General features: G+C 40.5%; 1 protein-coding gene and 1 pseudogene across 1 annotated transcript; one reads left to right on the top strand and one right to left on the bottom strand.

The window, feature by feature from the left end:
* The first annotated feature begins 30,030 nt into the window (after nucleotides 1–30,030).
* SLC5A7 (solute carrier family 5 member 7) lies at nucleotides 30,031–51,466 on the top strand. The gene is made up of 8 exons (XM_055539096.1): nucleotides 30,031–30,282; nucleotides 34,511–34,624; nucleotides 35,366–35,521; nucleotides 40,552–40,700; nucleotides 41,524–41,667; nucleotides 44,395–44,548; nucleotides 46,413–46,630; nucleotides 49,426–51,466. The coding sequence occupies exons 1-8, from the start codon at nucleotides 30,105–30,107 to the stop codon at nucleotides 50,053–50,055; spliced, it is 1,743 nt and encodes a 580-aa protein (XP_055395071.1). The 5' UTR covers nucleotides 30,031–30,104; the 3' UTR covers nucleotides 50,056–51,466.
* LOC129622680 (60S ribosomal protein L39-like) lies at nucleotides 47,713–48,721 on the bottom strand (annotated as a pseudogene).
* Nucleotides 51,467–72,089: the final 20,623 nt, after the last annotated feature.

The following is a 72,089-nucleotide window of genomic DNA, read 5'->3' as shown; positions in this document are numbered from 1 at the left end:
ACAAAGAAAACACGTGTTTCAAGGACCTGGATGGATGTGTCAGAAGGGAGACAGGCTGTGGTCTAAATGATCTAAATGACAGCTACATAATCACGTCCCCTACTTTTTACCAAGCTCCTCAGAACCTAAGGGAACCTCTGAAAAAAAATCCACAGGAGGAGAGGAAGATGAATTTTGTGTCAATTAAGTTCAAGGAGCTCTTAGGAAGTGTCTGTGCTTCCAGTTGAAAGAAAGGAAAAACAGAAGGAAAAAGCACTCGTGTTATGCACTTGTATCATACCTGTTGTTACTGAGATGTGTGAGTTGGGGAGGGGGTGAAAACTTACCTCCACTTTACCAAGTTTTTGAGGGCTTTACTAAATAATTTAACACACACTCAATAATAAGCACCTTAAGAGAGTGAATTTTTAAACACAGAATCATAGGGTACCAGAGTGACCTCTCAGAGATGAAGTTAGAAATTCACAGCAAAGTAAGATGCAAAGTCTAGCTCCAGAAAGAGCTGGTGGTGGCAGCGACTGCTAGTTCAGTATTAACTGTCAACTATCATATTGGGTTATTTTACACATTAGCTTTGTATATGAGTTTTAATGGCCCTTGAATTAAGGGGAAAACCCATGTTACATGTCTTGTCATACTATCATTGATAAAAACCATGGTTATGATTTGCAGTGAACTCTCACTTCTACTTATACACCATTTATCTATCATACATATCATACTAGACACTTTTCTAAGCTTTCAAAAACAAATAAGAAGTGACCTTTACTCTCAAGAAATTCAGTATCGTACAGAAACCACAAATACAAGTCAACAGTAGCAATGCCCTATAATGAGAGCAATATTAAGAAGTAAACAGTGGTTTTGACAAAACACAAACAGGACAGTGGAATTCATCCAATGCGAGGCACAGAAAGAAAGAATGAATTTTTTAAAAGGGCAGATAGCTTAAGGGACTTATGGGACAACATTAAGAATACCAAAATTCATGTTACAGGGATCCAGAGGGAGAAGAGAGAGAGCAAGGAACAATAAGCTTATTCAAAAAAATAATGGCTAAAAACATCCTTAATCTGGAGAAATAAACAGACATCCACATCCAGGAAGCTCAAAAAGTACCAGGAAAGATGAATCCAAAAAGACTTGTACCTCACACAGTATAGCTAAAGTATCAAAAGTTAAAGACAAAGAAAGAATCTTAAAAGTAGCAAGAGAAATTCACCTTGTTACATACAAGGGAACCCCAGTGAGACGGTGAGAGAACATTTCAGCATAAGCCTTGTGAGCAGAAGCAGAATGACAGGTTCAAAATGTTAAAAGGAGAAAACTGCCAACTGAGAATGCCCGATGCAGCAGAGCCGTCATTTAAAATTGAAGGAGAGAGAGTTTCCCAAAGAGAAACTGAAGGAGTTCACCACTATCCCAGCCTAAACGTTAGAGAGAGTTCTTCAAGCTGAAACAAAAGGATACTTATTAGTAACCAGAAAGCATATAACATATAAAACTCATTACTAATGGTAAATATATAGCTAAATTCAAAATACTCTAATACTGTAATGATGGGTAAATCACTTGTAAAGCTAGTATAAAATTTTAAAATACAAAAATATTAAAAATAGAATAATTTTTAATGGATACATAATATAAAAAGATGTAAATTGTCACATAAAAAACATAAAATGGAGGGAAGGATTAAAATGTAGAGCTTTTGTGTGCCTTTGAAATTAAGACAAGCTTAAAACAGACTATTATAAATATAAATTATTTTATGTAAGCTTCCTAATAACTACAAAGCAAAAACTTACAGTAGATAAACAAAGAGAAAGAGATCAAAGAGTACCACTGTAAGGCTTTCCAATCACAAATCATCAAATCACAAATTATAAAACAGTCAGAAAACAATTAACAAAATGGCAACAGTAAGTTCATATCCATCAATAATTACTTTAAATATAAATAAATTCTTCAAACAAAAGACATAAAATGGTTGAAGGGATAAAAAACAGGATTCAACTCTTTGCTGCCACAGGAGACTCACTTAAACTTTAAGGACACAAGTAGATTGAAAGGGAAGAAATGGAAAAAAAATTCCACACAAAGAGAAAACAAAACAAAGCAGTAGTAGCTGTACTTATACCATATAAAATATAAATTTAACGTAAGACCTGTAACAAGAGACAAAAAAGGTCATTATATAAGTATAAAGGGCTCAGTTCACCAAGAGGATATAATAATTACAAATATTCACACATCCAACAGTGGAGCACCTATATATATACAGTACATATAAACAGAACTGATTGATTAAGAAGCAATCCCATTTATAGTAGCATCTAAAATAATAAATTACTTAGAAATAAATTTAACTAAAGAGATGAAATATCTGTACACTGTAAACTATGATACATTGATGAAAGAAATTGAAGAAGAAACCAAAAAATGGATTTTGTTCATACATTTGAAGAGCTAACATTGTTAAAATGCCCACACTACCACTGGTGATCTACAAGTTCAATGCATTCTCTATCACAATTCCAATGGTATTTTTCACAGAAATAAAAGTAATAAGCCTAAAAATCATATGGAACCACAAAAGACCCCAAATAGCTAAAGCAACCTTGAGGAAGAAGAGCAAAGATGGAATCATCACATGTCTTGATATAAAGCTATATTACAAAGTTATACAAAGTTACAGCTATCAAAACAATACCATACTCACATAAAAACAGGCACAAAGATTAATGAGACAGAACAGAGAGCCCTGAAATTATCTCATGCTTATATGATCAATTATTTTTTCAAGCAAAGAGCCAAGATATACAATATGGAAAGGATAATTTCTTTAATAAATGGTGTTGAGAAAACTGGATGCTGGGAAAGATTGAGGGCAGGAGGAGAATGGGACGACAGAGGATGAGATGGTTGGATGGCATCACTGACTCAGTGGACATGGGTTTGGGTGGATCCTGGGAATTGGTGATGGACAGGGAGGCCTGGCGTGCTGCGATTCATGGGGTCGCAAAGAGTCAGACACAACTGAGCAACTGAACTGAACTGAACTGAAACAGAATGGGCTTCCTTGGTGGCTCAGACAGTAAAGAATCTGCCTGCAATGCGAGAGACCCACGTTCAACCCCTGGGTTGGGAAGATTCCTTGGAGAAGGAAATGGCAACCCACTCCAGTATTCGCTTGGAGAATTTCATGGACAGAGGAGCCTGGTGGGATATAGTCCCTGGGATCGCAAAGAGGTCAGACATGACTGAGCAACTAACACACACACACACACAAACTGGATAGACATGCAAAAGAATGAAACTGGATCACAGTACTATATTGTACCATACACAAAAATTAACTCAAAAGGATTAACAATTTGATAGTAATCCCTGAAATCATAAAACTCCTAGAAGAAAACATAGGGGCTCACCTCCCTGACATTGGTTGAAATTTAGGAGAGAAAAAGAAAACTCATGGAAACAGAAAGTTAAATGGTGCTTGCAGGGGGCTTGGGGTAGGGAAATAGAAGGAGACTAGTGAAAGCACAGAGGCTTTCAGTTATAAGATGAAAAAGGTGTGAGAATCTGATGTAAAACATGGTTAATATAGCTGATAACACTGTTGTGTAATTGAAATTTGCCAAGAGAACAAAACTCGTGTTCTCACAAATGAAAAAAAAAAAGGTAAGTATATGAGGTGATAGATGTGTTAACAACTCTCTGGTAGAAATCATTCCACAATGTATAACTATATTAAATAATCATGTTGTGCCTTGGACAGCAAGGAGATCAAACCAGTCAGTCCTAAAGAAAATCAGTCCTGAATATTCATTGGAAGGACTGATGCTGAGGCTGAAGCTCCAGCACTTTGGCCAACTGATGTGAAGAGCCGACTCACTGGAAAAGACCTTGATGCTGGGAAAGATTGAGGGCAGGAGGAGAAGGGGACGACAGAGGATGAGACGGTTGGATGGCATCACCGATTCAATGGACATGAACTTGGTCAAACTCCAGGAGATGGTGAAGGACAGGGAGGCCTGGCGTGCTGCAGTCCATGTGGTCACAAAGAGTCGGACATGACTTGGTGACTGAACAACAACCATAAACACATTATAATTTTCTCTTATACCTCAATAAAGCTGAAAAAAGTCCCAGCTGTCAACCTCACTGTTTTAACAGCTGTGCCCTCCCACCCGAGTCTGTGTTCTACCTTTCAGACCCAAAGGACAATCCCTCGTGCCTCTGAGTTCCCCTCCTGTAACTCGTTAAAAGCACTGAGTGTGGAGAGCCCCAGACCTGCCATTATATGGGCTCACCAGCAGAGGGCCTCCAATACCTTTTCTCTTCTCCCCCAACAAACAACCGTTTGAACAGTGGCCAGAAAGATCGGAATCCACTTGATTACATCATATTGATCATTTATCATCCTTAAAAGCAGTCAGAGGTGCTCTTAAGGTCACAGAGTACAGGTGTGTATCCTTCTGGGTAAAGGAGACAGGCTGTGTGTTGTGTGGGACACAGAGGTGAAACGTATTAATACTTTGTAGGTGTTCCAAGGAATGCCAAAGTCTGACTTGAACAGGTATGTTAAAGTCATATTATTTATTATGAAAATTCTTGCAGAAGATGTTTCAGAATTAACATCAAAATGCTTTTTTTTCTCTTTTCTATTTTTTAAATTATGAAAGTATGATGACACATTTACAGGAGACTTGGAAAAACAGAACCAAGTTCCATATAGTTCCACTGCATATCACAATTATTTTTTAAGTAGATAAATTAATGGAGTTTCAATATCAAACTGACAAAAACTAATACAATGAATATACAGAAAAGTAGAAGGATAGAATACACCTTGAAAGCAGTATGAACCAATTCAATATAATTAAGAAAATACTTGTTTTTTTACAAAGGATCTGATTTCTTTGCAGGCCAAGTTAGCTGAGAATTTAGTTTTCGATCAAGTTGGAGAACCCAAGACCATTACTTTGTTTGACTTGTAGTCGAAGTTAATCAGTTAAATCATGTTATTTGCTTCCAGCCTACTTTTAATTAGTCAATTTGAACTTTATTAATGCAGAGTGTTTTCGTAGTGTCTCTTTTGGTAGTAAACTGTTTTAAATGGTTTTTGTTTCTCAAAGCATTTAATGGTGATTAAGGACTTTACTTGCCCAACTCTTTTTCTCTCGAAACCCTTGTGATCTGTAAATATTTATTTACTTAAAATGAAGTTTTATGCTCTGTTTGATACGTGACAGTGAATCAAAGGGTTCACTGTCCTGTAGGACACTGGATTTGCCAAAACCCATGGAATAGTGCAACAAGTGGAGTGAGCCTTAGTGTGAATCATGAAACTCAGTTAACGTAGGTTTATTAGTTCTAATAAATATACTAAAATAAGGGAAGTGACAGTCACTCCATGGTGTTCAACTCTGTAGCCCCATGGACTGTAGCTCACCAGGACCCTCTGTCCATGGGATTTCCCAGGAAAGAATACTGAAGTGGGTTGCCATTTCCTTCTCCAGGGGATCTTCCCCACCCAGGGATCGAAGCCAGGTCTCCTGCATTGCAGGCAGATTCTTTACCATTTGAGCCACCAGGGAAGCCCAAAGTAAGGGAAGATAATAGGAAACTGAGTGATGGGAAGAGGCTATGTGGGAACTCTGTTGTCTCTGTTCATTTTTTCTATAAATCTACTCTGCTCTAAAAAAACAGAGTCTACTGATGGTGTGAGAGAGGAGGAAGCATTGGTAGAATAAGATTCTAGCACCCTGCCCTGCTCCAGGGGAAGGAAAGAGGATGCTTTGTTAATGCCTGCCCTTGTTCCATCCTGGGCAGAGCCTTGGAGAGAGGTGCCTCTGAGAATACGTGGTCTGCTGCTGCTGCTAAGTCACTTCAGTCGTGTCTGACTCTGTGAGACCCCATGGACTGCACCCTACCAGGCTTCTCCGTCCATGGGATTCTCCAGGCAAGAACACTGGAGTGGGTTGCCATTTCCTTCTCCAATGCATGAAAGTGGGAAGTGAAAATGAAGTCGCTCAGTCATGTCTGACTCTTAGCGACCCCATGGACTGCAGCCTACCATGCTCCCCCATCCATGGGATTTTCCGGGCAACAGTACTGGAGTGGGGTGCCATTGCCTTCAGAGTTTCTGATGCAGAAATTAGGGCAGGGGAGAATTTGCATTTCTGAAGTGCTTTCTTGAGTTGATCATTAACTTCCAGGGGTTTCCCATCCTTTTATCTTTATATGCCTAGTGGGATTAACTAATCACCTGCTTTGTCCCTTTACTCTATCACAAACACCTAGGTCAGGACCTGTGGGTATCAGGAGCCCATGAGTGTGTGCCCATCTTTGTCTCACTCTCCTTCTTTTCCTCTCTGCTGAATATCCTAGATAGTTCATCATCAAGGGTGTTAACTCTAGCATACCTTCCTCTGGTTCTGACTCTGTGGTCTCCAGGGCTGATCCCTGTTGTTCTGACAACACTTGACTGCTGGGCAGGAGCAGAGAAGGTCAGGGACCTGGAGGCTGAGCTGCTTTCTGGGCATTTCCCAAACTCAGATTATGAATGAGTTTAATTTCCCAGTGAGTGTTAGGGGAAGTACACTGATTGAAACCGCCCACCCTGGCCAGGCACCATAGTAACCATTTGCATGAGTTGTTTTATGACAGGAGATTCTGATAAGGAATACGGAACTAATAAGCCACCACAAACCAGAAGAGATCGGGAAAGGTCGGAAGGAGACACCGCGTGTCCGTCCACTTCCAGAATCCCTCTCGCTAGCATCCATCTTGGCTGAGCGATGCGTAGGCCACCAGGAAAGACTCTGAATTAGAATGATTGGCCAAAGACTGCCTGAAAAATAATCCCATCCCCATAAAACCTGAGACTGCGAGCTACGCAGCAGAGCAGTTCTCCTGGGTTCCCTTACCCTACTGCTCTCCACCCGGATGCCCTTTCCCAATAAAGTATCTTGCTTTGTCAGCATATGTGTCTCCTCGGACAATTCATTTCCGATTGTTAGACAAGAGCCCAGTTTCGGGCCCTGGAAGGGGTCCGCCTTCCTGCAACATGAGGACATGAGAGGAAACAGTTGAGGGTTAGGAGTAGCATTTCATGGTATCCCAATTCTATTATTTCTTATCCTTCTCTGCATCTCAATTATCACATACATTCTATTCTCCCCCATTTTTATTGAGCCTGGAAAATTGAAAACAAAAGCACTATATCAATTTCCTCTGATAATATTTCCATACTTCATTGAAATCAGATCTCTTCTCAAAAAAGATGATTTCTGACTTGTGCTCAGGTTAATTTTGGAAAAAAAGAAAAATCCAATAATCATTATCTGTTTTCTCTTTTACTGTGTTTTCAACCTTCCAGCCATTCACTCAGTTGAGATTTTAGATGATATAAATTCCGTTGGCTTCCAACTGTAAGCTTTTTTTCTCAAAAAAATGAGTTGTAAGAAAACAGCTTTAAATAGATATTTGGTTTCTATAACAATAAACATTATTTCCCATTATGTACAAAACTCTATACTAAGAGCAATGCATTTAGCATTTCACTGAATCCTTAAAACATTATTTTGATGCAAGATGAAGAAAACGGGGCTCAAAGCAGTCACATAATTTATCCTAAGTCAAGGGATTAGTATGAAACTGTGAATGAGTTCTTATGTATATCAGAACCTACGTATGAAGTCCTGTGAAAGAATAGGATCTTTGCATTACATGTTAAATATCATTGATGCTGAAAAAATAATTAAGACCTGTCTTTTTTTTTTTTTTTTTTTTTTTTACTAAAAACAAGCTCACTTTCAGTCCAAGAGTTATTTTGTCTATTATACAATTAAACGTGAATATGGAAATGTTTAGCTGCAGCTTGGAAATCAATCAAAAAACCTCAGCTGCAGGTGCAGGCACAAAGCTCTTGTGATATTTCCCACTTAATGTAGAACCGGGGAGACCACAGACGAGGAGATATTGGTATAGTCTGACAGGTCTCTTAGTGGTTCTGCCCAAGCAGGCTTTCAGGGCCACTGCTAATTCTGCCTGTTTGAGTGCAGTCATTCCTCCTACCTTGCAAATGAACCTCCTTCATAAGCTAATGATTTTTAACAGGAGAGGCTTGCAAAATCTTTAATCACCAAACAATGAAAACCTTCAAATGAATAAGCTAAAAGTTTTCCATGAGGCCCTAAAAACCAAAATTCACAATCTAAACACAAAATTATAAATCTCTTCTCCCCATTTTTTTCATTCACCACAGACATTGGGAGGAGAAGGAGATATGAGTTCTTCACTCTCTGCTCCTCTTTTAACCTCAATAAATTCTACAGAATGAAATGTTCTAAGAACAGAAAGCAAAGTACCCAGGAACTAAAACATTGTAAATATAATACAAGTGAAGACTTTAAAAAGAAACAGGAAATACCCTAGAAGTGAGTGATATTAATGTACGTGGAGGTGGGGAACTCATCTGACATGTACTGTGTATGTTGTTTAAGACTTTAAGACATTCTGTCTCTTGGCTTTTCTATCTTAAAATAAGAAGCCATATCTACATATGTTTGTATTTATTGAACAAATGTATGTGTGTGTGAAAGAGATGTGCTTGGTGTGGTGAAGACCCAAAACTTAATAAATGCATGAGGTAAGACTTACCTATATATCTATAATATATCTATAATAAGAGGTCTAAGGTAATTGAGTAGAAAAGTTCAGTGACTGTCTTATGTTTTCTACAATCCAGTATTCCTTCTCTTTTATTTTGTTAACTGAACACCCCATTTTCCACAGGAGAACTATGGGACTCCTTGTTATGCAGGCCACCCATTCTCAACACCCAAGGTGAGGGGCTTGACTTCAGCCAGTTCAATCACACACTGTCTCCAGAGGTTTTAAATTTTAATGGACTGACACAAATTTGGGAAACGATCAGCCTTGAGTATTTCCAAGGAGGAACAACCCTGCAGATGCTCCCAATATATCCTTACTCCCTGGGTATCCAGTCCACCTCTTCCTCTCTACTGACTATCAGTTCAGTTCAGTCACTCAGTCATACCTGACTCTTTGCAACCCTGAGGACTGCAGCATACCAGGCTTCCCTGTCCAACACCAACTCCTTGAGATGGCCCAAACTCATGTCTATCAAGTTGGTGATGCCATCCAACCACCTCATCCTCTAGCATCCCCTTTACCCCCTGTCTTCAATCTTTCCCAGCATCAGAGCTTTTGCCAATTAGTCAGTTCTTTGCATCAGGTGGCCAGAGTATTGGAGTTTTAGCTTCAACATCAGTCCTTCCAGTGAATATTCAGGATTGATTTCCTTTAGGATTGACTGATTTGATTTCCTTGCTATCCAAGGGACTCTCAAGAGTCTTTTCCAACACCACAGTTCAAAAGCATCAATTCTTCAGCACCCAGCTTTCTTTATGGTCCAACTCTCGCATCCATACACGATTACTGGGAAAACCATAGCTTTGACTATATGGACTTTTGTAGGCAAAGTAATGTCTCTGCTTTTCAATATGCTTATCTATGTTGGTCATAGTTTTTCTTCCAAGGAGTAAGCATCTTTTAATTTCATGACTTCAGTCACCATCTGCAGTGATTTTAGAACCCAAGAAAATAAAGTCTGTCAGTTTTTCCACTGTTTCCCCACCTATTTGCCATGAAGTGATGGGACGGGATGCCAGTTTTTTGAATGTTGAGTTTTAAGCCAGCTTTTTCACTCTCCTCTTTCACTTTCATTAAGAGGCTCTTTTGTTCCTCTTCACTTTCTGCCATAAGGGTGCTGTCATCTGCATTTCTGAGGTTATTGATATTTCTCTCTGCAATCTTGATTCCAGCTTGTGCTTCATCCAGCCCAGTACTTTGCATGATATACTCTGCATATAAGTTAAATAAACAGGGTGACAATACACAGCCTTGACATATTCCTTTCCCAATTTGGAACCAGTCCATTGTCTTGTTCTAACTGTTGCTTCTTGATCTAAGAAATACAGATTTCTCAAGAAGCAGGTAAGGTGGTCTGGTATTCCCATCTCTTTAAGAGTTTTCCACAGTTTGTTGTGATCCACACAGTCAAAGGCTTTAGTGTGGTTAATGAAACAAAAGTAGATGTTTGTCTGGACCTCTCTTGCTTTTTCTATGATCCAACAGTTGTTGGCAATTTGATCTCTGATTCCTCTACCTAAATCTAGCTTGAACATCTGGAAGTTCTCGGTTCACATACTATTGAAGACTAGCTTGGAGAATTTTGAGCATTGCTTCACTAGTGTGTGAGATGAGTGCAATTAATCTTTCCTTTTTGGCCTAATTGAGAAGCAGAGTCTGTTGCCCATGACCAAAACATCCTAAATGACATGATAAAAGAAGTGAGATTAAATGGTCTAAGAACACTGAAGAGAGTTATTTGTGGTTAAAAGGATTAGAAAAGACTCCATGGATAAGTTGGCATTTTAGTTAATCCCTGAAAAATAGCTAGGATTTAGATATGAAAAAAATAGAAGGAAAATGGTGTCTTAAGTAGAATAATCGTGTGACCAAAGATATGGAGGCAGGAAATTTTAGAGGATGGTAAAGGATATTTCAAAGAGTTTCTATGACAGATACAGAAACTATGTTAGAGGCATAAATAATAAGACTGAGAGACAGAAAACCACATTGGGAAATGCCAGATTCTTAAAATATTCTAAAAAAAAAAGTAAAACCTAACATTACATTACAAGTTTAGAAGGTGACTTTTCACCATCGTATTAGCATATCAAGAGCTCTCAGATGTCCTTCCTTAAAGAAACCCCTTCAGATGTCTTGGACAAGCAATTCCCAAATTTACATGGTCACGGGACTATTTTTTCTCAGGGTGGTGGCACTCAGTCACTAAGTCATGTCCAGCTCTTTGCAACCCCATGGACTGTAGCCCACAAGGCTACTCTGTCCATGTTATTTCCCAGGCAAGGATACTGGAGTGGGTTGCCATTCCCTTCTCCAGGGCATCTTCTTGACCCAGGGATCAAACAGCCATCTACTGCATTGGCAGGTGAGTTGTTTACCACTGAGCCACCTAGGAAACCTGTTTTTTCTCATAATACATAGCAATTTGAGGAAAACTGGCATAAGGTTTCACTTTCCTTCTCATTCTTAAGTTTCATCAAATGGGCATCCACTGAACTCTATTTTTACTGTACGTATATTTACTATTATTACTAATGAAATATTGGTCTGTCTGAGTCCTTGATGTAATTACATTCTACATTGTGTGCTTACCCTAAGTGACCTTGCGTTCCCCTGTGAGGCTGTCTGGAAAGTTCCATCTCTGTGGTGTGACAATGGGATGAATGTGATGTCCACCAGGTGGTCAGTCAGCTAGAGAAGAAGCTGCTTGGGTGTCAGGCACCTTGCTGTTGGCGCAGAGAGAGAAGAAAGGATCCATCCTGGGTATTCAGAGACTCTTCAGGGACAGAGAGAGTGTGGACTCTCCACAGAGTTGTGGAGGATCTGGTTCCACCAGTCACTTTACCAGCTCTGTGATCTCAGGCAAATTACCCTGCGGAGGCCTTCTCCTCTACAGAATGGGAGCAATGTTGTGCCCCTATGGTGCTTTGCTGTTGTTGTTCAGTCACTAACTTGTGTCCAACTCTGTGACCCCATGCATTTCTGCACACCAGGCTCTCCTGTCCTTCACTATCTCCCAGAGCTTGTTCAAACTCATGTCCATTGAGTCAGTGATGCCATCCAACCATTTCATCCTCTGCCCCTCCCTTCTCCTCCTTCCCTCAATCTTTCCCAGCTTTAGGATCTTTTCCAGTGAATTGGCTTTGCATCCAGTGGCCAAAGTGCTTTGGAAAGGTTAAAAGAATTCATGAACATAAAGCTACTGATACATACTAAGTTCTCATTTCTTTTGTCCTAGGGATGTGGAACATTGAGCAAGGATCAGAAAGTTCAATACATGGGCTAGTTTCTATCATTCGGGAGTCAGGCCACCACCCAATTCAGTATCAGTGATTACAGAATGATATACTTGGTTATTCAAGAAGATTCTGAGCCTTTAATAGGTTTTGTAATGTTACTCAGGGAGGAAAGAATGAATTTATTAAGGAATATTATCTTTGAGCACTGGTTAAGCACTCAGCCTTTTCCATAATATTTTACTCAGGTGGGACTTTTAGCTCATTGCCCAGACATCTAATAATAACTTAATTAATGCTACTATGAAATGAAAATAATTTATAGATGAAACTGAGTATAAAAGAAAATTACTTGCAAAGATCATTTTCTTGAAGAATAGAATCAAGAAACCAGTTCCCAGTGTGGTTAGAGGCAGTTCGGGCAAAAGATTTTATACAATAAATTAAGAAATCTCTTCAAGATTTTTAATATTTGCCAATTTCAGACATGAGAAATGATATTTCAGTCATATTACTTTAGGAATTATTGGCGTGATCTGCATTCTAAGAAGGAAAAGGCTGTCGGTGGTAAAAACCAATCAAATTACAGTTCCTTCCGGAGGCACAAAGGACATCAGATTAAATGTTTGCTTTTCTCACATGGTCCTAAATTATTACAACCATTTTGCTTTAGTCATTTTCCAACAGGAATGGGTTTTTTGTTTTTTACTTTTTTGTTGAAGTATAATTGATTTACAATGTTGTTTTAGTTTAAAGCGTACAGCACAAGTGATTTGGTTATACATACATATGCATCTTTTCTTTTTCAGATTCTTTTCCCTTTTAGATTATTATGAAATATCTAGCTCCCTGTGCTATACAGTATGTCCTTATTGATTATCTGTTTTATATATAGTAGGTGCATATGTTTATCACAGCATCCTAATCACTTATGAACTTATGTACAAAGCAGAAACAGAGCCATAGACATAGGAAACAAATATATGATCACCAAAGGAGAAGGCTGTGCTGTTCTGTGCTGCACTTAGTTGTTCAGTCATGTCTAACTCTTTCTGACGCCATGGACTGCAGCCCACCAGGTTCCTCTCTCCATGGGGATTCTCCAGGCAAGATAACTGGAGTGGGTTGCCATGCTCTCCTCCAGGGGATCTTCCCAGGATCAAACCCAGGTCTTCCACATTGCAGGCAGATTCTTTACCATCTAAGCCACCAGGGAAGTGGGGAGAGATAAATTACAAGCAGGAATGGTGTGGTTTTTTTTAAATATTTATTTATTTGGCTGTGCCGGGTTTTAGTTGCAGCATATAGGGTCTAGTTCCCTGATCAGAGATGGAACTCGTAGCCCCCTACATTCCGAACACAGATTTTTAACCACTAGACCACCAGGAAGTCCTAAATAGGACTAGTTTTAAAGAAAAAAAAACAAGGCCACAGTTGTGTTGTAGGGAAGGTACATTTCTGAGAAATCCCTTGACGATTTATTTGTCTAACTTCCCCCATTGTTACCTAACAGCAAGTCTCAGAGCCAAGCTGTGGGATTTCTCTTGAGCCCCACTCTGTCTCTTGATCCCAGAGCACTTCTAGCCTCATCCTCAGTCCCCTCAACCTCAGTCTTGAGGATGCCCAAGCTCCCAATGGAGCAATTGCTGTTTTAGGATTTGAATTGTAAGAGCACCAGCCGAAGCTCCTGCCACTGTGACTTATGAACTGACTTCTCTCCTGTGAGATCTTCCAGGTAGAGAGATTAAGAAAGAGAAACCATCTTTCTGTGAATCCCCAGGGTGGATAATGAAACTGTTGAAAGTTGGTGACGGTAACGCCTGCCTGGAATTATAGGTGTTTAACATTTTTCACTTTCTTTCCCAAACAACGTTATAAATTCATTCATGGATTTGACTGATGTTCAAGTAATGACAGATGAATTGATCATTTTTTCCTCTGATGAAATTTTTCCTTTTCTCTCGGTATTATCTTATAATTCTTGCCAGGGATTATGTTTTTCTCAGTCAAAATAATCTTCTCCTCCTCAATAAAACAGTTTTCAAGTTTTTTTCACAGATACTATCAGTAAGTTCCGGAAAATTTGTTTGCCAACTTAAATGAAGAATATCTTTGAATGAGTTTAGATTTTTCCATCATCTAAAAATTAGTACATATTTGTGCTAACTGTTAATGACATTAATAACATTTAAAGAAGAACTCAGCTCCAGTTCAGGGGGTTCTCATACAACCAGAATAAAAAGAGGTACAAAATTAAAAAGAGGATGAAAAATGAATGAGGCAATAATTATGAAGGATTTCCAGTAGAGTTGCCTGGACCACAAACTCATTTATAATAATACCTATCATGTCTCATTCATTTCTGGGTCCTTAGTTCCTAAGAATGGGTAAACTCTAATTAATTCAAAGCCCCTTGCACTGAATTTAGCTAATAGAACCCACAGCACACATATGCAAGGGCATATTTATTCAAAATAATGTTTGGATACACTGGAAGTCACCAGTGAAATATGCAGAAAGTAGAATGAGTGAACAGGAAATAGTGAAACAATTGAGGTCTGTGTATCTTCTGTTTTCCCACTTTTGATAGAGATTTTTTCAATACATAGAGCATTTTTCTCTTAACCATTACTCTAAAATGCAAAGTAAAGATGCAGAATTCAATGCAAAGTGACCCTTGCCCTCGGTCTCAGGAAAGCAAGAGCTGTCAGTGAGCCCTAAAAGCCAGCAGAGACCATTTCACCTGGCCCGTCATTTCCTGTGGAAAACTTACAACAGCCAGGCGAGCCTGTCAGCTCTCGGAGAAGGCTGAATGTTTTGCAGAATCTGATTTTAAGGTGTTTAGAGATGCCAAAATTCTGTGACTCAAACACAAGTGACCTGCAGGCTGACCCAGCTTATGAATCATCTCTCTGCTCCTGGGAGGGCTGTATCTAACTGGATGATGCTGGAGAGCTGAGTAAGGAGGGGCTGAAGGCTCACTGAAGATACATCACCAAACCCAGTAATGATCGTAACCACCAACCACTGTGTCTCTATTAGTGATGCAGACTTAGATGCACATGACTAGTATAAATTATTGCCTGGAAAGCATAAAAAAAAAAAAAAAACCCACATCCATCTGACCAGGATTTTATTCCCCAGGTAGAACAACCTACCTTGGTGAGATAGAGAAAAGAAAAGGCAAATGAGTAAAATGTCAGGACTGCCTCAGCCACAGCCCAATAGCCTCTAATAAGCATAAGTATCAAGTTATTGAAATGTTTAGTCTTTTAAATAAAACACCATTCTTTCTATAATAATGCTACATTTATTTTTATTTGAAATACCTATGAAGAAAAATCGTTTGCATTTTACCTTATTTATTGTATTGCATATAGCTCCAATGCAATGTATTGCATATAGCTCTGGCCACCTGATGCAAAGAGCCAACACATTGGAAAAGACCCTGATGCTGGGAAAGATTGAGAGCAGGAGGAGAAGGCGGCAACAGAGAATGAGACGGTTGGATGGCATCACGGACTCAATGGACATGGGAGATAGAGGAGAACAGGGATGCCTGGTGTGCTGCAGTTCATGGAGTCACAGAGAGTGAGACACAACTTAGTAACTGAACAACAACAAATGTAGAGAAACAAGAAGAAGAGTGCATTGCAAGTATTAGGCCAGGAATTAGGAATGCATGGCTACATATTACTTTCTGTAATCTATATGTTACAATACCTAAAAGAGTAAGAAAATAGAAGACTTCTCCAATGGTCCAGTGGTTAAGACCTTACCTTCCAAAGCAGGATGTATGGGTTTTATCCCCAGTTGGAGCTAAGATCCCACATGTTTCATGGCCAGAAAACCAAAACATAGAAACAGTATTGCAACAAATTCATTAAAGACTTTAAAAATGGTTCACATCAAAAACAATCTTAAAAAAAAATAAATATAATAAAAAGAGTAAGGAGCTCTGGATCTGCAAGGAAAGAGAGAGATGAACAATAACACACATCTTGTTTTGCTCACAAACCAGCATAGTGTGAAAAAGTGCTTATTTCCAGAGGATCACAATTGTGTAATTACATGTATCTTTAAATAAAATTTGACTTTTCTTACTCAACTTTTATAACATGCACAATAAAAATTGAAAAGCTATTACACACATAGGCCTGGCATATGGTGGGTAATCAATAATCATTGTTGAAAGAATGGATTATTTTCTTACCATGTTCAGCAAGAGAGCATATATGAGCCTTAGACATTTATAACTGAAATGAACAGAAACATATCATTGAGTCGTCTAATGTGTGTGGCTGGGTGTTTGTGTGTGTGTGCATGTTTAGTCATGTCTGACTCTTTGTAACTCCGTGGGCTCTAGCCCACCAGGCTCCTCTCTTCATGGAATTTTCCAGACAAGAATGCTAGAATGGGTTACCATTCCCTTCTCCAGGATATCTTCCTGACCCAGGGATTGAAACTGCATCTCTTGTGTCTTCTACAAGGGCAGGCAAATTCTTTACCACTGGACCACCTGGGAAGTCATTCATAAGGATCTTCTTATGTAGCAATCTAAAAGCCAGAAAAGAACTGACTCATTGGAAAAGGCCCTGATGCTGGGAAAGATTGAAGGCAGGAGAAAAAGGGCACAACAGAGGATAAGATAGTTGAATGACATCACCAACTCGATGGACATGAGCTTGTGCAAGTTCCAGGAGTTGGTGATGGACAGGGAAGCCTAGCATGCTGCAGTCCATGGGGTCGCAAAGAGTCAGACCTGACTGAGCAACTGAACTGATATTGAAATCCATTAATTCTAGACCATTGCAGTTAATAAAACTTAATCTGAATAAAAACGTAAAAATATCTACAATAAAGAAATGTATAGAAACTATGGGTTAGATTGCTTTACCATTATTTGGACCAAAGGTGAAATCTTTGCATATAGATTTCGTACAAAAATCTCCTTTTAATAATACAGGATGTCTCTAAAACTATTCTGCATTAAGAGTATAGGTAGAATCTTTATCCTTAATAAAATTTGGAAATCTATTTGCTTATTTAAGAAGTTAATTGTAACATAAATAATTTCAGCATTAATTTCTGTTAACTTTTACGTGAGCTATCTTCTGAACATCCACATCTATTAAGTTGTTGAGTCATGGGTTGAATAGTGGTAAATAGTGTTCATTTTTATTTTCTTCCAGTCAAGTCAGAAACAATACAACAGAATGTGTTTATATTCAGTCAAGTCAGAAACAACACAACAGAATGTGTTTATATCCAACAGGAATCGAATAAATAAATCACAACCATCAGGTACAATATACCAATCCAGAGGATGCTCCCTGTGACTAAGGGATGATTAACGTCTCATGTCTGTGAATTAGAACAGACCCACCAAATGGCCCATTACACAGGCTTACTGCAAAATCAAATTCAGTGCTTACAGAGTTACTCATCTTTAAAATAGCAAGATAATTATCAGAGAAAATTAGCAAGGAGACCTACCTATAGTTTCCAGTTTTTATGATATTTATACCCTAAAAACCTAGGATTCCACAATTTTAAGCATGTGTGCATGCATGCTAAGTCACTTTAGTTGTGTCAGACTCTTTGCGAACCTAAGAACTATAGCTCTCCAGGTTCCTTTCTCCATGGAATTCTCTAGGCAAGAATACTGGAATGGGTTGACATTTCTTCCTCCAGGGGATCTTCCTGACCCAGGGATTGAACCCACTCCTGTGTCTCCTGAATTGGCAGGCAGATTCTTCACCACTGCTCTAACTGAGAAGCCTTGTATGAATGCTAATCAGTTTTATGAACATATCTATAAATAGTCTACATATGTCCCTCTGTTTTGATCCATGCATCTGCACCTGAACTGAAACACAAGTCCACACGGATGCCCCCATTCTAGTCCAGTTCCCAGGGATCATCCAAGCCTCCTCCCCTGCTTCTCTGCAACCTCCCCCTCCGACAGTGAGATGCCTGGTCTCCATCATTTCCCATCACTTGCTTAATTGTTATATTCCAGTGCATTTGTGTAGTGGTTTCAGATTTTAACATTATATTTTATGACAAAACAAAACTGCGATAGCCAAGGCCATTCTTGAAGTCTGTTTATCTTTCCTTCTTAGGATAAAGGATTCTGTCCTAACTACTTATAAGAAATATTTTATGCACTTAAGGAAATTAAAATCCTGTTAAGAGGAGTAACTGGGAATGGACTTTAGTTTCCCCTTCTGTTCACATGAATTATTATTAATATTGCTACACAGAAGTGAAGAGGAAAATAGATAAGCCAACTTCTCATCCATGATTTTTGTGCCCAGAGAGAAATTATGCTCCCAGTTTACCTTAAGAGAAATTTAATATTGAATGAAGAGTCCAGCCTTAATCCAGCAGACATGAAGACTCCTTAACTGTAGAAGACAGTTTATTTTTTTATAATTTATTAAAATATAATTGATTTATAATATTTTGTAAGGCAGTTTCTTTTATTCCCAGCATCACTGAGCAGTCCTGATGTCATTTAATATACGTATGCTCTCTTCTGGAGACTGTTATGCATAAAATTGGCCTTTTGGCATTTAGGCCTTTAATCCATTTTTAATTCATCTTTGTGTATGGTGTTAAAAGTGTTCTAATTTCAATTTGTTACATGTAGCTGTCTAGCTTTTCCAGCACCATTTATTGAAGAGACTCTCTTTCTTCCATTGTGTAGTCTTAACTCCTTTGTTGCAGATTAATTGACCACAGGTGTGTGGGTTTATTTCTGGGCTTTCTATCCTGCTCCATTGAGCTACATTTCTGTTTTTGTGCCTGTACCATACTGTGGTACATATATACAATGGAATACTACTCAACCATTAAAAAGAATTAAGTATGCCATTTGCAGCAATGCGGTTGGACATGGAGATTATCATATTGAGTGAAGTAAGACAAAGATAAACATTATATGACATCACTTATATGTGAACTCCGGGAGTTGGTGATGGACAGGGAGGCCTGGGGTGCTGCAATTCATGGGATCGCAAAGAGTCGGACATGATTGAGCGACTGAACTGAACTGATATGTGGAATCTGAAAAAAAATGATACAAATGAACTTATTAAGAAACAGAAATAGACTCATAAACTTAGAGAATAAACTTATGGTTACCAGAGGGGAACAGTGGGGGGATGGATACATTGGGAATTTGGGATGGATATGTACACACTGCTATATTTTAAATAAATAACCAACAAGGACCTACTATATAGCACAGGGATCTCTACTCATTATTCTGTGGTGACCTAAATGGGGAGGAAATCCATAAAGGGAGAATATATGTACACATATAGCTGATTCACCTTTCTGTACAGCAAAAACTAACACAACATTGTAAAGCGACCATACTCCAATAAAATTAATTTAAAAATAAATAAAAAGCAAAAACTGGCTTGTGCTTCCAACCATTTCCCAGATCCTTACTGACAATACTTGAGATAAAATGAATCTCTATTCGGTTGTAAATGATACTTACAATGATAAGAAATGTGTTGGTTATCAATGTCAGCATCCAGTACAGACACATCTCAGAGTCCAGACCACTGTGATAAAGCAATATTGCAGTGAAACCAGTCACACACAATTTTGGTTTCCCAGTACATACAAAAGTTATATTTACACTATACAGTAACCTACCAGGTGTTCAAAAAGTCAGCTAAGCATCTAAAAAACAATGTAGATATCTTTTTTTTTTTTGGAGATATCTTTATTAAAAACATTTTATTGCTGAAACATGCTAACCATCATCTGAGCCTTCAGTGAGTGAAGATAGTAACATCAAAGATCACCGATTACAGGCCTCCACAGAGGTCTGTAACAATATGTAAAATTATGTATAACAATAATTTTAAAATTTGAGATACTGTAAGAATTACCAAAATGTGACTCAAAGACATGAAATGAGCAAATGCCGTTGGAAAAATTGACTCAGTAGACTTATTTGATACAGGGTTGTCAGAAACCTTTAATTTGTTAAAAAAAAAAAAAAAAAAAAAGGAATATCTCCAAAGCCCAGTAAAATGAAGTGTATCTGTGTTCCTAATGCCATCACAAACTGGTCAAGCCCAGATGTTCCCAAGCAGTCCATCCATTACATATCATATCCCTGTGTTCTCTGCAAATGGAAGCTTTTGCAATAAATAGAAATGCACATGTCAAACTATTCTCTCCAAAGAGTATAATTTAAATTTCATGAAGAAAGTTCTCAAAATTAGTTTTGAAAAATAAAGCCTTTCCACCTTTAAACATATGGTACAATCATAGAGCTTCACTTTTACACAGAGGACAAAAAAATCAATATTATTATTAAGTATAACAGAAGTGCTTATTTTCTGTTTGATAGTTTAACTGAAAAAGAAAAAAAGCATACCCTTTCATATCAAAGAACCAAGCAACTATAAAGTGAAGAAATGAAATGTAATTATAATTAGCTAACAGTGAGTAGCATTGAAACTCATTAAAATTACCTTTCTGGAAGACTAGAAAAGGTCAATGAAAGAAAAGTCAGGTATTTAGCTAAGCATTATGAAATGCAAGCATACAATTTTGGCTAACTCTCATGTTTTTCTCTATATTACAACCAATTACCTTAATAGATCTTTTTGTACTGGGCTATGATTTTTAAAGAAAATTAAAGCATTAAACAATTGTCCCCAAAACTGTTTATTCCAGATATCACACTTGTCTTCAATTCAATTCTATAAACCAGGGTCCCTGATGCAGAAAACTAGGATCAATGAGAAGACTTTGAAATTTTATCTGCAAACCTCTTGGCCACTTGCTGATACCACAGCCGTCTTTGCTTCCATGGTTTATTTGGAATCCCAACTGGAAATATCAATAAAGACGGGAAGAAACAATGTTGATCCTCCTTACAGACTGAAGCACTAGCATTGCACAGGCCTCTGAGTGTTGACAAGGATTCTGCAGATACACAAAGTGGTTATTTCTCAATAAAAATGGAAGGATTTCTACACTGGCCGAATACGACATGGAATGAGTTGGTCTTATAGACAACTGGCTTTAAAACTTTACCAAATAAGTACTATTGGAAGCAATACCTGTTGAGCAATTTTCCCCAGCATTTTATTATAAGAGTGTTCAAATTTACTGATAAATTTAAAAAATACCATAGAGCTTTTTGTCTGTTTCTGTGGCTTGTGGCTGGCCAGTTGTTTCAGAAATCCATTGAAAAGGCTATTCTTCCTCCTTTGAACTGCTTCTACAACTTTATCAAAGAATCAGTTGGACAAATTTGTGTGGATCTGTTTCTGGGTTCTGTGTTCTGAGCCACTGATCTGTGTCTGTCCTTCCACAATCCCACATGTTCTTAACTACAGTAGCTCTACAGTTAAGTCTTAATATCAAGTAAAGTGATTTAACCCGCCTTATTTTTATAAAGGTTGCTTTAAATATTCTAAGGCTTGTGTTTTTTGTATAAATTTAAGAATAAGCTTGTATAAGTTTCAAAAAAGAACTTTTCTGTGATTTTTTAAAAGAATTGTTCTATAACTTTGTGGAGAGTGTACATATTTATTCTGTTGAGTCTTCCAGTCTATAAATATGACATGTCTCTCCATCAGGTCTTTGATTCTTTTCATTAGTATTTTGCAATTTATCTTATATCCTGTTACCTTGCTGAATTCACTTATTTGTTCTTATAGTGTTTTGATAAAATCCTTGCAATTATCATTTCTATTAAATTTTATTGATGAATAGTTGCTTTACAATGTTGTATTAGTTTCTGCTGTACAGCAAAGTGAATCCTTATTTTTGGATTTCTTTCCCATTTTGGTCACTATAGAACATTGACTCAAGCTTACTGTGTTGTACAGTAGGTTCTCATTAGTTATCTATTTTATACACAGTATCAATAGTGCATATGTGTCAACCCCAATCTCCCCCTTCATCCCACCCCACTCCCATCCCCCTTGACACCTTTGTTCTCTACATTTATGCTCTATTTCTACTTTGCAAATAAGATCATCTATATACACAGAAAAACTGTACAAAAAAGATCTTCACGACCCAGATAATCATGATGGTGTGATCACTCACCTAGAGCCAGACATCCTGGAATGTGAAGTCAAGTGGGCCTTAGAAAGCATCACTACGAACAAAGCTAGTGGAGGTGATGGAATTCCAGTTGAGCTATTTCAAATCCTGAAAGATGATGCTGTGAAAGTGCTGCACTCAATATGCCAGCAAATTTGGACAACTCAGCAGTGGCCACAGGACTGGAAAAGGTCAATTTTCATTCCAATCACAAAGAAAGCCAATGCCAAAGAATGCTCAAACTACCGCACAATTGCACTCATCTCACATGCTAGTAAAGTAATGCTCAAAATTCTCCAAGCCAGGCTTCAGCAGTACATGAACCGTGAATTCCAGATGTTCAAGCTGGTTTTAGAAAAGGCAGAGGAACCAGAGATCAAATTGCCAACATGCGCTGGATTATGCAAAAAGCAAGAGAGTTCCAGAAAAGCATCTATTTCTTCTTTATTGACTATGCCAAAGCCTTTGACTGTGTGCATCACAATAAACTGTGGAAAATTCTGAAAGAGATGGGAATACCAGACCACCTGACCTGCCTCTTGAGAAATCTGTATGCAGGTCAGGAAGCAACAGTTAGAACTGGACATGGAACAACAGACTGGTTCCAAATAGGAAAAAGAATACGTCAAGGCTGTATATTGTCACCCTGCTTATTTAACTTCTCTGCAGAGTGCATCATGAGAAACGCTGGACTGAAAGAAACACAAGCTAGAATCAAGATTGCCGGGAGAAATATCAATAACCTCAGATATGCAGATGACACCACCCTTATGGCAGAAAGTGAAGAGGAACTAAAAAGCCTCTTGATGAAAGTGAAAGTGGAGAGTGAAAAAGCTGGCTTAAAGCTCAACATTCAGAAAACGAAGATCATGGCATCTGGTCCCACCACTTCATGGGAAATAGATGGGGAAACAGTGGAATCAGTTTCGGACTTGATGTTTTGGGGCTCCAAAATCACTGCAGATGGTGACTCCAGCCATGAAATTAAAAGACGCTTACTCCTTGGAAGGAAAGTTATGACCAACCTAGATAGCATACTCAAAAGCAGAGACATTACTTTGCCAACAAAGGTTTGTCTAGTCAAGGCTATGGTTTTTCCTGTGGTCATGTATGGATGTGAGAGTTGGGCTGTGAAGAAGGCTGAGCACCAAAGAATTGATGCTTTTGAACTGTGGTGTTGGAGAAGACTCTTGAGAGTCCCTTGGACTGCAAGGAGATCCAAGCAGTGCATTCTGAAGGAGATCAGCCCTGGGATTTCTTTGGAAGGAATGATGCTAAAGCTGAAACTCCAGTACTTTGGCCACCTCATGCGAAGAGTTGACTCATTGGAAAAGACTCTGATGCTGGGAGGGATTGGGGGCAGGAGGAGAAGGGGACTACAGAGGATGAGATGGCTGGATGGCATCACTGACTTGATGGACGTGAGTCTGAGTGAACTCCAGGAGTTGGTGATGGACAGGGAGGCCTGGAGTGCTGCGATTCATGGGGTGGCAACGAGTTGGACACGACTGAGCGACAGAACTGAACTGATGCCACTTTTCTAGATTCCACATATAGGCATTAATATACGATATTTGTTTTCCTCTTTCTGACTTACTTCACTCTGTACAACAGGCTATAGGTCCACCCACATCTTTGCAAATGATCTGATCTCAAACCATGAAAAGTCATGGAGAAACCTTAAATTCACATGACTGAAAGGATAAAGTCCTTCTGAAAAGTTTGCACACATTTTGATTCCAACAACTGTGTGTCTCCCCTCATCTGGGATGGGGCCAGGAGGTAAAGTCAAGACCCCCAGTGGATGCCTGCAACCATGGCAAGTACAGAAGCTTAAGTGCACTATGTTCTATCCTATAAATACATGCATATGATAAAGTTTAATTTATAAATTAGGCACTATAGGAGCTTAACAATAAAATAATAAAATAGAATAATAAAATTATGTGAGTGTAGTTTCTCTCTTCCTCTTAATACCTTATTGTGCAAATTTACTGCCTTTTCCATCTTAACCAAGCATTTATCATACACTGTGGGCTTCCCTTGTAGCTCAGTCAGTAAAGAATCTGCCTGCAGTGCAGGAGACCAGGGTTCAATCCCTGGGTTGGGAAGATCCCCTGGAGAAGGAAATGGCAACCCACTCCAGTATCATTGCCTGGAAAATCTCATGGACAGAGAAGCCTGGTGGCCTGCAGTCCATGGGGTCTCAAAGAATCGAGCATGACTGAGTGACTTACACTTACTTATCATACACTGTGACAGTAACTTTTGCAGTTCAAGATGCAACTGTAAAACCAGCACAAATTTCTTTTTCTTTCTTTATAATCACATAGATAGAAAATTAATTCTTACCATAGTTCTTAGTAACCCCAGCATATAATTTTTTTTCTTTCCCCATGAAGTCAAGAACTTTCACCTTCTCATTAAAGGAAGTACTTTATGTCTTCCCTCTGGGATATTCAAATTATCAGCATCACTACTTTTATGCTTTGGGGCTGTTATTAAGTAAAATAAGGGTGACTTGAAGACAAGTCCTGCGATACCTTGACAGAGGATCTAAGAATCCAGATGCCTACTAAGTGGCTAATGTGCAGATCTGCTGGACAAAGGGGTGATTCATGTCCAGAGTGGAATGGAGCAAGAATTCATCACACTGATCAGAACAGCACCCAATTTGAAACTTATAAAGTATTTCTGGTGTTTTTCCTTTTAATATTTTCAGATGAGGGTTACCATAGGAAATGAAACTGTTGATAAGGGAAGTTCTGGAAAAGGTGAAAGTATGGAGACAGTAAAAAGATCGGTATTGCCACAGCTTAGTAGAGAAGAAGAGATGAATCAGTGGGATACAGAGGAGTTTTCGGGCAGTGAAACACAATAATAGTGGACACATGTCTTCATATATGGGATCAAACCCACAGCCTGTACAACAAGAGTGAGCCCTAAGGTAAACTATAGGCTCTGGATTATGATGACATGTCAGGGTAGAGTCATCCTTTGTAACAAACCTACCCTTTGGTGGGAATGTTGATGATGGTGGAGATTATGCATGTGTGGCCTTCATAGAAATGGCAAGGATATCAAAGCAGTCAATCCTAAAGGAAATCAACCCTGAATATTCATTGGAAGGACTGATGCTGAAGCTCCCAGACTTTGGCCACCTGATGCAAAGAGTTGACCCATTGGAAAAGACTCTAATGCTGGGAAAGATTGAAGGTAGGAGGAAAAGGGGATGACAGAGGATGAGACGGTTAGGTGGCATCATTGATGCAGTGGACATGAGTTTGAGCAAGCTCCGGGAGACAGTGAAGGACAGGGAAGCCTGGTGTGCTACAGTCCACGGGATCACAAAAGTCGGACACGACTGAGCAACTAAACAACAACAATGTATATGGAGGGGCAGGGAGGATTTCAGATACTCTCTTTTCCTTTGCTTTGAAACTAAAACTACTTTAAAGAAAAAGGTTAAAAAAAAAAAAAGGAAAGTCTATTTAAAAAAGATTTCAACTCTTACCCAAGATTTCTCAAACCAGAATTCTTATTGTGGAGCCCTAAGGCCTGAAATTCTTAAAGCACTGTGATTCTGATCATCATCCTGGTTTGGAAATGACAGGACAATGATGCCATTGAAGATGAAAGTAATCAACTAAAAATTGTGAAAGGTTCAAGCAGAAATTGTAATGAGGAAACTAGGGCAAGATAAAGGGCAATGATTTAAGGAAAATGGATCCCCAAAAATCTCACTGTGCATTTTCATCCATATATGAGTCATGTTCAGAATGTGTATGCCAAGTGACCTTTCTCAAAGTTATTAAGAGAAAAGATGGTACCAGTGCTATTGCTCCAAGGACCACACTTGAAGTAGCAAGGCTGCAGACTGTAAGCCTGTTGTTGTTGTTGTTGTTCAGTCGCTCAGTCATGTCCAACGCTTTGCAGCCCCATGGACTGTAGCCCTCCAGGCTCCTCTGTCCATAGGATTTTCCGGGCAAGAATACTGGAGTGGGTTGCCATTTCCTTATCCAGGGGATCTTCCAACCCAGAAGTCTAACCACGTCTCCTGCACTGCAGACAGGTTCTCTACCACTGAGCCACCTGGAAAGCTCAAGCTCATTGAGTACAGGTCTTCTCTCGCAAATCACTTGACTATATACCTACCACGGATCACAATTCTTGGTGCACAGTGGGTGTTCACATAGTGAGTTTGTTGAATGATTGCTCTCCCTTCTCCAGGAAGAAAACCCTCTTCTGTTTAAGGCCTTTTGTTTCTGTTTTCCCTAAAATCCATGTGCACAGATATGATACATTCTTCCCAGCATTTGTAAGAACGTACAGGAGGACAGCTTTTGCTAGTTTTTTTGCTTTCCTTTCACTAATGATAAACTGCACAAGAGCAGGAGCTATATCATCATCTGCACATTTCTCTGTACTCAGGACCATGTTCCGAACATAGAAGACACTCTGGAAAAGTCTGTTAAATGAATGATTTGGTAAGGCAATCACTGCTTTTTTAACCAACAAAGCTATAATCAATCCTCCCCTGACACGAATTTCTCTAACCGTGTGCGTGATCATGCATTCCCAGGTGGGCGGAGAGCGAGAGGCACGTTGATGACAACAGAGGAGTGAGTGTCAGAGGGAACACATCCTGGAGCAGAAATTTGCAGCAGCGTCATCCTGGGATCAGACACTGGAGCTCCAAGGACCCGGCAGATGAGCAAATGTCTCCCCAGAAGTGGACCCAACACGTCAGCGGTTGTTATTTTCAGCTGGCATTCTTCGTCATGAAGGACAGACAGCTCCTCTGCCAGGCCAGAATCTGTCTGGCCATCTTCAAGGTCGTTGTACCTCCCAGATCTGGCTCCAAGTCTGGAGTCTGGCAAGTCCCGCATCTTAAAGTGGATTAGGTGGGCCCCAAGGAGAGCTCTCGCCCTGGCTGCATTCCGACGCTTGTCCCTTAAGCCCTGGTGATGCTTCTTTGAGGACAGCCTCTTTATCATCCCTCCTTGGATCTGAGACTGACCACAGCCGTGGACACTAATTCACACACAGCCACTATCCATACCTGTCCTGCTATACTGCTACAGTCACGTGCTTTCCGCCATCGTCACCTGAAGTACATTCTGCTATGGAAGACGTTAACCTGTGGCCAAAGCCCAGAAGCAGAAATTCAGTTATAACTGTCAAAAACAAAATGAATGAATGAATGAATCTCCACTAACAGCATTTCAGTAATTATATGAAATCCTCATCTCTGTCTTCCCTCCATGAGTTTCTTAAAATTGCTTAAATTTATAACCCTTACCTGTTTAAAAATGGAGTCATATTGACAGGCTATGCAATCATTTTCCAGGAAAGCTCTGAGTTAATCATACAAATCAGACAAGATAACTACTCACAGGTCCTTCTCTATCTGAAGAGTTTGACCTCCCCAGGCTTTATCTCAAACAAGGTGGTTGGATGCTATCATTGTTTATAGAGAACAAAGAAAAGCAGTAGTGATGGAAATGTGCAAGTTCATTTCCAAATCCAGTGTACAAAAACGGGATCTGCGCTGAAATTTTGCATCAAGAGAGGTGGACAGTCGTTAACAAACATGATTACTTATTCCATTAATTATTAGATTTTCATATTTCACTGCTTAATTCAGTGGCATGGATGGTGGAATACGGAGCTGAGTGAGAGAGTAGCCAGAGAGGCTGTCTTTCTCTCTGTGTGTCTCCCCTCTCCCTCCTCTCTCCCCTACACTCACACACTTACAGAAATACACACAGTTATCTATCTCTATCTCCATAGATAGAGATCTATCGAGAGATAGATCTATCTAGAGATCTATCTCCATAGATGCAGAAATATAGCTAGATGTAAATACAGCTATAGACATGCAACTATACCCATGGATATATAATCTAGGTATCAGATATAGATGTCTAGGTGTAGATAGATATTTAAAACTTTATAGCAGCAGCAGCAGCAAAATTGTACAGCACTGGAAAATGTACATTGGTGGGCAAGCAATCTGTTCAGCTCAACCTTGGCTGGCTGACATGACACCCCCATTGCTTCAGACCACTCCAAAGTGTAGAAAGGGTATGGATTTAAAATTGATTCTCGAAACCTTTGTGAGATGTCTTCTTCAAAGAACCCATCCCAGAGAAGCAAGGATCAGCCTCCACCGGGGCCCGGGGAGGGGTCCTCACGCACCAGCGAGTGGCGCCTCAAGAAACCAAAATCTGGGGGAGGCGAGACTCCCTAGACCCCTCCCCTCTGCCGGACCTCCAGAGACTCCACCTGAAAACAATTTCTTGAGACCCTCCCCATCTCCCCATTCCCAGCTTCCAACCAGAGTCGTGGAAAGTAGGAATTGGCAATGACTCCGGGGAATCGAGCCCCGCTTCCTGGAGGAGGGAGCGGGAGTGGCCGCGCCTCGCCCGCGTCGTCAGGCCGGGACCCCGCGGCGGCGCTGGCCTCGCGCCCAGAGCGCAGCCCGGCCCGCGGCTCCGGCGCGTCCCCTGCGCCCCACGCCCGCCGGCTCGCGGGGCACTTTGCTCTGACGTCCGCCTCCCGGGCTCTGACGACCGGCCGCCCTTATAAAGGGGACTGTGGCCAATACTGGATCGATCGCCTCTTGGCCGCGCCGAGCGCCCCGAGCCGCGCCCACACCTGTCAACTTCGCGCGCGCAGCGATTCTGGAGACTCCGAGTGCGGAGCTTCGGGAGCCGGACCCTCCTGGCCTGCAGCCCTGCGCCCCGACCACACGCCAGTGTCCGGTGCAGTCTCGACCGAGAGGAGCCTGGACCCGCGGAGCGCTTCCCTGCGCGGCGGCCACTCCAGGTAGGAGCGCGTCGGGGCCACCCCTCCGACGCGGCTCTGTGCCTCCCTCCCGCGGGGACGCCCAGCTGGCCGGGTCTCGCAGCCTGGGTCCTCGGGTGCGAGCGGCTGTGAAGTCGGGGTGCAGTGGGGGCCCCGGGGACGCCGCGGGCTCAGGAGGGACCCTGGGGCGCAGAAGGATCCGCCCGGAGCAGGATAGGGGGAGACCTGCGGGTGGGGAGGGGAACATGGGATGCTAAGGCTACAAAGGCAAAGCTCACCCCTCACTCGCCACTCGCGCTCCTTTTGACTTCTCTGAGCCCAAGGGACGGAGGCTGGTTCTTTAGCCCAAGATCTGTCGCCCATCTGCATACACAGAGGTCTGGCTTGCCCCAAAACTTGTCCGTGCCAATTGAGGAGAATGGATAGCCACGGGCACGAGAGGAAGATACGAGAGAACAAGAATTCTAGAAATTAAAGGCATTAGAACTTGACGTGTCTCTTCTAAGGGTCTTGTTTTTAGTGCTTGTGATGCTCCGCTTTGTTTCAAGCATTTCTGTATTAAGTCGTTTCCCTGTGTGTGCCACTGAGGGAGCAGGGGAGAGAGGGAAGACACTAGGTGGGAAGGGTTGAAGGAGGGAGACCCTCTAAATAGCACAAGCCTTTAGGGGCTGCCATAACTTAATCCTCCCGCACTTGTTGAAAATTGAAGGCCATGTTGTTTTGAAGTTGATCTTCCTAAATTTTTTCCCCAGATATTTGCATGGCAGGTTACTTTTGGAACCACTCCCTGAAGATATTTGAAAGGAGGGATGGGATGATGATTGAATGAATGAATGATTATGCCTGGGTTCTCAGAGTGATTCTTTATGATGCATCTACACTGCTGAAGGTGATTCCAAAGTAAATACAGACTTACTGATTGTGAGTGACTTTTTGCCCAAGTTACAGGGTTAAAACACGACAAGGTTAATTTTACATTGCAAGAATTTAATACAAAATGAGCACATTCCTTAAACAGCAAAACCCCCATTTTCTCTGTTTCTTGCAAACCCAAGACAAGGTTCAGTTGTTGAACAGAAAGAGAGTGATGGAATGGAGGCTTGTTGGCAGCCACAGGTAAACTTGGGATTTCAATGCATTTCTTCTTTAAGCGAACACTGCTCAGGAGCCAGCTGGTCTACCCGGGCTGCTTGTATTCGCTTGGCTGGCTTGTAAGGCATCTGTGTTTTCGCAGAAGTCTTAATGAAGTAGCTGCCGCGGCAGAGCCCAGAGCCCTCAGTGACAATGGATTTCCAGGTGGAAGGGCTGGTAGCCATCGTGGTGTTCTACCTTCTCATCTTGCTGGTCGGCATCTGGGCCGCCTGGAGGACCAAGAACAGTGGCAGTGCGGAGGAGCGTAGCGAGGCCATCATCGTGGGCGGCCGCGACATCGGGCTGCTGGTGGGTGGATTCACCATGACAGGTGGGTCCCCTCACGCCCACCTTTGTTCCATCCCTGCCATAGCTCTTCAGGGGAACAAAGCAAACCTCATTCTTTGTCCTTGAGGAAGTCTCTGTGTTCACTACTTACATACTTTTCAAATATTTTCAACCCAGTAGCACTGGACCAAATGATGTTATTATCAGTTACTGGACAGAATATCAGTGAGAGAAATCTGGGCTCTGGGCTGCTGGGTGGGTGGAAGCAGTGAAAACAAAGAGGTGGGGGAATGTGCAGAAGTGCCTGAGTCTCACAAGTTGTGTTTCTGTTCATTGATGTGATGCAGGCAGCATCTCCTTTTACTCCTTACTACAGGCATCAAGTTGTGACTGAGCTGTCTTAATGGATGCTAACTAGTTGATGAACACTAACCAGTGATGGTTTTAAAACTAAATAAGTCAATTTGGGGGCAGCCCAATTCCAAATTGATTGATGTCCTGTCTTGAAACCTTATTCTCCCATGTAGTGAAGTAATTTTACTCACAGGAAGACGATCACGTGTTATGAATCCACGGGTCTGAGGAAAAGGTTTCAGGAATACTGATACAAAAGGGAAACACCAGGGTGTGTCTTAGTAAGAATCCTTCAGCCACCAACTGCAGCTATCACCCATTCAAACCCCTCCATGCCAGAAGCCCCCAGAGTCTCTCCTCCTTTGCCCAAAGGTGGTTCTGATTAAGTGGTGGCTTGTTTTTCTTTTCTATTCTTCTCAGTTGTTAATATCTTCAAATAATACTGAAAAATAACAATTTAAAATTATATCCATACTACCACTTGATACATATTCACTAACATCACACATTTCATTTTAGAGTTATATTAGGTTTTTAAATATTATCAATATAATCCATACCAACAGGATTACTATGAGTGCCCAGTGGAGAAATAGCCCACTGGAAACCATATCAGAATGATAACCAAATTTCAGTCCTGAAGTGCTAGTTAAAAATCATTAACCCTGTATTTCAAAAAGTTTTCCAAACCAATCTGGGCAGACTGCATCCCTGTTTGGCCATTTAAAACCTACAGTGTCATAGAATACTTTATTGATGATCGATTCTGCCTCTCAGATAGTCACATTTTGTTTGTTTTACTCTTTGCCAACGATACATGGTTTTGTTCGATTTTCATGACAGCACTCGGAAGGGCTCTGGGCTACGTCAGGACCCAGACTCGTGTGGTTAGTAAGGACCAGAGCCAGGTCTGGCGGCCACACAGTGAACCACACCCAGCCTCTCCCCACTTCTCCATAAAGGTACCCAGGGTGAAAAGAGCTCTCTTTTACCCTCTGTTTCTCATTTTTTGTACATAAACGCACATACAGAAAAAAAATGTATTTTACAAAATATTTTCTATGATGCATAATAAACAAAACCAGAAAAAATACAAAAACATGAAGAATAAGAATCACCCACTTACCTATCACCTGCAGATGTTTACTGAAACGTTGGTGCAGATTTTCTTGTTTTTTTTTCTTATTATCCAGCTGTTGATGAACAATACAGGCACCTTTGTATCTTCATCTTCAGTTTTCATTAGAGCACAAACATCTCTTCTTTCCTCTAAAGACCCACATGGGATACTGGTATCTGAAGTGAATTAAAGCATTGTAATTATATCACCCTCAGATTTCTCTTTTGACAAAGAAAATAAGAAGAAAAGCAAAATAAAATGACAGTTGTTTATTTCACTCAAATGGTTGGAAAGAATAAATAAACTGTTGCATACGAAAGTATTTTATTAATTGTAAATTATAATAACTTTCTAATACTCTAATTAAATAATACATTAATTATGTTCATAAAGATAATATCTTGGAATTTGTTCTTTTATCATTTAGAGTGATTTTAATCTAATAGGCTATTAAACTATATTGAAAAAATTTGAATTATTATATTTCTTATAATGTGTCCTGCTCGAACTTAGCTTTTAAAGATTTTTTCTCAGAACCAAACAGAGCCTTGATCAATATCATAGTTCAATTAAAATCTGAACCATATTATCTAAACTTGTCAGATTCATTGATTGTGTTATTTGATAAGGAATAAAAATTGAAAATAAAAATGCATATGATTTAAAAGAATCCTTGTTCTCAAGAATCTGAAGTGAAAATATACGAACATGCAAATGACCATATTGATAACAATAGAGGGACTTTAATTACAAAAAGTACCCAAGTCTGCCTGTCTATATTATAATATTTTAATACAATAGTTTGTAATTATGATATTTTAACTCAAGCACCAGTTTTCTTTCTGGAAATGGAGAGGAGACCTACACAATGAAAACTGATCACTAATAAATGTTGTGCTAATAAGACCCAATAAGATCACTAATAAGACCAACAGGCATTTACTTAACACGGCAAAACATTTTCTGTGTGGTGTTCAGAGTCGCAGATGACTGACAGGAAGGTGAGGTCTCAGGGGCTGTGCTGTGAGAAGTCATTGCTCTAGGTCCTGGTTACTTGCCATTTGTGGGGGGTTGGGAAGGAAAGCCTTTAAAATTTCACCAGGTTTAGGATAAGAAAAGCACATCATAGCATTTGTTATTGATCACCACCATGGAAAAGCTGCTGTGAAGATGGGGTAGCTGCTAAATATCATTTGTCCACTTGAGGATTTTGTGTATAAACTCTCCATTTGTGTATGTAAAGTTCCTTTGTAGGAAGGTCTTTTCATGTTGACCTTTTAAAAATTGGATCAACCACTGAAGGCTCTCTCTCCTTTGCTTTGGGTTTGGATTAAATGCCAGATAAATTTTGGCAAGAAACACTTGTCTTTGGCAGTTTCATAAACAAATTATTTGTTTTATGAACATTCTAACTGTGAAATTTCAGAGAATTTTTCAGAGTCAAATTTTATTCCCCATTGCAGCCCAGAATTCAGTCTCATATTTGGTAAGCTTCATGCCAGCCTCTATTCCTCATAATTTTACAGCAATCATACCTAGGGATTATTGTAAATAGTTTGACAAAACTCTTCAAAGGGTATAAACTGCCAAGATTAGAGTGTTCCATTAACTTTAGCATTTCAGCAAAAATCAACTACTACATTTCTTCTCAGAGAAAATGATAGAGTTTATAGATCATTTTGGACCCAAAGTTGTTTAATCAAAACATGTTTTCTTTGATTCTATGGCCTCCCTTCTTCAGTTGTTATGCTACAAAAATGTTATTAAATAATATCTGAAGAAGACATAGTTCTTATTATTCTTTATGAAATATCAAATGTCTGCCTGAAAGACCCAGATTAGAACAAAGACTTGCAAATGAGCATGCAGTCAACATTTTAATTCTCCTGAAGGCTGACCCAAGCCCTAAGTGTAGGTCAGGTGTAGGTCAGACCTACACCTAAGTGTAGGTCTCTATCCAGAGACAGAGAAGGAAAAAGCAATTTAAGCTCAATTACATCACCTGGCACCCTCCTCCCTCCACTTCCTTAACAGTGTAAGGTAGTAAGTACAACTACATTATCATTTAAAATAGATTTGCCAAAACCTTATGCACCCAGCATGTTTATGAAGTGACTCTATTAATGGAAAGCACCCACACCCACAACCACACATGCAAATGTGCACACACACACACACACACACTTCACTCCTTGAAGACAATAGTCATGATCAATGAGGAAAGATCAATACAATTCAAATAAAAGGCCCTTGAAATCAAGACACTTGACTCCATGTTATGGAAGCAAGGGGAAGAGTTGTAGCATTATTAAGAATGGAAGCAGACGTGAAATATATCACATATGATCTCAGACTTTGTGATATTATAATATCATTTCAAAATGTTCATGACTCGGTGGATTTAGAAAATATCCAGGGCAACACTGTTCAGTGGAAATATGATGTAAGCCACAAATGTAATCTTTAATTTTCTACATATCGCTTTTTAAAAAGCACAAAAAATAGGTGAATTAATGTAAATAATAGAATTACTTAACTCAGTATGTTGAGAATGTTTTAATTTTGTTGTGTAACCAGTACAAAAAAGATTCAGAAGTCTTAACACTTATTTTTCCATGATGAGTCTTAGAAATCCAAAGTGCAGTTTTCACTCCTCGATCACTTCCACCCAGACCAGCCATGTCTCTGGTGGCAGTCCCACAGGCCTCTCGGGGCTCAGGGGCACCTTGTGGGGCTGCGCGGGTCTCAGGGACAACAGGCATGATACATCTCCCCTTCGCTTCTCATCCTGTTTCAGCCACCTGGGTTGGAGGAGGCTACATCAACGGGACAGCGGAGGCCGTGTATGTGCCAGATTACGGCTTGGCGTGGGCTCAAGCACCCATTGGATATTCTCTTAGTCTGATTTTAGGTAAGAAAAGCTTTATACCCGAGTGACTCAGTCAGTAAAGCATAAAGATTAGGAGTACAAATAGCAACCGAAAGAATAAGTCAAACAGCGTAACTATTGTGGGAAATGCCACTGGAAATCCCACTGAAGTCACTGTTATCAGAAAGTGGTAACACGAATGTGTAGCTGACTGGATCTCTTGATTATGGAATATGTAAAAAAAATTCCCTTGATCGTTTTGCAATCAGCACAGTGAATTTCTTAGTGTAATGATGTTTTTTATTTCCAAAATAGTGTGGACATATCATTAAAAATGAATCAATTTGAATTGTACCTGAATATCTTGTTGTAAATCAAACTAATAAAAGATCAAGAATATTATTTAACACAGTTCCTATTTTTTCTTTTTTATTTTGCTCTTAGAATACTTTTGTTGGATCTTGTGCTTAATCAAATAATACAGGTGCATAGACATTTAAGGGAGTGCTGAGCTGGTCCACATTTTTCAGCCCAAATGATTTGGCCATGCTATTTACAGCCTTGGATGCCTACAATGGTTGTTGTGTTAAGGAATTTCCACTTTATTGCTAAATATTTCTTGGTCTTGTACTCACAGGATTTTGTAGCCTGATTCCTCAACACATAGAAGTATTCTAAAAAATTCATTTCCCTTGAGAAATTATACACAGTAAGAGGTTAGCAAAGACTTTTATATTGCAGATTTTCAATGTTCTGTTTAACGCTTGTTTGAATTTCCTTTAGGTGGTCTGTTCTTCGCAAAACCCATGCGTTCCAAGGGCTACGTGACCATGCTAGACCCCTTCCAGCAGATCTATGGGAAGCGCATGGGTGGGCTGCTGTTCATCCCTGCACTGATGGGAGAGATGTTCTGGGCAGCAGCCATCTTCTCAGCCTTAGGTGAGAACCAACGAAACATCCTTCTGCCTGCAGGGAGCTTCCCAGGTGGTGCTAGTGGTAGAGAACCGACCTGCCAATGCAGGAGACATGGGTTCAATCCCTGGGTCAGGAAGATGCCTTGGAGGAGGAAATGGCAACCCACTCTAGTGTTCTTGCCTGGAAAATCCCATGCACAGAGGAGTCTGGCGGGCTATTGTCCATAGGGTTGCAAAGAGTTAAACACAATTGAAGTGACTTAGCATGCACACGCACTCTGGTTGAGCAAGTATTAGATGCACAGCTTTACTATCTCAGCCACAGGCCCCAGCCTCGCTTACCTAGATTACCACCACCACCCTGCTGCTTACAAGGCCACCCTTCTCCCATGATCTTCACACAGTAGATTAGATTGAATCTGATCACACCCCTTTACTGATTAAAACCAGACCTTTAAACTGGGCTGGAAAAGCTTCTTTTAGACTCTTCCTTCTCCCTTTCTCCAGAACTTTGCAAGCCCAGTGACCCCTCCTTAGGATGCACAGCCCCCACTTTCCTTTCAAACCAGCCAGGAAGAGCCTTCAAATCTTCTACAGATGTCACCTTCTCCAGGCAGTCATCCTGAACTTTCCAGATGCCTTTCCTCTGGGATTCTGTAAGAACCAGAAAGTTTGTTTTCAGTGGATTTACTACTTTGTATTTACATGGCTATTTATCTATTTCTCAGTTTCCAAATGGTCACAAAAGGAATTATGAATTTCTTGAAAGCAGGGCCTGCGTCTTATTAACACTTATTGTCCCATCACACATGAATGAATGAATGAATCTCCCATAGCTACACTTTCTTCAAAGGAGAAAAGGAAAACAACAGTCTTTCCTTTCTCAGTGAATCCCATTTCATCCAGAGTGTTGGAGTGTAGACGTATTCAGGGATTTGAAAAATAAACTTAGGCTCTTTGGGGTCTAACTTACTTCCAAGATCCACCCATGCTAAGGACAACCTGTCTTTGAGTTCTCAGCCCACTTATAAAACCTAGGAAGTGAGAGAGTTCAGTGGGATTGTGGGTGAGCTTCAGGCTCAGCACCCTCCCTTTTCATCCAGAATAAGTCTAAGCCATCCCACTGAATGTTGAGTTCCTTCCTGAAGACTCAGAGGGTTGGGCCTTCCTTGTCCTTCCTTTATAAGCTGTGTCTTTGTGTGACATCCAGGACACTGTCATCTCCATCTCCTCTTACAAATGGAAGCAATGGGCTTACATCTACAGTCAGGCTTTAAGTTGCCCAAAGAAAAGTCAGATGACATGAATCTCCTGTGTTATGCATTAGACTACAGGCTACTCTTCTGCTTTCAGGGTTGTCATCAGATTTGGTCTCTGTAACATCAGATAATACTTTACACCACTCTTCGCTCCTTTCTCTCTAGACTCCTGTATAATTGTATCTTATTTTGTTGGTCTCCAACTGTCAGATGAAGGAATGATTTAATGTAGAAAAGAAGTGAATTTAATAGGTAAATAATTTTCACTGTAATATTCAGTGAAAATATTGCACTTTCCTGGCACTGAGTGGTCATGCTCCACAACCACCCCTGCCGTATCCTTGTGAAATTTTACGTAAACACACAGCTCCCTTCCCACCTTGCTCTCAGTAGCACTGGTAGTTTATTTGTCATTGGTTTCAAAGCCAGAAAATTTTGGTTTTAAGAACAAACTGCCTGCTGAGATATCAAAAAAGGAGTGGGCTGAATATCTAACAGAATACAAAATGTTCACTCTTGCTGAATAAGGATCAATTCATATAACAGAGCCCTAAAGGGAGAATAGAATGAAAACCTATTATTTCTAAAGTACTTTGGAAATATAAATCATAATAGCTAAACTCTGAACTTTGCTGCAATTAGTTATTTTAGCAATTACGTGTCTACATCTGTGTGTATGTCAACATACATGTAAAATATGTTAATGTCTCTCTCTTTACATACACATGTATCAAAGAACATTTATGAAAACATGACTGCTATTCTTGAAATATATGCTGTAGTAAAAAAAAAAAGTATATTTCAATTTAACAACAGCTCTGTTTTCTTCAAAAATAATAGTTGGATATACTTCAAAATTAGTGTTTATTAAAAATAACTCGGGACAAGATATTTTACCACCTTACTATGAATGTGCATAGCTCACCTATAAAACTTAGGAGTATCTCAAACTGTCTTCTCAATATATATAAACATCCTTACAGCTTAAGGAAATGTGTATTTACATAACAGATCAAATTCAGAGAATTTTTATAGCTTTATTTGCAGTATATTTATTTTTCTGGCTGCATGAGTAAATTAATATTTCACAGCAGCTCTGGAAGTCTAGGTTTGGTTTTACTCACTACAAACGATGGAATGACTTAGAAAATATTTTAGAGAAGAAAATTCATTCCAAGCTTAATAGTGAAATGAAAGTCAGTGGCTTCTTTAAAGCCACTGAGTTACTGCCAAATGACAGCTTTTACTAGAATGGCAACCCATTCCAGTGTTCTTGCCTGCAGAATCCCATGGACAGAGGAGCCTGGCGGGCTACAGTCTATGGGGTCTGAAAGAGTTGGACATGACTGAAGTGACTTGAAAGTGAAAACTGAAAGTGAAGTCGCTCAGTCGCTCTTTGCAACCCCATGGACTGTAGCCCACCAGGCTCCTCCATCCATGGAATTTTCCAGGTAAGAATACTGGACTGGGTTGCCATATCCTTCTCCAGGGGATCTTCCTAACCCAGGGATTGAACCTGGGTCTCCTGCATTGCAGGCAGACGCTTTTACCGTCTGAGCCACCACACACTAAATCCTACATCTTTAGACTCCTCATCCAGTGATCTTTCTTCTGTAACATGCAGCCTCCCTACCTTTGGAGGTGTAGGATTAATAGAAATTGCACCAGAGGGTGGAAAATTAAACAGTATTCAAAAGAAGTAGAGTAATAATTGAACTTTTCATAATTCATGGGATGTAACTTTAAAATATTGTTATTACAGTAGAGAACAAGACCAAAGTAAATGGCAAAGAATTGCAACTAAAGTTTCGACATGAAGTGAATAGTCTCAGGAGAGAAAAAAATAACTTGTTAAATATCCATACAACAATAAGTCAGTTGTCCAAAGTCACTTGTAAATAACCAACCTCTTTCCTTTGTCTTCTGCTCCCAATTATTTACTAAGATTTTCCTTTTCTCAATTGGTTTTTACTAAAGAAAGTAATTTAATTTTGATACCAAACCATGGGCTTCCCTTGTGGCTCAGCTGGTAAAGAATCCGCCTGCAATGCAGGAGACCTGAGTTCGATTCCTGGGTTGGGAAGATCCCATGGAGAAGGGAAAGTTTACCCACTACAGTATTCTGGCATAGAGAATTCCATGGACTGTATAGTCCATGGGGTTGCAAAGAGTCGGACATGACTGAATGACTTACACTTTCACTAAACCAAAGCACTAAGAAGAAAATTCTTTTGAAAAATATTTTGCATTGTTATCTCAGATAACAGTATCTGAGATATCTCATACTGCTCTTTAGTTAATGGATTTTCGTCTCAGATGGGCTGCATATGCTATTAGCATGCAGTTGAGAAGTGAGGATAGAAGGTAAGACTGCAGTTAATGACTCAAATCACAAATGTGTTGCATGTACATTAGTGTGAGAGGAATATCATTGCTACATTTAATAATACAAGATATAAACTATACCACTCTTGAGAATAACAGGAAAGGGTGTGTAGAACAACAAGTGAATGCTGAACTGGCAGCCCAAAACTCCACAGTGGTCCAGCTAGCCATACCATGATATTAATATTCTATTAGAAATGTAGACATCAGCAAACACAATAAGCAAAATCATAAAGTTAGAAAAGCATAGACTGACTTCTAAAGTGGCTTTACAATTTTGATGAATTTATAGTGATGAAAATCACTATAAAACATGATGCTTGCTGATATGGAGTTGCATGAGCTGTTTGTATATTTTGGATATTAATCCATTGTCAGTTGCTTTGTTTTCAAATATTTTCTCCCATTCTGGGGTTGTCTTGTCTTGTTTGTGGTTTCCTTTGCTGTGCAAAGACTTTTAAGGTCAATAGATCCCATTTATTTATTTTTGTTCTTATTTTCATTACTTTAGGAGGTGAGTCAAAGGATCTTGCTGCAATTTATGCCAGAGAGTGTTCTGCTTATATTTTCCTCTAGGAGTTTATAGTGTCCAGCCTGGGTAGCCAATAAGAACTTACTACAGAGCACAGGGAACCCTACTCCATGCTCTGTGGAGACCTAAATGGGAAGGAAATCCAAAAAGAGGGGATGTTTGTATACACATAGCTGATTCACTTTGCTGCAGAGCAGAAACTAACACAACATTGTAAAGCAACTATACTCCAATAAAAAAAATTTTTAAGGGAATATAAAAACCCTTAAAAATGATGCTAAATCTATGACTCTTCAGTACATTTGTATCCTAGGAACAAGATTGGAATGCTGCAGGAAAAGGAAATAAAATAAAAGTAATCTTTCATAAAGTTGAAAAAGTTGGAAAGTGCAATTTTATTACCAATTTTATTATTTTTTCCTATGAATTTATTTCAAACCCTGATACCTTAGACCATGTGTCATCTAATAAAAGCTGACAGAGGTCAGAGTTAATGCAAAAGAGCAAATCAATGCTAATTGTAAAATGAGAAGCTGGGTGGTTATGCTCATCATGAAGGCTTGTTTTTCTCCTGGATGTGAGTAAATACACTGCATGTGTTCAATAAAGTCAGAGTTTTAGGCAGTCGGTGGAATGATTCCAAGACCTTATAGTAGTGTTCAGTTCAGTTTATGTCATGGAATTCTGTAATCAAGTCGTGAGTTTCAGGTTTCCTCATAAATAAGTGAGCAAAGCACTAATTTCAGAAAGAATATTTTAGACTGTATGTGTATATGTGTATATAAACACAGATGTGCACAGGCACACTCAGGTTAGGAGTGAGAAGGAAGAGCTGGACTGTGGAACTTCAGCTGGGCTGTTCCCATCCCATCTCTGCAGGAGCCACCATCAGCGTGATCATCAGGGCCAGTGTGCACATGTCTGTCATCGTCTCCGCACTCATCGCCACCCTGTACACCCTGGTGGGCGGGCTGTACTCTGTGGCCTACACGGATGTCGTTCAGCTCTTTTGCATTTTTGTGGGCCTGGTGAGTAGGGTCATTCACAGACTTCCTTCTTCCTTTCATCCTCCCTCCCTCCCGCCTTCCTTCATTTCTCCTTTTGTAAGAAATGACATGGTATTTCATACTAACTCAGCAAAAACTAATAGAAGTCCTATTTCCCCATCATGACTAACACACATTAAGTCATACAGTATTGGAAATTTTGCTTTTCTGTATGGATTACTTGGATGAAAAACTCTAATCACATTGTGAGATTTTGACAGAAAAGTGCCCTCAGTTAGCTCTTAGAAAGCTCTGGGGACTCCTTTCCTTCACGCCTACATTTGATGGAAACATGTGTGATCTTCCTTCAAGGACTTCTGTCAGAGTTAAAATTTAAACCTTGACCCTGATCTGTGTTTGTCTCTTAACCTTTCCATACATTAGTTTTGGTTATGCCATGAGACTGCTCCTAGAGTATAGAAATTATTTTCAATCAAATCTTCCCAGTCACTTTAAGGAATGGATATCTTCTAATTCTAAGAAAATACATGTTATATATATGCATGTTAACATATATTCATGTTTTGTATAAACATGTAAAGTTCTCGAATTCAGTGTTTTCTTCCCGAAGGTTTTGCAGTCAATGTGATATGGCATAATTAGCTCAGAAGCTGACAACATGTTACTCTAACTTTTCTAAATCAGTGTTCAACGGTGTCCACAGAGAACATGCTTCCAGGTCCTCCCCTGAACAAGAGGAATGACCAAGCTGTGCCATCTATGAGAAGAAAAAAAAAAAACTAATACATGAAATCTTGCATGTCCCAGATAGCCACACTAATGCTTTCACGAACTCTGGTTGCAGTGGATCAGCGTGCCATTTGCGCTGTCCAATTCTGCAGTTTCTGACATTGGCTTCACTGCCCTGCACACCAAGTACCAGAAGCCCTGGCTGGGGACCATCGAGCCATTTGAAATCTACACGTGGCTTGACAGCTTTTTGTTGTTGGTAAGTGACACACATGTCCATCCTCATCTCAGTGCTCATCACCACCCCTGGACACCCTGGTGAGTGGGATCCCACTCCTTGCTCCACCTTCCCATCAGAGCTTCTGTTCATCAGCAGAGGCCAGATTGTACCTGATTTACAAACCTTGATGACCTACGTGTCCAGAGACATAGGTATGTAAATTATGTATATCAGCTCATACAGTCATTGAAACTATTGATAAAATATTTATCAACATGGAAGATGTTAATGATAGATTGATTTACAGGTTGCAAAACAAAGGGAAAAGTTTTGGAAGCATATAGAGTGAGGCATGGGATTATGAATTTTAGAATTTCTCCTTGTTTTATTTTATTTTGTTTATTTTTGCTTTTGAGCTTGTTCAGTTCAGTTCAGTCGTTCAGTCGTATCTGACTCTTTGCGACCCCATGAACTGCAGCACACCAGGCCTCCCTATCCATCACCAACTCCCGGAGTTTACCCAAACTCATGTCCATTGAGTTGGTGATGCCATCTAACCATCTCATCCTCTGTCATCCCCTTCTCCTCCTGCCTATAATCTTTCCCAACATCAGGGTCTTTTCAAATGAGTCAGCTCTTCACATCAGATGGCCAAAATATTGGAGTTTCAGCTTCAACATCAGTCCTTCCAATGAATACCCAGTACTGGTTTCCTTTAGGATGGACTGGTTAGATCTCCTTGCAGTCCAAGGGACTCTCAAGAGTCTTTTCCAACACCACACTTCAAAAGCATCAATTCTTCTGTGCTCAGCTTTCTTTATAGCTCAAGTCTCATATCCATTCATGAGTACTAGAAAAACCACAGCCTTGACTAGACAGACCTTTTTTGGCAAAATAATGTCTCTGCTTTTTAATATGCTGTCTAGGTTGGTCATAACTTTCCTTCCAAAGAGTAAGAGTCTTTTAATTTCATGGCTGCAATGACCATCTGCAGTGATTTTGGAGCCCCCCAAAATAAAGTCAGCCACTGTTTCCACTGTTTCCCCATCTATTTGCCATGAAGTGATGGGACCAGATGCCATGATCTTAGTTTTCTGAATGTTGAGCTTTAAGCCAACTTTTTGAGCTTGTATGGCTTTTATAAGAAGGAAATTGTTCTGGAGCAAATATGTGAGATACTGATAAGCAAGCAGATATCCCAGAATTTGGAGCCAATGAGAGAGACAGTCAAAGAAGCAACTTCAGTACATTGTGATCTGGGAAGTTCCCTCATCAATTCACTCACTCACATGATAAATATTTACTGAACACTGACTCTATGTCAGTTAGAGAATTGTTCAGTCTCCTCTCTAGCCACCCACACACACCCTGACCTCTGCTTGTACCAAATACATGGTGGTCTTATGGCTGCCTCTTGGTTTCTTTCTTTTTCATGTTGGATTATTTCCTAAGGACTTTCCTCCTTCCATCTCCACCCACTGACACCCCTTGATGTCCAAAGAAAGTGAAGTCGCTCAGTCATGCCCGACTCTTTGCAACCCCATGGATAGTAGCCTACACTGAGCTCCTTCACCCATGGGATTTTCAAGGCAAGAGTACTGGAGTAGGTTGCCATTTCCTTCTCCAGGGAGTCTTCCCAATCCAGGGATCGAACCCAGATCTCTCACATTGTAGACAGACACTTTACTGTCTGAGCTACCAGGGAAGTGCTTTGATGTTCATTATTGTTCCCATAGTGCCTCTTTAGAGCATCAACAAATTACATTCCAGTTCAATGTCTCCAATTTTTTTATAATATATTCTCAATAAGAATGTTAAACACAACCCCAATGTAGGCATAGATTGCTTATATGTACTGTACTACACATTGTGTAAATCACTTAATAAAACAACAATCTCACAGTTAGGTACAAGGTAGAAATGAGTATAAAGAGAAATTCTCTATTAAGAGAATTTTCTAAGAGAATCTTCTCTATATTAGAAAATACCTCAATGCTCTAGTTCTCCCAGCGGACAGTGATCTCAAGAGTAGAAACCACTTTTCACTCATCTTTGGGCTCCAAAACCATTCCATTGCCTGGCACATGACTGGGATCAAGAAATATTCATTGGGTTGTTTTGACTCAAATTACACTTCATGGTTTCAGAATATTCATGTTTTTGAGACAATTTTGTGGTGGTTGGAACTTCCAGATGAGAACAAATTGAAGGTTTCTGGATAGTTTTAACACAGCTTAAAGTGGGTAAGTTAAGGAAAAGAAAATCTTGTGCTATATGATTATGAAAGAAAAGAACTTGAAGAAATCTGCACAGTTGAAACTGACAATGACAGCAGTGAAGACGAGTGGCATGTAGAACCATTTCTATACTTCAGAGTCTTGCTTGTCACTATTCTGAATGTGATTATTTTAAAAAAAATCTCATTTTAAAAATACCCAGTAAACATATATACACTCCCATGTGTAAAATAGACAGCTAGTGGGGAGCTGCTATACAGCACAGGGAGTCCAGCCTTGCGCTCTGTGATGACCTAGAGGGGTGGGATGTCAAGGAGAGGAAGGCTTAGGAGGGAGGGGATATATGTATGCATATAGCTAATTCATGTTTTTGTAGAGCAGAAACCAACCTAACATGGAAAAGCAATTATCCCCCAATTTAAAAAAATTTTAATAAATAAAAATAAAACAGGAAATTAAAAAAAAATAAAAACAACTAATAGATGCTATTTGCCTCCATTCATCCTGGGTCCCCATGGCTCCCATGCAGATGCTGGGTGGAATCCCGTGGCAAGCCTACTTCCAGAGGGTCCTGTCTTCATCCTCCGCCACCTACGCTCAGGTGCTGTCTTTCCTGGCAGCTTTCGGGTGCCTGGTAATGGCTCTGCCAGCCGTGCTCATTGGAGCCATTGGCGCATCGACAGGTAAACCTCTGGCAGCTTCACTGATTGACTCACTCAGGCTTCACCCAAGTTACCAGTGAGCACCCAGCTGCCCTATCTCCCCCACTTTCCCCATTACCCCCATTGTGTATCTGCCTTTGTTATATAAGACGTCAACAGATCGTCTTATAGTTCAGACATTGTGTGACTGCTCACCTCACCAATAAGACATTTGCGAGCAGCCCCCAGCCCCACTGTTGGGATATTTATCAACTGTGTATCTGTGATCTTGTCAGCCATGGTTCTCAACCAACATGCACACTGTCATCATCCAGGGAGGTGGAGGGACTCAAAAAATACTCGTTTCTATCCTACTCCACAGGAATTTTCTTTTAGTGCCCTAAGACAGAGTCAGAGATGGGTGTTTTTAAAAGTTCCCTTGGTAAGTCAAAGCTGAGAACCAGTCAGTTAGTGGGAAGCTTCTATGTAGCACAAGGAGCTCAGCTCTGTGCTCTGTGATTACCTAGAAGAGTGGGATGCAGGGGCGAGGGGATGTAGTTTGAGAGGGAGTCTCAAGAGAGGGTGGGGATATATATATACGTAGGGTTGATTCATGCTGTTGTGCAGCATAAACTAACACAACATTGTCAAGCAATTATACTCCAATTTTTTTAATGGGAAAAAAAAGTAGAAGTTGACCTGCCGTCACCATAACCACCCAAAGATCACTTTGAACTTGAGGCTTCAGTTTACAGTTTCAATAGTTTGTTAATTAAAGGTTTCCTTTCTTGGAGAAATCAAGCAATAAGTTTGTAAGTAAAGATGAACTAAAACACTAAGAGAATATCTTACTCAAAATTGGTAAAAAGAGTTTTATGACTTGCTTACCTCCCATTTAGCCTCTATCCTGAACATTTTTTAAGTTTAGTCCTTAATTTAATTGCACTTACTAATTACTCCTGACCCTTGGGTATTATTTCTAGTCCCATAATATTCCAGTTAATGCTATAAAACTGGCCACGTAAAAGCATGGCTTTGAACAATTGTAATAGAAAATGAGGGAAGGAAAAATGGTAGGATCCAAGGAAAACCACCCCTATATGGTCCTATAATCATGACATTAACATTCAACAAATATAAAAGGAGCTATACTAAACAACTGTTACAGCTTCTGCTATATTCTTACATACTAGTATAACTGAACAGTAAAGATTTATATCCAAAGATAAGCTTATATTTCAAGCCCTTCTACCACAGAGTCCAAAAACTGCCTGAAAATTTCAACCCCGTACTTGCACTTTTTATTCAATAAAAAGGGACTGTCTTTGATCCATTCATGTTTATTTCTAATAAGTGAAATTCAGTGCAAGAAGGAATTTACTTGAGAGAAAAATAATGCCAAGGAAGCTCCTACCACAAGGCTTTATCCAAGAAGAGAGTGGGTGAGAAGAGGCCCACTGTTGCCTTTATCCACTTATGTGTATAACTGAGCAATGAAACACTAAGTGTTCTCTCACATCTCCATGTGGTTGGGGGAACCCTCTAGGCTTCAGTTTAAGAACACTTAATTTCAATGAGTCTGCACCAGATAACACCATTGTAACACTGCAGAAGAGAAATTTGTATTAAAAAATTCACACCACCATATCCTGTGCAGGTCCTGTGGATAAGACTAAGTGTAACCAAAACCCATTAGACACCAGAATATGGGAGACAATGTCACTGGACCAATACATGGACTTGCCACCTAATTAAACTAACATACCCCACTGGACTAATTAGATTTCCCACCGATTAGACTAGGTCACATGTTCTGAATTTATTTCAAAAGCTACCTAGTAAATAGAAGGACTCCAGATGGATGGATAGATGGCTCTTTGGCTGTGTTTGTTGTTTCTGTCAACAGCCTGGAACCAGACTGCATATGGGCCTCTTGCTCCCAGGGAGAAACAGGAGGCAGACATGATCTTGCCGATTGTCCTCAAGTATCTCTGCCCCGTGTACATTTCTTACTTTGGTCTTGGAGCCGTTTCTGCTGCTGTCATGTCCTCAGCAGATTCTTCCATCTTGTCAGCAAGTTCGATGTTTGCTCGCAACATCTACCAGCTTTCATTCAGACAAAATGTAAGAATAGTTATATTTTCTTTAACATTACATTGTTGTTATTGTTCTCATCCTTGCACTTACTGTGTAGGTATTATTCTATATTATTAATAGTCTTTGTGAAAATCTGACCCTACTTTGATTCAGCACACAAGGTTAAATGATGATGCATTTTATTTACGTTGTATGTGAAGGTCCTTCATATATGTTGTATATGAAGGCTTCCCTGGTGGCTCAGACAGTAAAGAATCTGCCTGCAACGCAGAAGACCGGACTCTATCCCTGGGTCGAGCAGATCCTCTGGAGAAGGAAATGGCCACCCACTTCAGCATTCTTGCCTGGACAAGTCCATGGACAAAGGAGCCTGGTGACTATAGTCCATAGGGTGGCAAAGAGTCGAACATAACTGAGTGACTAATACATACATGAAGGTTTTTAATGCATGCTATTATTCACTCTAATACTGAAGGACATGCATCAGTATAACTATTTCCCAAGAGGTGCAGTCATATTGCAATAATTTAAATGTCTTCTCTTTCTAATGAAGGAGTAACAAAACCTAAAATATCTTAGAAAAACTTCCAGTTTAAATATAGTAAGAAACTCAGGAAACCCTGGTGTAGACAGAACATAGTGAGTCATTATTTCATAGATACCGGTGTCATGCTTGTTTTGCTCTTCACTTGAACCCCAAGTCCTCCTTTGTCAGGAAATAGCTTTTCAATTTGATTTTCCTCGTTGAATCTGAGGGCATAGAGCAGCACACTCATGGTCACCAAGGGGCCTGTAGCCCTCTACACCTTCTTCCCTCACTCAGGCTTGGCTTTCTGTAAGTTTTCTAGGTCATAGTTAACACAATGGTCTCACTTCTTGTTTTGTGTGTGAAAATCTTTGTTATTAATAACACAATAATCTTTCTAAATTGAAGGCAAGAAAAATTTTACAAAATACACAAACAATAATTTATTGATTATGTATGATTTTTTAATTGCAGATGAATAAGGTTGTGCTTAACAGTGAAATGAGATACATAAGGAATTAATCCTCCAGAGTACCCCTTTGTGTTGCTATTAGCAATGCTTTGCTTTATTTATTTATTTTTTTAACAGTTCCAACGTTTCATATTTATTACTGAGTCTCAGACTGATAGTGAGGAAATAACATCAGGAGCCAAGCATTACAGTAGTGATGTTCTCACTGTGGTTTGGCTGCTTAAAAAAGTGGTCTTAACATGTGTGCCACACATGTTATAGACCCAGCTTGCTTCTTATAGACCCAGCTTGGTTCTTCTCCAATGTCTTCTCTTTGAGTTGTACCTGATTTTATTGCCAGTTTTCATTCGAATCCATTGAGGAACGGGACGATTCTGCTTTTATTTCTTGGCCAGGAATTGCTTGATCCTGAAAGTCTTGTGAGAAGACAGGGTGAGGAGAGAACTCAACCGCACGTAGGATGGCAGAGAAGAGAAAAGAGCAATGCTTTGCTTTAGATTCTAATCTGCATTCAATTCCTAATTTTTCAATTTTCAAATTTCCTTTCTCAGTCTTCACTTAAATACACAATGTATAATACTTGTGTGAAAGTGAAACTGAAAGTCCTCAGTCATGTCCGACTCTTTGTGACCCCATGGACTATCCAGTCCATTAAATTCTCCAGACCAGAATACTGGAGTGGGTAGCCTTTCCCTTCTCCAGGAGATTTTCCCAACCCAGGGATGGAACCCAGGTCTCCCGCATTGCAGACAGATTCTTTACCAGCTGAGCCACAAGGGAAACCCTGGAATACTGGAGTGGGTAGCCTATCCCTTCTCCAGCGGATCTTTCCGACCCAGGAATGGAACCCGTGTCTCCTGCATTGCAGGCACATTCTTTGCCAACTGAGCTATCAGGGAAGCCCATAATACTTTTTTAGTTTCATGATTTTTTAAAAGCTTATAAACTATTCTTTGAAAACAATATTTATACAATGTTTTACAAGTATTGCCACATAGCATCTAAGTGGTCTATTAGAGGAAGCCATATAGGCCACGCCCCCTCACTGCCGCATTGCAGCATCTTGCGTCTCTTTCTGACATTCAGCGAGCAGTGCAAAGGTGCGCTCTGGTTCCTCCATACAGGCCACTTAAACTCCTCCCCAGGTCCACCATGGAGGCCACCTAGATTGCTCTGTTCCTTGCTGCTGGTTTTACCTGTAGGCTGAATGGCACCCCACTCCAGTACTCTTGCCTGGAAAATCCCATGGACGGAGGATCCTGGTGGGCTGCAGTCCATGGGGTCGCTAGGAGTCAGACACGACTGAGCGACTTCACTTTCACTTTTCACTTTCATGCATTGGAGAAGGAAATAGCAACCCACTCCAGTGTTCTTGCCTGGAGAATCCCAGGGACGGGGGAGCCTAGTGGGCTGCCGTGTATGGGGTCGCACAGAGTCGGACACGACTGAAGCGACTTAGCAGCAGCAGCAGCAGCAGCAGTGCCATTTGAACCAGAGTTGTTCTTTAGTGATAGTGAAGTCGCTCAGTCGTGTCCGATTCTTTGCGGCCCCATGGACAGTAGCCAACCAATCTCCTTCGTCCATGGCATTTTCCAGGAAAGAATACTGGAGTGGGTTGCCATTTCCTTCTCCAGGGGATCTTCCCAACCCAGGGATCGAACTCGGGTCTCCCGCATTGTAGGCAGACGTTTTACCGTCTGAGCCACCAGGGAAGGCCAGAGTTGTTCTTTAGGGCAGCCTTAAAGCACAGGAAGGCATCTCATTCTCCTCCGGGAGAAGCCCGCACTTTTTGAGAAAAACTGACTTCATTGCGATTTCTTACAGGCTTCCGACAAGGAGATCGTCTGGGTCATGCGCATCACGGTATTTGTGTTTGGAGCTTCTGCGATGACCATGGCCTTACTAACGAAGACAGTGTATGGGCTCTGGTACCTCAGCTCTGACCTGGTCTACATTATCATCTTCCCGCAGTTGCTCTGCGTGCTCTTCATTAAGGGTACCAACACGTATGGGGCCGCGGCAGGTTACATCTCAGGCCTTTTCCTGCGAGTCACTGGCGGGGAGCCCTACCTGAACCTGCAGCCTTTGATCTTTTACCCTGGCTATTACATTGATAAAGGTGGCATATATAACCAGAGATTCCCATTTAAAACCCTCGCCATGGCGACCTCATTTTTATCCAACATTTGCATCTCCTATCTAGCCAAATACCTGTTTGAAAGTGGAACCTTACCACCAAAATTGGATGTATTCGATGCTGTTGTCGCAAGGCACAGTGAAGAAAACATGGACAAGACGATTCTGGTTAGAAATGAAAACATTAAACTAGATGAACTTGCACCTGTGAAGCCACGGCAGAGCATAACTCTCAGCTCGACCTTCACCCATCAGGAGGCCCTCCTGGAAATGGATTCAAGTCCAGAGGGCTCTGGGACTGAGGATAATTTACAGTAACCACATCTGCATAAAACTCTGCTTTCTCAGATGAGGCACTAGAGCAGACTAGTCCTGGAAGTGTGGTTTGCAGCATATACAGTATATTAAAAAAAAAATAACAATGAGCAGGACAGAAATCCAAGTGAACTTGCACAGATCCAAGACAAGTCAGGAGGAAGCACCCTTGAAGCAGCACCTCTGTCTCCTTCATGGACACGTCTCATCTTCATTTAATTTTGACTCCTGGAAGTTTTGTTAAGTATCTGAACATGACTAAAATCCCACTCAAAAAACAGAAAGCCAAATAGAGTATTCACCTTAATTATGGAAAAAGGAAGTTTAGATACGAGAAAGCCAAGGAGTTTAAGTAGCCTTGATCCTGACCTTGTTGGAGAATGCCCCGAGAGTCTGATTTAACTATCACACTGAAGTTATAAGGATAATTCCTGTCACTCCACTGGATGGTACAATGAATTTGTCAGCTGATTTCTCTGGTGTGATGAGTAATTTCTTCTTTCCTGTTAACTATAACATTTGCTGAATATGCAGTTTGTTTCTCTTTTACTGGTGATGTGTGTTATCCTGAGCACAGGCAAAGCAAACAAAAAAATATTGTGTAGCAGCATATCTTGACATGCAAGGTAATAGTAAGGTAGAGTGCATCTTGGTAGAGTATTCCTGGCTCCTTTGGATGTATCTAAAACTACCATAAGACTACCATATGCATTGGGGAAAGTACGTACAGTGAGAAAGGCGTGATCATTAGGCAATCTGACAGTGATAAATCAAGAAGGCCATTAAGTAGAAAGTGCCAGGAACAGCAGTGAATTTTACCTTCATTTGAGGTTTGGAACATTTTGCTTCATGACAAAAATGTCATCTCTTGACCGTCTATTTGTATTAGAAGTGAAATTGAGCCACTTATAAGGTGAGATAGCTACAGGGCCTATCAAAGTGAGAGACAAACCACACTACTGAAAGCAGTAAAACTAGAAAAGTAAAACTACTCAATTTTGAGTGTTTGTTAATGAAGATGGTTTGTTAATGAGTGTCAGGAGAGCTACTCTGCAGCACATTTTTGCAGAAGCCAGTCTTAGGTACTAGACAAATCACTACTACAAGTGGTATACAGTGAATTTTAAAATGCAGAAGAAAGGAGAAAGTAAAAATACATTCTAACGGAAAGAAGCCATCAATTTTAACATTTGGTATCTACATACCTTTCATGAGGTTGGTCATTGAATATTGTTTTACTTCTTTTCTGGAGTTAAAAAAAAAATGTGTATATTTATACATTATGGTTTGTATCCATTTTAGAATTTTAAATGTTTTTCCACCAGTCACACAATAGAAATAACTGGAGCTACTTCTACAAAAGCAGAATAAACTAATCAGATGAAAAGTTATCTGAACATTTGATCCAATAAAGGAAAACAGTCTGAGTCATTCAAACTAACACAATTATTCAAACAAAAAAAAAATTCTTTTTTTGGCAATTCATAGACAAAGTGAAGTGAATTCAGTGTCAACTTTAAGTCCAAAAGTTGTGTTTAGGAAGCTAGAATTCCTTGTTTATTGTAATTGTCCAAAGGCAACAAATAATAATTTCCTTTGTTATTAAGTGAAGTGAAAGTCGTTCAGTCACGTCCAACTCTGTGACCCCATGAACTATAGCCCACCAGGCTCCTCTCTCCATGGGATTTCCCAAGCAAGAACACTGGAACGGGTTGCTGTTTTCTTCTCCATGTTATTAAACATGAATTTAATTTACAGGGTAATTCTTAAATATGAAAATAAGTAATTTTACTTGTCATTCCCATATTTTAATTGTCATTCCCATATTTCCAGTCCATAGGGTCACAAAGAATTGGACATGACTGAGTGATTAACACTTTGACTTTCACCCATATTTTTAATGATTTATCCAAACATGATGGTGAATAAGACATTGCATTCAGAACTTTTACAAAACATCAAATATAACCTAAATGAAAAGAGAATTGTTGTTACTCATCTATTTGCTCAGCATCTGCTCTATGTCCACTGCTCTATGGAGTGCTTGAAAAGAAGCACATTTTGGGGACCAGTAAGTATGGGAGTCCCAAAGTTCTTGTACATGGGTTGAGAGAAGAACCAGGAAGAGGCCACACATTTTTTTTAAAAAACTACAAAGGTGGAAATTTCTGACATGTAAAGGTAGTTAACTGATGAACTGCAGCTCCTAGCAAGTATGCTACTTCTCTTTCCAGCACTCTGTGTAAATAATTATTTTCACCCACTTCATCACTATAAATTTTTGTTTCAACCCCTTTAGGCAGTCTTCCGTAAAAACACATTACCCATGTTATAGTAGCATGAAATAGAGAAGTAGTGTCTCTACTGATATTATATTTTACAATTTTGTTGGGTAACAGTTGTCTAATGACCATATTTAAATCCAGTGAAAAAGAATAAATACGAATAGTGAAATTTTCTCCCATTCCATTCATTTTGTAATAGTAGAAAGATAAAGTGGGAAGAGCATTCACCTTGTCCCAAATGTTAAAAACCAGAAAGCTTAAATACTTTAAGCTAATAAATAATATTCTGTTTTTATTTAACTTACTATTTCTTTCCTACTCTCAAACCAGATATACATAAAAACTAGATTAGTGTAAAACACACCTGTAAATGCTTAAACATTAGCAAGATGATTCTTTTAAAAGGACAAAAAAAGTTGAGTATCCAAAGGAATGAAATAGCAATTATAATGTCTTTATTTAGGCTCATTTACACACAAACTCCCCAATTTCCAAAGAAGAAACCAAGTTGTGAGATGTGGTAGACAATGCATTATGCTCATCACTTGCTCTGTCTTGACATCATGGGAAGCATTCACAGCTTTGCAAACTTTTGTTTTTCCTTGCTGGACCTAATATTCAAAAACCCATTCTCGATGGAAATAAAACAGCAACATCTCAGACGCCACTGTTTCACTCTTTGGAGGTGATATCTGTGGGCAAAGCGTAGGAATAAAACACAGGTTTTATTTTCATACTTTTACAAAGAGTGTAACGTGTTTCTTGTGTCATTTTCATGTTTCTTTTCATACATAATTTTCAAAATAGCAAGCTCATAGCTAAACTGAAATGTCAGGAAGGAACTTCCAAACAGTGTTAAAAGCCAACTTCATCGCCAATCTTATAAGCAATGAATTTGATGTGAATATCAAATGAATGTAAGCTTGAAATGAGTGAATCTTATGTAATGGCTGTTAGCTTTAAAAAAAAAAAAAAAAAATGAGCTAGCATTGTATTTTAAATATAAATGTGGCTTTTTCTTTTTAGCCTTTAAGAAAATGTACTCTGGTATAATGTATAATTTATTGTAAGTTTGTTATGGAGCAGATAGATACATATAATAGTTCTAAATGTATATTTTTGTTTGTCAAAGTATTATATAAACTGTGCTTAAAATAAGTAGATTTGCAACTGTTGTAAATGTTTTAGGTGTAATGGCATCATATTAAATTGTGCTGGTGCAATTCAGGCTATTACCACCTAGGTTTGGCTTTTGGGGGCCCCTCTTAAAAGGAATATAGAGGGTGCTTCCTTACAGCAACATGGATGGACCTGGAGATTATTGTACTGTGTGAAGAAAGTTAGAGAAACAGAAAGATAAAAATGAACTTATTTACAAAACAGAACAGACTCACAGACATAGTGAACCTACACATGGTTACCAGAGTGGAAGAATGGGGGGATGAGATAATTAGGGCATTTGAGATCGACCTGTGCATATTGTTCTATTTAAAATGGACCTACTGTATAGCCCAGGGATCTCTGCTCAATGTTACATGGCAGCCTGGAGGGAGAGAGGTTTGAGGGAGAATGGATATATGTATATGTATGGCTGAGTCCCTTTGCTGTTCATCTGAAACTATCAATTGGCAATACTCCAATATAAAATAAAAAGTTTTAAGAAAAGACAAGTTATGCACTGAAACTGAAATAAACCATCTTGTTACCAGAACACATGAAAACACTAAATGGAACTATAACACCAGGCATAAATCTTGGGGCAATACATGATATCATAGCTCAAAGAACAAATGAGAATTAATTTTCTTGGAAAAGAAGTTCTATCACTGTACACAGCTCTTTCTTTAAACCAAAGAAATCAATAGACATTATATCTATTCCATTAATATCAAGAAGATCTGCTTTTAAAAACCATGATAACATTCTGCTCATTGGTGATTTAGGATACTCCCCCAATCGTTAGATGATGAATTGGTTCTCTTTGTGTTGCAAGGATATACTTCATATTTCTTATCTCAGGGGCTCCTCAGGGGTCTTTGTTGTTGTTGTTTAGCCACTCAGTCATGTCCAACTCTTTGCAAACCCATAAACTACAGCCCACCAGGCTCCCCTGTCCATGGGATTCTCCAGGCAAGAATACTGGAGTGGGTAGCCATTTCCTCCTCCAGGGGATCTTCTCAGCCCAGGAATCTAACCAGCTTGTCCTGCGTTGCAGACAGATTCTTTACCACTGAGCTACCAGGGAAGCTTCCTCAGGGAAGGTTCCTCAGAGGAACCTAAGTCCCTTCCACCTTAGTCACTAGTCTACAGATGTATACAGGGAGTAGGGGGCTTGGTAAGCTTGAGGATGAAGGAAGAAAGAGATAAGTAGTTTGGGCAGGAAATATCACATCAGTTTGTCTGCCATATGCACACATTTCTGGAGAATACATATATTTGTTTTACACAAATCTATATCAGGGAAATTATTAAGAGCTAGAAAGGAGAATTGAGAATATGATATTGGAGCTGGTGTATGCCTTCTTCCGGAGAAGGCAATGGCAACCCACTCCAGTGTTCTTGCCTGGAGAATCCCATGGACGGAGGAGCCTGTTGGGCTGCCATCTATGGGGTTGCACACAGTCGGACACGACTGACGCGACTTGGCAGCAGCAGCAGCATGCCTTCTTCATTTGGACCATTGTATTGAGAGAGTTTAATCTGACCATTAGCATTCTCCCAAGACAGATACTGTGAGAGAGATCCAGGGACCTACAGGGACCTGATAAATGATTATTTCTTACTTTTTTATACAATCATCTAAAGAAAATCTCCAGGGACTTCCCTGGAGTTCAGTGGTTAAGACTCCACGCCTCCACTGCAGGGGTGTGGGTTCCATCCTTGACCAGGGTACTGAGATCCTGCATGCCCACATTGAGGTTAAATTCTTTTTTTAATTTTTAAATTCAAGAGAAACTCCAAAACAGTGAAAACGTTCTTCTCTTATTATTTAAATTCTCTGAAGTCTAAGGGTATGTGGAAATTTTATGTTGATTTTTAGTTGGAAAACTATGGTTCACTATTTCAAAGAAGTACTGTATTACGCATTTTGAAACCAAAATGCTGTTTTGGTTCACTAATTTTTGATCTAGAAGTAGTTAAAAATTAGTTAAGACTGAAGACCTAATGATAGAGTTAGAGCAGTGGGGTTTAATGAAAGGAATAATTGAAACTACCCCCATCACAGAGCTGTGAGTGCAGCAGAAGTGAGCCTAGCACAGGAAGGGTTTCAGGAACCAGACTTCTGGTTTCTAGCCTGAAAATGGATGTATGTGTGCCTATGATCAGTTGCTCAGTCATGTCTTACTCTTTGTGACCCCATGGACTGCAGCCTCCCAAGGCTCCTCTGTCCATGGGATTCTCCAGGCAAGAATACTGGCATGGGTAGTCACTTCCTTCTCCAAGGGATCTTCCCAACCCAAGGATTGATCCCGGGTCTCCTGTACTGCAGGCAGATTCTTTACCATCTGAGTCACCAGGGAAGCAAAAAGGTAGTAAAACTTATAGGTGATGGAAAAAGCAAATTTTAGTAAAACTTATAGGTGATGGAAAAAGCAAATTTTGTTCTTCAAATACCAATCAACACTGACCTTTAAAGCCCATAAATGTATATGCCCGGGTAGGCATGGGAAACAGTGCTGATGTAAACCAGTAAAAATTAACAAGAAATTTAAAGGCATCAAGGTCAAGAAAGTACTGCAAACCATAGTACTCTATATAGGTTAAAATGTCCCAGCATGAATGGCCATGGGCATAACACGTAAGCTATGAGTTAAGTGCAGGGAGCAATTGGGTTGAATTCACAGGAGACAATTACAGTTCCACCACATTTGTTTGTGTTCATGGAGCTTGAAGACGTACAATGGACACTGTATCCTCTATTTTCTGCTAATCAACAGGAAGTCAAAATTAAGCCTTTGGAAAAAATCTAACCTACATAGGCTTCCATTTTGCAGCAACTCCCTTTTCACTTACTTTAGTTTTTATAGTAAAATTTCTATTAAATGATGCTATATTTGGTAAATATTACCCACATCTCATTTTTCAGAGCTAACTAGAGATTTTAAAAACTTACTATAACATTAAAACATCAGTTTCTGACCCCACTCACATTTAATTCAGTCTTCTATTCTTTTTGAACTATTATCTACAAAACAATTCTAAAATCATTGGTATTTAGAAATATGACTAAAAATCTTTAAAATTAACTTTTGTTTACTCTATCTTCTAACTTAAGAAAAAAATTAGAGACTTTTTAAACAATGATGCATGAAGTAAAAGCAAGTTTTCAACATTTGTTTGATGACCCAGTAGGGCTTATACCATCCAGCATTTATCACTTCTGCCAAGGAGTTAGAAGATGCAACACTTCTTCTTGGTTTTGCTCCTGCTTGACCTTAAATGACCTCATTGACCTATCTTGGTCTCAAATCATCTTCTATAAATGATGATCTTTCAAACACCTCTCTGGCATCTCTAGTATGAAATTTAATAGCCACATGAATCTACAGCTACCCTCCATATCAGTCCAGGTGTAAATTATTACTCATCCTGCTGCTGCTGCTGCTAAGTCGATTCAGTCGTGTCCAACTCTGTGCAACCCCATAGACGGCAGCCCACCAGGCTCCCCATCCCTGGGATTCTCCAGGCAAGAACACTGGAGTGGGTTGCCATTTCCTTCTCCAATGCATGAAAGTTAAAAATGAAAGTGAAGTCGTTTAGTCGTGTCCAACTCTTAGCGACCCCATGGACTGCAGCCTACCAGGCTCCTCCGTCCATGGGATTTTCCAGGCAAGAGTACTGGAGTGGGGTGCCATCCTAGAACTATTCAAATTATTTAGTTTCTAGTATCTCAAATTCAGTGCCTTATGTGAAGTGAAGAATTATGCAAGCGGGAAGAGTACCTTGTGGCGATGGATCTGTTCTGTGTCTTGATTTGGATGAAGGGGATTTAGAATGACTGGCAGAGAAGGGGGACTGCCGGGGTCCAGCCCGGGTGGATCCAGGGAATTCGAAGTGGGGACGGCGAAGGTGAGGATCAGGAAACAACTGCTTAATTAAACGTTAATTAAGGATATAAAGAGTAATAGAATAAGGATAGCTCAGTGAGGAAATTCAGTGGAGAAAAGAGGCTGAAATAAGGATAGCTCAGTGAGGAAATTCAGGGGAGAAAAGAGGCTGAATAATTCAGCCAGAAGGTGAAAGAAAGAAGGACATGGGGAGACCAAGTTTCCGTGAACAAGGCCCGCACTTTATTTTCCAAAGTAGTTTTTATACCTTAAGTTATGCATAGAGGATAAGGGGGGAAGGGGTAGAGTCATGCAGTAAGCCAGGCTTTCTTCCTGCAAACTTATCATATACAAAAGTTTAGGTGATTTGCATCATCTTCTGGCCCAGAGGCCTGTTAACATTTTAAGACCCTTTCTTCAGAAAACTTATTTTTCTCTAAAGGTGACTAGTCAGGCGCCACCCTCCAAAAGCATTGAAGTTGCATTCCTATAGGGCAAAGGTGTGGTGGGCTGTAACAAGAAAAAGAATTAACTCAAGAGTCCAAGATTACAAACATTAAAGCTACTACTTACACCAATTATATTTATCAATACACTGCCAGGGACACAGCAGGTAAGGGATATGGAAACTTAACAGCAAACCTTGGCCCAACAAGTGAAAAACCCTTCACCAATACAATTTTTAATCAATCTTTTAACTGCTCAAAGGAATCTGTATTCAGACAGTTTAGAACATCTCATGCCTCTCACAGTTGGGAGGCTCTGAACAATCACATGTGGCCGGAAAAACCTATTCAGGCAGGCTAGAGGACTTCCAAAGGAGTTTGTAGTTGAAACACTGTCACACCCAGGAATTATCAACTGGAGCTGTAAGTTAACTTTTTTCAGAGAGAGGTAGTGGGGAACAGCCCCCCGTAAAGTCAGAGGTGTAGGTGAGAGCACAAAGCAGAAAGTAGGCAGACTCTGGTTTTGGGGGCAGATGCTCAAGAATTTCCAGGGGGACTCCTTGAGGCTCGATCCTGCCTTTGCATATGCCGAGCCTCCTTCTTCATGACCTTTGCCAGGGGCGGAGCTCCTGCTCCCGGCAGGGGACAATGAGCATTACCTGTGACCCTGAAGCTAGGTGTGTTGGTGGTGCTGCAGTCAGTATCATTGACTTTCCTCTTTCAAATTTCCCCCAGGAAAAGAGACCCACTCGTATCCTGAAAGATGCACTTAAAACTCTGATTAATGCTTACCCACTGCCTCTTTCCAAGTGTTCTTCTGAGCACATTGAAAGATACAAGTGAGGGATCCTCCCTGACTCCTGAGTCAGCTTACTCAAAAATTAGAAACTTCCTACTATTCCACAAAGGCCCTCATAGTCAAAGCTATGGTTTTTCCAGTAATCATGTACAGATGTGAGAGTTAGATCATAAACAAAGCTGAGTGCCAAAGAATTGATGCTTTCTATGTGTGGTGTTGAAGAAGACTCTTGAGAGTCCCTTTGACATCAAGTTTGATTGGACTAATCAAACCAGTCAATCCTAAAGGAAATCAACCCTGAATATTCATTGGAAGGACTGATGCTGAAGCTGAAGCTCCAATACTTTGGCCACTTGATGCAAAGAGCTGACTCATTAACCCTGAAGCTGGGAATGATTGAGAGCAGGAGGAGAAGGGGGCGACAAAAGATGAATTGGTTGGATGGCATCACTGATTCCATGGACATGAATTTGAGCAAACTCCAGGTGTTACTGAAGGACAGGGAAGCCTGGCGTGCTGCAGTCCATGGGGTCGCAGAGAGTTGGACATGACTGAGCAACCGAACAGCAATAGCTATTCACCTAAAACTAACACAGCATTGTAAATCAACTGTATTTCAATTTTAAAACATAGTAAAAACTTAATATAAGATTAAAAATTAAGACTATTCACAACCAAAGTGGTTTTATGTAAAAAGAAAAGAAAAAATAAAATAATTATGATGGGGATAAAGATTATGTGATCAATTACCATTTGATGAATAGAAGTTGCAAGTTTCTTTTTAATTCTACCAACTACTTTGATTGTGACTAGTCTTAATTTTTAAGACTAGCTAAAAATCTAATTGGATGGCATCACCAACTCAATGGACATGAGTTTGAGTAAACTCCAAGAGTTAGTGATGGACAGGGAAGCCTGGCTGCAGTCCATGGGGTCCCAAAGAGTCCGACACAACTGAGTGACTAAACTGAGTCTTAATTTTTAAAATCTCACTCTTTCATTAACTGTAATTTGCTCTAAGAATTATACATAAAAGCTTTTACTACTATAATCCCAACTAGAAGCCATAGAAATATATAACTGTAAATATATTAATGCTATTCCCTGGTGGCTTAGACGGTAAAGAATCTGCCTGCAATGCAGGAGACCTGGGTTGGATCCCTGGGTCAGGAAGATCCCCTGGAGAAGGGAATGGCAGTCTACTCCACTATTCTTGCCTAGAGAATCCCATGGACAGAGAAGCCTGGCAGTCTACGTCCATGGGGTCTCAAAGAGTTGGACATAACTGAGAGCTAACACTGTAAATATAGTAATACTTCATTATATACAATGAACCTGCTGTATATTCTTGTTATCTAAATAACACAAAAAGATAAAGCTATAGGGATATGCTTATAGCGAAAGTGAAGTCGCTCAGTTGTGTCCGACTCTGTGAGACCCCATGGACTGTAGTTCACCAGGCTCCTCTGTCCATGGGATTTTCCAGGCAAGAATACTGGAGTGGGTTGCCATTTCCTTCTCCAGGAGATCTTCCCAACTCAGGGATTGAACCCAGGTCTCCTGCATTGTAGGCAGACACTTTACCATCTGAGCCACCAGGGAAGATAATATGCTTATAGTTATTTGTAAGTCTTACACTGTCATCTTATTGACGGTAAATAAAAATGTGGATTGTGACATTATCTTCTCTTTCATCCAGGTAATTTACTGCAACATTGAAACATTAACCTAAAAGGAGAGGGTATTAGGGACTTAGCTGCCTCTGTGGCCAATTTTGCCATTATGTTAATATTGGATGTATTTTTTTTTACTCTTCAGTTCAGTTTAGTCGCTCAGTCGTGTCCAACTCTTTGCGACCCCATGAATTGCAGCACACCAGGCCTCCCTGTCCATCACCAACCCCCAGAGTTCACTCAGACTCACATCCATCAAGTCAGTGATGCCATCCAGCCATCTCATCCTCTGTCATCCCCTTCTCCTCCTGCCCCCAATCCCTCCCAGCATCAGAGTCTTGTCCAGTGAGTCAACTCTTCACATGAGGTGGCCAAAGTACTGGAGTTTCAGCTTTAGCATCATTCCTTCCAAAGAAATCCCAGGGCTGATCTCCTTCAGAACGGACTGGTTGGATCTCCTTGCAGTCCAAGGGACTCTCAAGAGTCTTCTCCAACACCACATTTCAAAAGCATCAATTCTTTGGTGCTCAGCCTTCTTCACAGTCCAACTCTCACATCCACACATGACCACAGGAAAAACCATAGCCTTGACTAGATGGATCTTTGTTGGCAAAGTAATGTCTCTGCTTTTCAATATGCTATCTAGGTTGGTCATAACTTTCCTTCCAAGGAGTAAGCGTCTTTTAATTTCATGGCTGCAGTCACCATCTGCAGTGATTTTGGAGCCCAGAAAAATAAAGTCTGACACTGTTTCCACTGTTTCCCCATCTATTTCCCATGAAGTGATGGGACCGGATACCATGATCTTTGTTTTCTGAATGTTGAGCTTTAAGCCAACTTTTTCACTCTCCACTTTCACTTTCTTCAAGAGGCTTTTGAGTTCCTCTTCACTTTCTGCCATAAGGGTGGTGTCATCTGCATATCTGAGGTTATTGATATTTCTCCCGGCAATCTTGATTCCAGCTTGTGTTTCTTCCAGTCCAGCGTTTCTCATGATGTACTCTGCATATAAGTTAAATAAGCAGGGTGACAATATACAGCCTTGACATACTCCTTTTCCTATTTGGAACCAGTCTGTTGTTCCATGTCCAGTTCTAACTGTTGCTTCCTGACCTCTTGACTCATTTCAAAAAGTGTGAAGCAATATTTCTGCTAAAACTCATATGCTTATGGCTTTATGAGGTTCTCATAACAATGTACCCACTGTGATTCCTTTAAATTTACCAGAGCACTGAGCAGTGACCCCAGAAGGGACAGGGGATATTAAGACCAAAAATCCCCAAAGAGCCCCAAACTAACTTGACTTGGCAAGTTCCGTGTCTCTACTTCTAAGCATTTCACCAAACTGTACTGCTTTACAATTTCTTAAATTTGACTTTTCTCTGTTCACTGTAAAGTCACCCGGTGCCAGGAAGAGGGACTTGCCTCAATCAGATGCTGCAGCAACAGCCTCCATCTCTGACTTCCCCCAGCAGGCCTGGTGTGTGTGTGCTAGTGCATGCATGCTCAGTTGTGTCTGACTCTTTGTGACCCTATGGGTAGTAGCCCACCATGCTCTTCTATCCATGGGATTATCCCGGGCAAGAATTCTAGAGTGGGTTGCCATTTCCTACTCCAAGGAACCTTTCTGATCCAGAATGGAACCTGCCTCTCCTGCATCTCCTGCTTTGCAGGTGGATTCTTTACCACTGAGGCATCTGAGAAGTCCTGACCTGGTGTGTAGGCAGAAGTGATGGAAAGAGCTGGCACAGCCAGAAGCTTGGCTGAGTGGGAGGAGGGGAAGGCGGGGGAGCTGTCTGTCACATTCTGAGCAGAGATAGCAGAGAGACAGAGCTGTCCCTGGGGGCCCTTTGAAAGAGCAAACCCTTAATAAGCTCATCACTTACAGAGGCTGAATGCCTGCCTGGGGACAGACACATAAGTGGCAGTACCATCACATGGACTTACTTCTCCTCCTCTGTAGCTTCCCAGGATGGAGGCCAAACCCCTGGGTGAAAACTGCCCACGGCAGGGCAGTGGGGCAGGACAGAGCGAAACTAGGGCTGCATTAACCCAGAGCAGCAGCTCATCTCTGGGGAGCCCAGAGCAGAGAAGCTGAGCTCTCAGGGAAAGAGCCCGCTGCTTCCCTGGGTTATATCCTGAATTCTGCTCTCCCAGGGCAGCAAAAAAAAAAAAAAAAGGAGGGAGGGGGACTCTCTTCAAAAGGGAGTTTCTACTACAGGGCATATTTTGTAGAGACAGTCTACAAGATAATCACCTTTCAGTATATACTAGCTATCTTTGACACTTGCTGACCCCAAATGTACTAGGCAGACTGAGGGGAAAGACACTTGGTTGTATTGCTGTTTCAATTTTCTACGCTATGGACTAGAAAACTAGCATACAAAACAGAAAGCAAAATTATGGGATGAGTTTTCTCTGGGAGCTACCTGTAAAAATAAGCCTATTTTTTTAATGAGAAAATATTATGTACATCTACAGATAAAATGTGGAATTAATTATTTTGGAGGTGTGATTTTATTTCATGTAAGTTTGCATAATGTTTGCAATCTCCAAGTAGGAGAGTGGTTCCCAGACAGATGGAGGAAAAGGTTGGCATTTGGATAAACAATTTGGCCATGTGCTATTTCAGCATGAAGGCCAAGGCTAAAAAGTTGTGCCAAAATTCTGGGCCTTTAAAAATGCAAATGTGGCTTTGGAAATGGAAGAGCTGAGCTGCAGCAGCAGAGTAAGGCTGGGGGCCCTGGGCTAAGAACTCAGACAGAAAGTTCTGCCTGTTATTGATGATCCAAAGAGAAGAGGGATGATGAGAGGAAGGTCTTGGCTTCAAAGAGTTACTCTCAGATGCTGCTGCTGCTAAGTTGCTTCAGTCATGTCTGACTCTTTGCGACCCCATGGACTGCAGCCTACCAGGCTCCTCCATCCATGGGATTTTCCAGGCAACAGTACTGGAGTGGGTTGCCATTGCTTTCTCTGTACTCTCAGATAATTGTGTATAATAAATAATCATATTAATAAAAGTTGTTCACTGTCTCTAGATTCACTAAGAACCTGTGCTCTTCCCAAGCCCCCTCCCAACACCAGCACACTGGCCATTATGGCCTCAACCTGTGAGTTTGGGGACCCTGGTAAGAACCAGGAAATCGTGAACGTGAGCCCACAGTCTCATGTCAGTATTGCCCACTGCATTCCCTGGAGCATGTCTATGAACACGGACTCCGTTCCTCCAGAATGAGTGGTTCCAACAGAGGAGGAATCAGACACAACTGAAATGTGAGTCTGTCTACAAAGGGCACTGGATTGGGGTCTAATACTGTAACTGAGCAGGATGCCACAAGGACCTTCCCCTACATCCCACATCCTCTGCTGCAGCTCCTCTCTGAAGCACCTGGATGACAGTATTTGATGCTCATTTCCTGAGTTGTTTTGTAGATAAGAAACCCCTCTCTCTCCTACAAATGGAAGATGTTAACTACTTGACCTGAGCACACAGCCCCAGGCCTCCTGGAGCCTAAGGACTGTTGATGTTCACCCTGTAACACCACCTGCTGCCTCCCCATCAGCCAATCAGAGGGTTATGCATGAGCTGATCACCCACCCTGAGACCCCTCCCCTGACCTGCTTTTAAAAATGCTTTGCAGAAACCCTTCAGGTACTTCAGGGCTTTTTAGGGCTTGAGCCACTAGTCTCCTCGCATGCAACAAATCTTTCTCTGCTCCATGCACCCAACATTTCAGTGTTGGGTTTGGCCTCAGTTTGGCCTCACGGTGTATAGGGCACACAGACTTCCTGTGGTAACCCAAGGAAGAAAGAGCAGATAAAACCAAGGAGGGTCTTGGAATGCAGGAAAGGAAAAACCAAACCCTTATCATCCTTCCCTCCCCCATATTCTAACTATTAATGGAACAGTATAACCTGTCTCCCCTCCTACCCCATAGAGAGAAGGTATTTGCTGTACTCTTCCCCCACCCAGTATACATGCCTCATCCAATCAGCAAATGACTTGCAAGACCCCTATCCCACTCCTTGTACCCTGGGTATAAAAGTGGACTAAGGACCCCGGTTCAACGTCAGCTCTGCCTTGAGCTGGCCCACTGTTCTAACAGCGTCTCCTACTCTAATAAACTTTATTTCCCTCTCATTCTGTCTCATGTCTGGAAATTCTTTTCCAACCCGCACCTGGACTATGACACTTGCTTTAACAATATGTCCAGGAGCCCTGAGCTAACCCTTGTCCCTTTTCTCCCTTTTCTGTTCCACTCCCTCCTGAGCTCCAGCATCTGACTTTTTTTTTAATTTTTATATCTTTTGTTGATAAACAACCAGGAGTCATCATTATTTCTGTAGCATGATGGATGAGAATACATGGTTATCTTTGATTTATGACATTTATCTTGATGTTTTTTATTTGCTGTTCCCTTGAACTTGATTCCTGGTGGAATCTTGTTTGTTGATGGTTGTATGAAAAGTGAAAGTGATAGGCACTTCATCGTGTCCAGCTCTTTGTGATCCCAGGTTGCTGGTTGCATGCTGCACACATGTTTCCACCTGTCACCTCCACCTGTCCACCTCCCACTGCAATGATCTTTGGGAAGATCCGAAATCACCAGTCACTGAATCTGTGAGCTTCAGTGATGGCTGAAAACCTAAATCCCTGTAAACGTCAACATAGAAACATCTGCCAATAAATAAAACGTATGTTCTCATTATCTGGGTGTAGTTCTTTCAGTTTATTTTCAAGAGAACAAAGCTGGCATCTAAAATCACAGGGAACTGAAATTCTTCTGGCATTCTGCTACATGGGGCTCCTCCACCCCAGAAATCAGGCCGCAGGTGCAGTAATAAAACAGAGCCAAGGGTACAGGAACAAGGGTGCAGGAGCATGAATCCACCCCCGCCGTGCCTGGTTGTATTTCCCATTTTATTTGTATGAAAACTATTCAGATGATACAAAACATTCACACAGCTTTCTTTTTGTCGCTCCAACAGGAGAAAAGATAAAATGCTAACTCACAAACTAGGTCACTCCCTTCCTAATGGAGCTTCATCGCTGGAGAAATGAGTATCAAGTTTTTTAATGATTTGTAAGAAATCCAAAAAAAAAAAAAAAATCCAACATCGGTGCTTTGATTACAATAAACCTGTGATTAACCTTTCAAGAGAGGGAACCCACAGCCTGTGCTAGAGATAGGGGCTCCAGATAGAAACCATATTCTTCACCCAGCAGGATGCTTTCCATTAAAATAAAATGTTCGATATTTCTGCACACATTAGCTTTACTAATTGAGACTAATCTAATGGAGAATCACAGCTATTTGCGGGCTTTTACTGACTGATTAGCAGCGTGTTTCTGTAAACAGGTGGCCCCATGGTTGGCCCACCTGCAGGCATGCTGTAAGACTGTGATGAAAAATGTTCATTTTCATTTGCATTAATGGCTATTGACATCAGCGTTTCACACACTGCTGCCAGCCCACTCAGTGCGGGCACGAATGCCAGCCGCCCTAGGGATGGCTTGCCATTTGCATTAAGGGTTCATCACAAAGTAAATAGTCAGGGCCTGGCACCACACACTCTGTGCATTTGGAGAAATTTGAGCAAGGCCCTGGGGGTGCAGAAGAGCGGAATATGGAGTGTTTGCTTCCAGGAGATCAGGAGTCTCTGCAAAGCCGCAGGGTCCTCATTTCAGATGGCCAAGTGCAGACGGGCCACATCTGTCTCCATACAGCTGTAAAATAGACCCTGACAGTCTACACAAACATTCGGTGTCTCTTCACTTATTCCACAAATATTCTTCAGTTTCTATACATATTAGGTGCACTTCAAGAAACTGCTCACATGTAGCTTCTAATGCCAGTGGTAAGTGTGGGTGCGTACTCAGTCGCTTCAGTCATGCCCAATCCTTTGTGACTGTATGGACTATAGCCCGCCAGGCTCCTCTGTCCTTGGGGTTCTCCAGGCAATAATACTGGAGTGGATTGCCATTCCATCCTCCAGAGGATCATCCTGACCCAGGGATCAAACCCGCCTTTCTTGCATCTCCTGCATTGGCAGGCAGGTTCTTTATCATTAGCAGTACCTGTGAAGCCAGTGGCAAGAACCAGATGATAAACAGCTCAGTCTTAGTGTAAGGTCAGGGAGAAAACCCCTGTCTCCTCACTGGAAGCAAGAGACTTAGGCTCCATCCTAAGCACATCAGAGTGTCCCCTGATGGCTGAGCTATGGGTGGGTTTTCAGGAGAGGGGGAAGCCCCGGGACCTGAGAGCAGACCTGAAAGTAAAAGGAAAGGGAGAAGGAATAGAAAAAAGAAGAAAGGGAGGTCAAAATGAAGGAAGAGGGGAACATGCACATGAGAAGGAAAGTGACAAAAACAAGAGAGAAGAAAGGAGGGGGAAGTAATCCCATAATGGGACAGGAACAGGATACCCATGACTGGGGCAGGGGAAGACTCCGGTCACCAAGACCTTTGTCAGGTGCTTGACCTTGGCACATGCATACACAGTGCTGAATATGAAGTGCACCTTTCATATCACACAATGAAACTGCCTTTCACCTGTGCCTTCAGGCACTGTTGTACAAACATCGTTTGTATACAACAGTGTGCATAATATCAAATATGATACCCACTAACTTCCTAGGAAGTGCGCCAATGGACCTGCTTACACATGAAGGGCAGAATGTCTCTTGTTGTCTTTAGCATCATTTAGGATCTGGCTTCCCTGGTGGCTCAGATGGTAAAGAATCTGCCTGCAATGCAGGAGACCTGGGTTCGATCCCTGGGTTGGGAAGATCCCCTGGAGAAGGACATGGCAACCCACTCCAATATTCTTGCCTGCAGAATCCCCATGGACAGAGGAGCCTGGTGGGCTATAGTCCAGTGGGTCGTAGAATTGGATACAACTGAGCAACTGAACACAACATCAACACGGATAAATAACCTACAAATCAGTTTATCTGTACCATTTTTCTAGATTCCATACATATGCTTGTTTGTTATTTGCTAATAGTTCTTTTTACTGCATTTTACAAAAGGTATCAGCCTGCAGTGAAATGGAAACTTGGTCCTCCTCCACCATCAATTTGAGAACTCTCTCTCCCTCAAACAATTCTGTTTGCTCAACATGACTTAGAAAAATATTAATGCCTACAGCCCTCCAGCTGTCTCCTCTCCCTGCACAGGAACAAAGCTCTCAGCTTGTTTCCCATGGCGGTCTGCCTGAAAGATGACCGTGGCTTGTGCTCCCCAGAAGCACACTCGTCATGTTGATCGCGGATCCATCCTCCTCCAAGGACACTTGCTAGGACCATTCCGTCACGAGATTTTTAAAAACTGTCATGAGGGTTCTTGTTTTTTCCTTTCTGTTCATTTCAAACTAAATCAGGGCAGATGATGACTATAATAAAACCCTGCCCTGGTGACCGGAGCTCCCTGAAACCCGGCTGCCTTCGGAAGCTCACCCCACAGCTGGAGTCCTTTGTCCCTCATTTGCCTCCTGGAATATCTGCCTCCTATAATGCTACTCCAGGTGGCAGGGAGGTTACCAGCTGATGGGCATACTGAACAGCCAGAACCTCTGACTACATAGTTTTTTTAAATGCAAACATCTCCTGCAAGTGCCCAGACAGGAAGCTGCTTTGTTTTGTTTTCTCAAGTGTATTCCAGTCACCACTGGAAGCAAATGCCCCAAACTTTGCCTGTGGTGATAAAAGGGTTCGAGTCTGACACCTGAGGGGAGGACCATATGGATGGCTTCTCTGAAGGAAGCAAGGAATAAAGTCACATTCCAGGGAATTTCAAAGAACATTCCAGCAGGAAAAGTTGTGAGGGATTATCTAAGAGAAGCTGAGTGATTGTATAAAACTAGTTTGAAAATAAATCTTCCCTTCTCTCTTCTTAAACATACTATGAAATCAGCGTATTCAGCCCGGAATTTATAGTTTAATAGCCAGTTCTTTATTGTCAGGATTAAATTGCCAGTGAGAGAGGGATGCCAGGTAGAAAATGAACAATGGGAGATGGAAACATTTTTGACCTACTGTAAAAGTAGAGGGGAACCTCTGCTGCTGCTAAGTCACGTCAGTCGTGTCCGACTCTGTGCGACCCCATAGACGGCAGCCCACCAGGCTCCCCCGTCCCTGGAATTCTCCAGGCAAGAACACTGGAGTGGGTTGCCATTTCCTTCTCCAATGCATGAAAGTGAAAAGTGAAAGTGAAGTCGCTCAGTCGTGTCTGACTCTTCGCGACCCCATGGACTGCAGCCTCCCAGGCTCCTCCGTCCATGGGATTCTCCAGGCAAGAACACTGGAGTGGGTCACTACACCATCTAATAAGAAGACTTTCTTCCAGGTCGGTTTTGACCTTAACTTGCTTCCTCTCACGTCACACCAGTTTATGGGATTTCTTTCTGCTTCTGAATATCTCATTTCAAAGATGTTTAAATCTAAGACTACTGCCTACCTAGCTAAGGTTAAAAAGTTAACTGATTTAAATAAATTAGTATTATTTCGCCTTATTTTCCAGATTTTTGCTTAAAAATTTTTTTTTCTTTTGCTTCAAAAAATCTGGTACACTTGGGTTGCTTAGTTGTGTTGACTAAAAAGTTAAATGCACATTTGCATGGTATATAATCTCAAGCAGAGAGGAGAATCAAATTGTTAGGGGAAGTACACTGATTGAAACCGCCCACCCTGGCCAGGCACCATAGTAACCATTTGCATGAGTTGTTTTATGACAGGAGATCCTGATAAGGAATACGGAACTAATAAGCCACCACCAACCAGAAGAGTTCAGGAAAGGTCGAAAGGAGACACCGAGTGTCTGTCCACTTCCCAGAATCCCTCTCGCCAGCATCCATCTTGGCCGAGTGATGCGTGCGCCATCAGGAAAGACCCTGAATTAGAATGATTGGCCAAAGACCACCTGGAAACTAATCCCATCACCATAAAACCTGACTGCGAGCCACGCAGCAGAACAGTTCTCCTGGGTTCCCTTACCCTACTACTCTCCACCCGGGTGCTCTTTCCCAATAAAATCTCTTGCTTTGTCAGCACATGTGTCTCCTCGGACAGTTCATTTCCAAGTGTTAGACAAGAGCTCAGTTTCAGGCCCTGGAAGGGGTCCACCTTCCTGCAACAAAATCAACAAAATTGGAAATGAAAAAGGAGAGGTTACAACAGACAGTGCAGAAATACAAAGGATTGTAAGAGAATATTATGAACAACTATATTGTAGTAAAATGGATAACCTGAAAGAAATGGACAGATTCTTAGAAAAGCTCAATCTTCCAAGACTGAATCAGGAAGAAATATAAATTACGAACAACCCAATTACAAGTACTGAAATTGAAGCTGTAATCCCAAATCTCCCAAAAAACAAAAGCCCAGGACCAGATGGCTTCACAGGAGAATTCTATCAAACATTTAGAGAAGAGTTAATGCCTATCCTTCTAAAACTCTTTCAAAAAATTGCAGAGGAAGTAACAGTTCCAAACTCATTCTACAAGGCCACCATCACCCTGATACCAAAACCAGACAAAGACAACACACACAAAAAACAGGCCAATATCACTAATGAACATAGATGCAAAAATCCTCAACAAAATTTTAGCAAAAAGAATTCAGCAAAACATCAAAAAACTCACACACCATGATCAAGTTGGATTTATTCCGGGGATGCAAGGATTCTTCAATATATGCAAATTAATCAATGTGATACACCATATTAACAAATTTAAAGATTAAAGCCATATGATAATCTCAATAGATGTAGAAAAAGCCTTTGACAAAATACAGCCCCATTTATGATTAAAACTCTTCAAAAAATGGGCATAGAAGGAACCTACGTCAACACAGTAAAGGCCATATGTGATAAGCCCACAGCAAACATTATTCTCAAAGGTGAAAAACTGAAAGCATTCCCCCTAAGATCAGGAACAAGACAAGGGTGTCCACTTTCACCACTATTATTCAACATAGTTCTGGAAGTCCTAGCTATAGCAATCAGAGAAGAAAAAGAATCCAGATTGGAAAAGAGAAAATAAAGCTCTCACTGTTTGCAGATGACATGATACTGTACATAGAAAACCCTAAAGATAGTGTCAGAAATTTACTAGAGCATCAGTGAATTTAGCAAAGTTGCAGGATACAAAATCAATACACAGAAATCACTTGCATTTCTATATAATAACAATGAAAAATCAGAAAGAGAAATAAAGGAATCAATCCCATTCACCATTGCAACAAAAAGAATTAAATATCTAGGAATAAACTTACCTAAGGAGACAAAAGAACTGTACACAGAAAATTACAAGACACTAATGAAAGAAATCAAAGACAACATAAACAGATGGAGAGATAGTCCACGTTCCTGGGTAGGAAGAATCAGTATTGTGAAAATGACTATACTACCAAACACAATCTATAGATTCAATGCAATCCCTATCAAATTACCAATGGCATTTTTCAAATAACTAGAACAAAAAATTTCACAGTTCATATGGAAACACAAAAGACCCTGAATAGCCAAAGCAGTCTTGAGAAAGAAGAATGAAGCTGGTCAAATCAACCTTCCTGACTTCAGATTATACAACAAAGCTACAGTCAACAAGACAGTATGGTACTGGCACAAAAACAGAAATATAGACCAATGGAACAAGATAGAAAGACCAGAAATAAACCCATGCACCTATGGGTACCTTATTTTTGACAAAGGAGGCAAGAATATACAATGGGGCAAAAACAGCCTCTTCAATAAATGGTGCTGGGAAAACTGGACAACTACATGTAAAAGAATGAAATTAGAACACTTCCTAACACCATACACAAAGATAAACTCAAATTAGATTAAAGACCTAAATGTAAGACCATAACTATAAAACTCTTAAGAGGAAAGCATAGGCAGAACACTCAATGACATAAATCAAAGCAAGATCCTCTATGACCCACTTCCTAGAGTAATGGAAACAAAAACAAAAGTAAACAAGTGGGACCTGATTAAACTTAAAAGCTTTTGCATAGCAAAGGAAACTATAAGCAAGGTGAAAAGACAACCCTCAGAATGGGAGAAAATAATAGCAAAGGAAACAACTGACAAAAGATTAATTTCCAAAATATACAAGCAGCTCATACAACTCAATGCCAGAAAAACAAACAACCCAATCAAAAAGTGGAAAAAAGACTTAAACAGACATTTCTCCAAAGAAGACATACAGATGGATAACAAACACATGAAAAGATGCTCAGCATCACTCATTATTCAGTTCAATTCAGTTGCTCACCAACTCCCAGAGTCTACTCAAACTCATCTCCATTGAGTTGGTGATGCCATCCAAATATCTCATCCTCTGTTGTCCCCTTCTCCTCCTGCCTTCAATCTTTCCCAGCATCAGGGTCTTTTCAAATAAGTCAGCTCTTCACATCAGGTGGCCAAAGTATTGGAGCTTCAGCTTCAGCATCAGTCCTTCCAATGAACACCCAGGACTGATCTCCTTTAGGATGGACTGGTTGGATCTCCTTGCAGTCCAAGGGACTCTCAAGAGTCTTCTCCAACACCACAGTTCAAAACCATCAATTCTTCAGCACTTAGCTTTCTTTATAGTCCAACTCTCACATCGATACCTGACTACTGGAAAAACCATAGCCTTGACTAGATGGACCTTTGTTGTCAAGGTAATGTCTCTGCTTTTTAACATGCTGTCTAGGTTGGTCATAGCTTTGCTTCCAAGGAGTAAGTGTCTTTTAATTTCATGGCTGCAGTCACCATCTGCAGTAATTTTGGAGCCCCAAAA

Source organism: Bubalus kerabau, chromosome 11 (assembly GCF_029407905.1).
Source record: "Bubalus kerabau isolate K-KA32 ecotype Philippines breed swamp buffalo chromosome 11, PCC_UOA_SB_1v2, whole genome shotgun sequence".
In the NCBI taxonomy this organism is placed as follows: Eukaryota; Metazoa; Chordata; class Mammalia; order Artiodactyla; family Bovidae; genus Bubalus; species Bubalus kerabau.
The sequence above is the reverse complement of the archived record's forward strand: the minus strand, read 5'-3'. Positions and strand labels throughout refer to the sequence as shown.

What these genes read in the sequence shown, in the direction of transcription:
- SLC5A7 (XM_055539096.1), top strand. Translation starts at nt 30,105, where the DNA reads ATGGATTTCCAGGTGGAAGGGCTGGTAGCCATCGTGGTGTTCTACCTT. An exon ending in GGGTGGATTCACCATGACAG is followed by an intron (nt 30,283 to 34,510) that starts GTGGGTCCCCTC and finishes ATCCTGTTTCAG; the next exon opens with CCACCTGGGTTGGAGGAGGC. An exon ending in TTGACAGCTTTTTGTTGTTG is followed by an intron (nt 41,668 to 44,394) that starts GTAAGTGACACA and finishes GCTCCCATGCAG; the next exon opens with ATGCTGGGTGGAATCCCGTG.